The sequence below is a fragment of the Equus asinus genome, chromosome 17, assembly GCF_041296235.1.
Source record: "Equus asinus isolate D_3611 breed Donkey chromosome 17, EquAss-T2T_v2, whole genome shotgun sequence".
Lineage (NCBI taxonomy): Eukaryota > Metazoa > Chordata > Mammalia > Perissodactyla > Equidae > Equus > Equus asinus.
This window is the reverse complement of record NC_091806.1, coordinates 27,570,861-27,642,949: the sequence shown is the minus strand read 5'-3', so window position 1 is coordinate 27,642,949 and position 72,089 is coordinate 27,570,861. Positions and strand designations below refer to the sequence as shown.

Below are 72,089 nucleotides of genomic sequence, written 5' to 3'. Positions count from 1 at the left end.
GCCGAGAATTCTCTACCCAGTGAAAATATCCTTCAAATACGATGGAGAAATAAAAACTTTCCCAGATAAACAAAAATTAAGGGAGTTCATTGCCACCAAGCCTCCTATTCAAGAAATGCTCAGGAAAACCCTCATTCCTGAAAAATCAAAAAAAGGAAAGGGACTACAAAACCAAGAGCAAAGGAGATAAGTAGAAGGACAACAACAGAGAGTAGCAGCTCTACATCAGAACAGACTAAACCATGGGACGAGAAACAAAGGAAATTGAAGAGAACTGGAAAACAAGAGATAAAATGGCAGTGGTAGGCCTCCACATTTCAATAATCACTCTAAATGTAAATGGATTGAACTCTCCAATCAAAAGACACAGAGCGGCAGGATGGATCAAAGAACAAGACCCAACAATATGCTGCCTCCAGGAAACACACCTCAGCCCCAAAGACAAACACAGACTCAGAGTGAAGGGACGGAGGACAATACTCCAAGCTAATAATGAACAAAAGAAAGCAGGTGTCGCTATACTAATATCAGACAAAGTAGACTTCAAAGTAAAACAGGTAAAGAAAGACAAAGGAGGGACAGTATATAATGATAAAAGGGACTCTCCACCAAGAAGACATAACACTTGTAAATATATACGCACCCAACACAGGAGCACCAAAATTTGTAAAGCAACTCTTAACAGAACTAAAAGAAGACATCAACAACAATACAAGAATAGTAGGGGACCTCAACACACCATTAACACCAATGGACAGAACATCCAGACAGAAAATCAACAAGGAAATAATAGAATTAAATGAAAAATTAGACCAGATGGACTTAATAGATATATATAGAACACTTCATCCCAAAACAGCAGGCTACACATTCTTCTCAAGTGCGCATGGAACATTCTCAAGAATAGACCATATTCTGGGAAACAAAGCAAGCATCAATAAATACAGGAGAGTTGAAATAATACCAGGCATCTTTTCTGATCACAATGCTATGAAACTAGAAATCAACTACAAGAATAAAGCAGAGAAAGGTGCAAAAATGTGGAGACTAAACAACACGCTACTGAACAAACAATGGATTATTGAAGAAATCAAATATTATCTGGAGACAAATGAAAATGAGAACACGTCATACCAAATCATTTGGGATGCAGCAAAAGCAGTCCTAAGAGGGAAATTCATAGCAATACAGGCTCACCTCACAAAACAAGAGAAAGCTCACATAAGCAACCTCAAACGACACCTAACAGAATTAGAAAAAGAACAAACAAAGCCCAGAGTCAGTAGAAGGAGGGAAATAAAAATAAGAACAGAAATAAACGATCTTGAAACTAAAAAGACAATAGAAAGGATCAATGAAACAAAGAGTTGGTTCTTCGAAAAAATTAACAAAATCGACAAACCCTAGGCCAGACTCACCAAGAAAAGAAGAGAGAAGTCTCAAATAAATAAAATTAGGAATGAGAGAGGAGAAATCACAACAGATACCAAAGAAATACAAGGGATCATAAGAGAATACTATGAAAAACTATATGCCAACAAATTGAACAACCTAGAAGAAACGGACAAATTTCTGGACTCTTACAACCTCCCCAAACTGAATCAGGAAGAAATGGAGAATCTGAATAGGCCAATCACAAGTAAAGAAATAGAAACAGTAATCGAAAAGCTCCCCCAAAATAAGAGTCCAGGACCAGACGGCTTCTCTGGAGAATTCTACCAAACATTCAAAGAAGACTTAATACCTATCCTTCTCAAACTATTCCAGAAAATTGAGGAAGATGGAGTACTCCCCAACACCTTCTATGAAGCCAACATCACTCTGATCCCCAAACCTGACAAGGACAACACAAAGAAGGAGTACTACAGGCCAATATCACTGATGAACATAGATGCAAAAATCCTCAACAAAATTCTGGCAAACTGAATACAGCAATACGTAAAAAAAATTATACACCATGATCAAGTGGGATTTATACCAGGCACACAGGGATAGTTCAACATCCGCAAGTCAATCAACGTGATACACTACATTAACAAAATGAGAAGCAAAAACCACATGATCATCTCAATAGATTCAGAGAAAGCATTCGACAAGATCCAACACCCATTTATGATAAAAACCCTCAGTAAAGTGGGTACAGAAGGAAAGTACCTCAACATAATAAAGGCCATATATGACAAACCCACAGCCAACATCATACTCAATGGACAAAAACTGAAAGCCATCCCTGTGAGGACAGAAACAAGGCAAGGGTGCCCGCTTTCACCAATCGTATTTGACATAGTACTGGAGGTGTTAGCCAGAGCAATTAGGCAGGAAAATGAAATAAAAGGAATCCAAATAGGCAATGAAGAAGTAAAACTCTTGCTGTTTGCAGTTGACATGATCATATATATACAAAACCCAAAAGAATCCATAGGAAAACTTTTAGAAGTAATCAACAGCTACAGCAAAGTTGCAGGGTATAAAATCAACATACGTAAATCAGTAGCATTTCTATACACAAACAATGAACCAACAGAAAAAGAACTGAAGAACTCAATCCCATTCACAATCGCAACGGAAAGAATAAAATACCTTGGGATAAATTTAACCAAGGAAGTGAAAGATTTATGCAATGAAAACAAGACTTTCTTGAAAAAATTGACGACGACATAAAGAGATGGACAGACATTCCATGCACATGGATTGGAAGAATAAACATAGTTAAAATGTCCATACTACCTAAAGCAATCTACAGATTCAACGCTATCCCAATCAGACTCCCAAGGGCATTCTTTACAGAAATTGAACACAGAATCCTGAAATTCTTATGGGGCAGCAAAAGACTGCGAATTGCTAAAACAATCCTGAGTAAGAAAAACAAAGCCAGAGGCATCACAATCCCCAATTTCAAAACATACTACAAAGCTACAGTGATCAAAACAGCATGGTACTGGTACAAAAACAGGTCCACAGATCAATGGAACAGAATTGAAAGCCCAGAGATAAAACCACACATCTATGGACAGCTAATCTTCGACAAAGGAGCAGAGGGCCTACAATGGAGAAAAGAAAGTCTTTTCAACAAATGGTGTTGGGAAAACTGGACAGCCACATGTAAAAGAATGAAGATCGATCATTCTTTCTCACCAGTCACAAAAAATAAACTCAAAATGGATCAAAGACCTAAAGATTAGGTCTGAAACAATAAGTCTTCTAGAAGAGAATATAGGCAGTACACTCTTTGACATCAGTTTCAAAAGAATCTTTTCAGACACTATAACTCCTCAGATGAGGGAAACAATAGAAAGAATAAACAAATGGGACTTCATCAGACTAAAGAGTTTCTTCAAAGCAAGGGAAAACAGGATTGAAACAAAAAAACAGCCCACTAATTGGGAAAAAATATTTACAAGCTACTTATCCGACAAAGGATTAATATCCATAATATACAAAGAACTCACACAGCTTAACAACAAAAAAACAAACAACTCAATCAAAAAATGGGCAGAGGACATGAACAGACATTTCTCCAAAGAAGATATAAGTATGGCCAAGAGACACATGAAAAGATGTTCATCATCCCTAATCATCAGGGAAATGCAAATCAAAACTACACTAAGATATCACCTTACACCCGTTAGATTGGCAAAAATATCCAAAACCAAAAGTGACAAATGTTGGAGAGGTTGTGGAGAAAAAGGAACCCTCATACACTGTTGGTGGGAATGCAAACTAGTGCAGCCACTATGGAAAACAGTATGGAGATTTCTCAAAAAGTTAAAAATTGAAATACCCTATGACCCAGCCATCCCACTACTGGGTATCTACCCTAAGAACCTGAAATCAGCAATCCCAAGAATCCCATGCACCCCTATGTTCATCACAGCATTATTTACAATAGCCAAGACATGGAACCAACCTAAATGCCCAGAACCTGACGACTGGATACAGAAGATATGGTATATATACACAATGGAATACTACTCAGCCATAAAAAAGGACCAAATTGTTCCATTCGCATCAACATGGATGGACCTTGAGGGTATTATGTTAAGCGAAATAAACCAGACAGAGAAAGACAAACTCTATATGACCCCACTTATATGTGGAAGTTAACGTATGGACATGGAGAACCGATCAGTGGTTACCAGGGAAAAGGGGGGGTGGGGGGAGGGCACAAAGGGTGAAGTGGTGTACCCACAACATTACTAACAATAATGTACAACTGAAATCTCACAAGCTTGTAATCTACCATAATCTTAATAAAAAAATCTAAAAATATATATATATATGTATATATATATATATATATTAATTAAATGTATGTTGAAGTGTCAGTACATTGTCTGGCACTGGTCAGATTTCAAGAGCTACTGCATTCACTTCCTAACTGTTCTCTTTGCTTCCCCTCTTCTTTCTCATCAGCACCTTTGACTTGAAGTTCTATCTACATGGAATCCCCTGGATATTTGCATGAGGGACACTTTTTATCATTCAAGTAACCTTATATCCAAGCCAATCCATTGTCACCTTGTCCCATATTCTAGGGAGTTTCTTTATATACAAATCTTCTAGCTCACCAATTCTCTCTTCAGAAGTTAATTTCTCTAAACAAAATTAAATGAAATTGAATTGGCTTTTCTCTATAATGACTCCTCTCAGTATATGACTTTGTTTATTAGCCAATCTCTAACCTTTATCCTCTCCTATCTTCTGCCTCATACATTCTCTTGTGGTTCCTGCTAGGACTCAGTTAATCTCATTTAGCTTTGTTGGCTCATTTTTCTCCCCTCCAACTCTACAGTGGCAATGTCCTTAAGATTCTCAGTCAAATCAAGTCTCTTCCTCTAATCTTTTTCTAGGTGACCTCTGTGGACAGTATGCCCAAGCAGGTATGTTTTGTCCTTATTTCCCCTCCAAGGTCCAGAAGTGCATTTCCTGCAATTACCTGCTAGACATCTCTCCTGAGGTTTTCTTTCAATATTGTAAACTCAGGATGTTGAAAAACAACTCTTCAGTTTTGCTTCATCTTCTACTTTTCCTCCCTTGGTTAATGTCACCACCTACAATTCAAACGGTGGTTTGTATTTGGGTTTCCTCAACGTTTAATGACTTTCCATGTTCCATGGACCCAGCCAATACAGTGTGTCTTCATTTATTATTTTCCATTTTCATATTTGTACCACCAGTCAAACTCAGGTTCCTTTTCTCTCTCACCCAGGTTGTTACAATAGTCACTTCTCTGGTCTCCCCTCCTCCATGCCACTCACTCTTCCAATCTTCCCTTTGTGGCTTCAAGAAATGTCCTTCTAGAGCCCAATTCCAATTACACTGATGTCCAGCTCAGAGATTCTCTCTGGACCCATGTAGTTTACTTAATCGAGCAAATACTTCCCAGCCTGGCATTTTAGATTTTTTTCAATGTGAAGCCCAATTTAAATTCCCAGGCTTCTCTTGCATTAATTATTTAATTGTTCATTAAGATATTTAGAGCACCCAGTCAATGTGCTACAATGGACTAAGGCTGGTGGTAAACCAGTGAGTAACAGCATACTGCCCTCATGCAGCGTTCAGTCTAGTGTGTATACAGGCAGAAATAAGTTGTATCAGTGAGGTACACAGGTCACAAGAGCATGTTAAGGGAGAATTAACCTGGGTGGTTGAATCAGGGAAGAGTTCCAGGAAAAACATGGCTCATACAAATAAAATTATTTTTGAATTCTGCTGAAAAGCTGAGGTGTAAAACACTCTTGAGTTTCTCCCTATCCATCTAAATACTGTATCTTGAATAGGTGAGTAATCAATAATCTCTAGTCATGATATATGGGGAAAGACTTAAGACAAGAATAAGAATTGAGAAAATGTGGGATTGTACCCAAGGTTTTCACTAATCACCAGATGACCTTCTAGGGTTTTAACCTCCTCCTTGGTAAAATATGAAGAGCAATCCTTTTTTTTTTTTTTTTTTGGCTGAGATTAAAAGAGTAACATGAGAGAAAGGATGAGAAAATATCATGAATAGATATAAGATCCCGTTCCCTCTCTATCACAGATATGGCTTAGACAGAGAGAATCTGGAAAGTCCCTCCCATAAATGTTGTAGAGACTGACTCTCAGATTATTATTGTTTTCTCTTTCTTTAGGGCATGTCTACCTAACTGACCCACTGATAAATTATTTCCATATACCATTCAGAAATTGCAGCAGAGAGAAAAAGACTATATTCATTTTGCTCATGAATCACTGTTTTTTCTGCAAAAAGCAGAGTTTACTTGATTTGCTTTCAGATCTATTTCCCATCTATTTACTCCATTCACGAGTCATCAAAGTTATATCAATTTCAACAAGTGCAAATTTTATTTCTGGAGACAAATTTTATAGAGAGCTGTCTACAAATTTGAACCAATTGGAAAACAGCGATTTCTTAAAAAGCAGCACAAGGTGCGGCTGATCTGAAATATTCCACATACCAGCACCAAAGCAACTGACAATTGCCTCCAGGAAAGAGTCGACTTTTCCTCTGACTTTCTCAGGACAGGGGAGGGAGGGTGGAAAGGTCCATTACCTGAATCTCACAATGACGTAAGAAACCATCTCTGCTTTATTTCTGTGATAAAGATTTCTGAGTAAATCCAGAAACATTTCATCTATCTAGTGCTGGTGGTTAAAGGGCAGAATAGTGTGCCTAAAGAAATATTTTTGTAAAATGAAACTTGTTGTGTATAATGATGATATAGTATTCATTTTAGCCATTTTGAGTGACAGACATATTTCTAATATGAATCCAGATCCAACCCCCTGTTGTTTAATCTACTTAAGCCTCAGTTTGCTCAAATGGAATGACAGTAGATAAGACTAGGTGATTCTTAGATTCTTCCGATATAATGATGCCGTGATTTATGGTCTACTTCCCTATCTTCTTAGCAACCTAACAATTAAACATGTTTCTTAATGTTTGTGGGTCCTCATTTTGATTATGGAAAGACTGTGCCTAATATTAGTAACAGCCGCCAATTATAGAGCATTTCCCATATGTCAGGCTGCATTCAGCACAACACATGAATATCACATATAATCCTAACAACATCCCTATTGGGTTGAAGCCATCATCTATCTCCATTTTACAACTGAAGAAACTGAGGTTATAGATATTAGCTAACTTGTTCGAAGTGACCCAGCTAACTAGTGGTTGAGTTCCCACAGAAGGCAGTTGTTAAAGCAGCAGTTCTTAATCCCGGCTGCAAGTTGGAATCACCTGTGGGGATTTCAAACCAGTGCTAATGTCCGGATGCCACCACAGATGAATTAAATCAGAACATCTAGAGAGGGTGGCTTGGCAGCAGTGTTTTCTAAAAGCTCTCTTGATGACTGTAAATGACAGCCAGAATTGAGAAGCTGGAATGACTACTCTGGAGCCTGCATGATTTAGTACTGTGCTGTGATTTCTTCCACTCATCAGCTTATGAACATTGGCTTAGGTAATTAACCTCTTAGAACATCAATCTTGGCTGTCAAACATGAGTGGTATAATCCTGCATCTCATGAGCATTATATGAGACAGTCACCTAAATGGGCCATTTCTGACCTTCACACTTGGCAGGCTCTCATCTAATGTGAGTTCCCGTCTGCCTTCCTTATCACTTGCTGTCAGTAGTTTATTCTCAGGACTCTGGGATCCAACTCCAGCATTCCCTTCTTTCTCTTATAAATTGGCCACTTCTAAGTCACTAGAGGCTAGGGAACCAGATAACCAGGAATATATTTATTTTCCAGTTAAATGAAACTTCTCACATAAAATGGCAACTTCTAACCATTTTGGGGACAGACATATTTCTAATACGAATCCAGATCCAACCTTACGATATTTAATCCACTTAAGCCTCAATTTGCTCAAACGGAAACAGGATAGATAAGACTAGGTGCTTCTAAGATTCTGCCAATTCAGTACAAAACCAGCACATTCAGGATAAACAAATAGGTTCTGAGTCAGTGCCTTTGAGTTTTCCTAAGATAGTCTGGCTTGAATGCAAGGATTTGGCTTAGGCAAAGGCTCAGAGGCATTTACACCGGAGCCTGAATATATAGTCACCAAAACCTACAATGTCATAGAAAAAGCAGAGATCTATTTAACTCCTAATGTTAGAGATGAGAACACTAGGGGCCAGAGATAACATGGGATTTGCTCAAGGTCACATTGTGAGCATTAACAGAACCAGGGATAGAAGCCACTCTTAGCAGTCCTGTACTGTTATCTTAGTTTGTTCATTCATTCATTCAACAAACACTTATTGAAGTCCTGCTATGTGCCTGGTACTCTGCTAGGTGCCACACTGCAGAGGTACATGCAACTGTGTGCCTGCCCTCCTGCAGCTTATGTTAGAGGGGATAAGACCAACAGCCATCACTGCCCTGACTTTTTCCAGCAATCTAGGTTTTGCAAAACTTGACTCTTGAACAGAGCCATCTGATCTTCCTTATGCATTCTTCTCTTTCTCTTAAAATTTATCTATTTTCCTGCAATTTGTACTTAATTTTTTCATAGCCCAAACCTTGCAGAACTAATCAGGCTTGCTGGATTCCCCTAGTTTCCCAGAGATAAATGTCCAGACCACTTCTAAGAATATTCCCTCTCATGCTTTTACAGGTATTTCTTCATTTGTAAAGACAATCTTTCTTATGTGAGGGGGCTCCTTAATGGGGTACCAGAGATTGAGCTAAATCATTTATTGGGGTAAGGAAAATACTAGAACTTCTTAAATAAAAATAAACCTTTTTCTCAAAAAATTCTAATTTTAACATGTATATTATAATGTTATATTACACACATATATATATATATAATATCTTCATTTTTAGTATGATTACATTTATTTGTGGGGTTTTACAAACATGTTTTATTGATATGAGTGCACAAACAAATTTGGAGACCGCTGCCTCAGGGAAATGACTTTCAAGAATCCCATCATAGTCTCTCAACATCTGTGCTCTGAGATGACTCATCACAAATTTGTGCTTCAGGTGGTTCCACTTGGACTTCTTAAATATGGACACGTGTGTATGTCATGATGCAAAAATGAACTCTGAGCCTAGAAAGATGAAGTTGTTAGAGAAATTCAGAAGTCAAGAAATTAATAAATTAGCCTGCTATTAGATTCAGGAGCCTGTTTGAGAAAAAGAGTGGGAGATCTCATCTGACCTCAAGCTAAGTTTACTTTCTATTTCCCACACATATCACATTCTTTCCCACTTCCCTGCTTTTTGCAGAAGAGGTTTTCTCAGCCTAGAATGCTCTCCTTGTGCCTGTCAGAATCTTGCAATGTGGAGTGGAAAGAGTATGACCTGTGGAGTCAGGCAGGTTTGGGTTCCAAACCTTCTTTAACAGTTATGAGCAGCATGATTCTTGGTAAGTTATCAGTAGCTTGTACTTCAGTTCTTCATCTGATAAGCAAGGATAATAACACCTTACTCATGGAGCTGTTATGCAACTTAAATATATGTAGGGCCTGGCTATCCTTTGCACCAAACAAATGTTTGTTTCCTTTCTTGTTTCCAAAAGCTCCTTTTCAAGGAATAAAGCAAATTAGCTTTTCAAGAAAAAATTAATATATAAAATTCTGCCATTCGGGGCCAGCCCCATGGCTGAGTGGTTGAGTTCGTGCACTCCGCTTCAGTGGCCCAGGGTTTCTCCAGTTCGAATCCTGGCCGCAGACATGGCACTGCTCATCAAGCCATGCTAAGGCGGCATCTCACATGCCACAACTAGAAGACCCACAACTAAAAATACGCAAGGATGTGCTGGGGGGCTATGGGAGAAGAAGGAAAAATAAAAGCTTTTAAAAAAAATTCTGCAATTAACATTGATGTTAATTCTCCACAAACCTTCTCTAGTTGTTCCGATCAGAATTAAATGCCTCTTTCTGCTCAAAAAAACACATGCTTGTGCCTCTCCTTGGCATCAATGTCATTCTGTCATAGAGTATGTTTAGATATTTGAATGACAGTCACCTCCAGTGGATGACATTTTCCAAGGACAGGGACCAGATGCATTTGCCGTTGTGCCCACAATGCATTGTGCTCCTCATAGAAGGCCATGCTCAGAGATCCATACTTTATTCACCAATGATTCACTAAATTCCCTGCTTTGTGCCAGCTGCTAGTTGTCATTTCTAGGGAAATTCACATGTTCTTAATCCTCGTATAGTAAGATGTAGTCTCTGCTCTAAGAATTCATGTTTTGATGTATTGATAAATGTTGGTTGAAAAATGAATGAAAGAAAAAGGTCTGAGAACAGAACTTCAGTTACTCAACTTGTGTAGGTAAAATTGGGCAAAGTGTAGCAACTGTCATGAATCAAAGATTTACCATATACTAAGGTGTTTTACACATTAACTTGTTTAGCCCTCCTCAGAATATTTCCATGAAAAAAATTATGCCATTTTATAGACAAGAGAATTTTGGGCCCAGTGAATTTTGGTAAATTGACGGTCTTAGACACTAATGAGTAGTCTGCCAAGAAATGTCAGGCAGCTGCTGACACCAATCTCTTTATAAAGAGGGAAGAAAAAATTCTGAGCCTTCCCTTTAAGCCATTGCCAGGATGCCTGCTTACCTGAGAAACTGTGAGAGAAAAGGAAATGAATACGGTAATAGGCCAGCCATTGCCAAAATGCCACAGCGTTAGCCAAGCCAGGGCTTCCCACATCAAGATCCCGGCTTGATGAAGGAAAAAGAACCTCAGGTTGGCATAGAACATGTTCATAGCCTCCAATGTCCTCTGCAATTCTTGGAAATCTTCCACCAGCTGGGACTGTGAGATAAATATTCAAGGAAGGAATTAGGTCCTTCAGGGAAAAGGGAACACATATGAACATAATGAAGAAACTTATGAATGACTTAATTTTATGAACAGACATTTGTTAATATTAATAAATTTAACTGGGCAGAAGTAAAAACAGAAAAAACAATGAACAAACAAAATCTTTGAAAAAGTTATGATACTTTCTTTTTCTCTGGAGAAGAGAAAGATGAGTAGTGATTTGTAAACATTCCTCAAACAGCCATAGGATTCAGTTAGAATTAGTTTCTTTTTCTGAGTGGGTGGTGGTCGGTAAAGAGAGACATAAGTATAATGGTTGTCTTTTAAACTATCAGTGTTATTTCAGGTGTCAATTGATCTTTGGTTATGTTTTGGGGAACTCTGTTGTCTATATGGATCTGTGTTACTGCAGTTAGTGTTACAGTTTAAAGAGTGTTTTCAATGTCATCACCTGTTTATGTGTGCAAAGCGCTCTTGTCTAGAAGATGATGAACAAGACAAATATAATTCACTTAGATTAGTTCAAAGTATGACTTTCCTGTGAGCTGCTTAATTGGGCTCCAGAAACAAGGCAGGATCTGCAGTGACTTTAGTGTCTGTCTGCTGGTTGAGGGGAATTCCTTCTGTGTACATGTATTGTGCATATGTGCATGTATGTATGTATAAGGCAAGGATTGATTTCCAAACTTGTCACATTTTACTGGAGAGTCAGTGAAAAGGCTGAGAAGAAATCTCTTAGCTTAATGGCTTTAATGGGTTTAAAATCAAGACACCTGGGCCTGCCCAGTGGCGCAGCAGTTAAGTTCACACATTCCACTTCAGCAGCTTGGGGTTTGCCAGTTTGGATCCTGGATGCAGACCTATGCGCTGCTTGTCAAGCCATGCTCTGGTAAGCGTCCCACACATAAAGTACAGGAAAATGGGCACGGATGTTAGCTCAGGGCCATTCTTCCTCAGCAAAAAGAGGAAGATTGGTGGCAGATGTCAGCTCAGGGCTAATCTTCCTCCAAAAAGAAAAAAAAATCAAGAGAGTTGAGAAAATGACCAGGGTAAAAGAAAGAGAGCAGGATTGTTCAGATGTAAGTAAGGAGAGGAATTTGAAATAAAAAAGAAAGAGCTAAGAACATACTTCTAGAAGTCAAAATTTTATTACAACATTTACTAATGCAACTTTTAACCTACACACTGCCTGGGAAACCTCTGGATGGGCTCATCTCTCAAGCCCCCCTCACCCTTGGAATTCTGATGGCCATCGATAATTTTAATAAGTCATGTCTAGAGTGCCTCCCAGCCTGGTCATCTTTTCCCACTCATTTTTTGTACAGATGAGGGGGTCACCAAAGCTCGGAAAAGAGACAGGTCTGAAGTCATCAGCTAGTCAGTGACAGATGCTGGACTTAAAACTATACTTCCTGACTCACAGTTTTGTGCTCAAACAGTAATTCTCTCTCTCTCTCTATAAGTATATGGGTAAATAGAGATAAAAGATGTACCAAAGAAAGTTTATTTTCTTTCTTTAAAATTTAAAATTTTACCCCCTGATACCAACACTCTTTTAAATGATGAATGATTATCTCATAGCTCACAGTCATTGGTGGGATCTTCTTTTCCTTAGAGAAAAATTTCAGGAAAAATAATTAAGCTTTGCATCTTCTTCCCTTTTTAACCTGGAGGTCCTGCTCTAAATGATGGGAACATATATAGAGGTTTGTCAATTACTAGTGCCACCATTAGTTCATGCTATTGATAGTAGCTAAAATTAATTAGCATTTCCTATGTTCCAGACACTGTGCTTTAAATACCTTCATCTCTTTCAATAATCTCCCAATAATTCTTATGAGGTTGATGCAATTGTTGTTGCTATTTTATAGAGAGAGAAATGAACCACAGAGAGGTTTAGTAGTTGGCCTACACCCATAAACTTGTGGCAGGGCAGAGTTGTGTGTCTAAGCTGTACACCCTCAGAGCCAACTCTTCTAAGTACAAAGCTGTGCTTCCTGACGCACAACCTTGCAGGATGCGTGTGGACCTAAGGAGCCAACTTGAGTCTTTATCTCAGGTCTGCATCTAAACATTTCGGTGACCTCAGATTCCTCCTGTCCCTCTGGGAATTGGTTTCTTCATTTCTTAAAGCAGAAAACTAATCCTTAATCTATTTGCCTCACCATGATGTATGGATCAACACTTTGGACAAATTATTTCCAAAGAATTATACGAACGTAAGCTGTTTAAAAAAATACATTGCAAACAACTGAAATGCTCAATATTGGTTTAAATCCCTTTAAGCTTAATGTAAAACCATCCTCATGAATTTTTAGTCTTCTAGAGACCCCGTCCTTTGGGAGACAGTATTTCAGATAACCAAAGTTTTAGAGAAAGAATGAGTGGCACACGGCCTTGGGAATACCTAAGGAATTGGACCAGATAGAAGTGACACGGAGTCCCAGTTCTTTAACACACCAGCTGTGGGAATTTCTGAAACTAATGTTTTCTCCCTGAAGTATAATTTCCCCAAATGTGAAAAGAGCCATAGTCAAGATATTAGCATGTTTCTTTTAATAGCTATTTATAGAGTTCTTAAGGCATGACTGATCTTGGGCAGGTAGATCTTGAGGACACAGAGATAAGCAAAATAGACATATTCTCTGCTCTCATGGAACTTAGTTTCACAGGGATTATAGATAGAGACATCAAACAAAGAAATACAAGCAGTTCTGGAAAAATCATATAGGCATAAATTGCCTGACATGAAGTAGGTGCTTAGAGACGTAGAATTACTGTTGGGTACAAGACCAAAACTTCCGTTCCTTTCTTTCACAGCACTTTAAGAGTTCTGAGTGTCTAGGGAGGATGAAGTTGTTTTTGCAATATACAGAATCCACTCATTCCTGCTACTGTAGGCCCACCTAGGCATGATATCTTGTTTTCACAGAAAATGATAAGTTGGCCCTGAAATATACCTTGTCCCTATCCCTCTACATGCTCATGAGTCCTTAGACCTTACATACATTTTTGTTCCTTTCCTGGCTGGGCACCCCTGAGGTGAGCTCTCTGGTGAGCAATGGCATGAGGTACAAGTACACAAAGTCATGCTTCAAGTGCTTGACTCTGAAGATATCCTATAAATCATAGAGAATTATTAGAATTATTAGAGGCTTAAAAGACTGTGGATATGCCTTTATCATCTCATCCTATGCCCATCTTTGGAACCAGTGCCAACTCTGTTATAGAGAATTTGCTTCCAACCCCAGGCTGATGCTTCAAGTTGGTCAAAATTACCCTTAGTAACCATCTCTGAAAACCTCATTCTGGAGATCCACCTACTGAGTTCACTGCTTCGCTAGTCAAGTCCAATGTTGCCAGGTTATCACCAAGCATTAGAAGAGATCACGGTGTATTTTACTGAGCAGCAGAAGAAAGCATTGGATTGAATTAATGCACCATGATGAATCTTCAATGCCCAACAACAGGCTTGGTGTGGAAGTTGCTCACACTCTCTGAGGCATGCAGCAACAAGACTGGCTATGCAAATCTTATCTCCCACCAAAGTCTCCCTCTTGGTTCTTGACCAAGGCCCAGAGAAATAAGACCCTTGAATTAAGTACTCTCTGAAGAAAGATAGGTCAAAGTTGATGATAGTAGCTTAAGACAAATTCATAAGAGATCATGCAAGCACAGCCCTTGAGCTCTGGATTGTCCAAAGTACCACACTCTTGGCTAAATTTGTCACTGAAGGAGTCTAGTCACTTTTCCTAAAAAGCACCAGGGCAGTCTCTGCAGGGAATTGTGACAGCCAGGCACAGAACAGAGCTGGCCAACTGTATTTTCCATCTAAGGTCCTACATTAGGTGATAATTCCAAGTGGCTATGAGAAGCAGTGGTGGTTCCTATATTCTGCTTATATTTGGAAGTAAGAGATATCCTCTTCCCTCCCAGGGATTGAAACAGTTTTGGGGAGGGAGGATTCTCCAAGAGAAAGATTCTGTACTTCTTCCTATTATGGTATTGGGGACAGGGGCGATTAAAATTGAAATTAACCAAGGTTGTAACTTGAATACATGGAAGCCATGCACATTACTCTGGAGTGCTGGTATTGCACAGTACTAAGAAACTGGACCCTGGAGCAGCCTTCCTTCATCTAAAATCTGGCTTTGCCACTCACTAGCTGTGTAATCCTGGACAAGTCTCCTCTCCAGCTCCTGGTCTTATTTGCTGTTCTCCAACACGGGAGTGGTTATAATAGCAACTCAATTCCCATCATTTTTATAAGGATTAATTGAGTCAATTGGAATCTGCTTGTCATATAGTAAATTCTCAATGTGTAATGGCTATCTTTCTTATATTTATACCTCTAGTCTTAAGAACGCACTGCTTACCTTCTCTTCAATACAGGAATTCAGAGATATTATTCCTATATCCCTACGCATAATGTGTGAGCTCTGAATTGGTGTATATAATGAATCCTCCATCTTCAAATCCAGTAGCAACTTTAGATATATCCAAGAATTACATATAAGCCTATTTATAAGAAGGTGTTCACATAGTGAATAAGGTTAATTAGAAGGGTGAAATATCATTCTTTAAACTCACTTCACCAAACTGGCTCCGGATTCAGTGAGGTAAAAAGGGCTTTGTATCTACTAGAACCAGTCCAGGCGCTGCAGTCCATTCTAATTCTGCACACTTTTTCTGACTCCTTTGGGCAATGCTGAACTATATAATCCCAAAGATCATTTTTTAATTGTCACACTTTCTGAATATAAACCTTGGTTCCCGTAACCAGGAAGAGAGTCAGTTAGTGATTAAGAACAAGATTAAAGTATTTCAGGGTGATTTATACTGAAAAATCCTGTTCTGTTTGTTGTTTAGGAGCATATTAGAATGGAAAATCCATCAGAATCAATCTGATGGATCAAGATCAGAGTATAGAAGAAAGGTAAGCTATTGCAATTTCATCTTACTCTGAGCAGTCATCCAGAGTGCTGGAACAGTGTGATGACAATAATATTCTTCCTGGTTCATTGTTTCTTCTAATCCCCAGCAAGATTCACAGATCAATATGATGACAACAGATAAAGACAAACTACAGAGTTTTCCAGAATAGCGAGCATTGACTTACTATGTGGAACTCTTTTCATTGTACTGAACAAGAAGTACAACAAAGGAATTTAGGTAGTCTTGAGACATTTGATTTAAAAGAATTTCCTAATAGATTAAGTTGTGAAGTCTTCTTGAAAGACCTGCACAAATGGGTTCTGTTAACATTCTTGGGCAAGTATATTCCTGCTGAAGGAAGGAGAGGGAACAGTGCCAACATTTATTGAGTGTATCCTATGTACAAGGGGCTCTCTGTGCCAACTTATAATAATCATCTTGGTTCTGTGAGATTCTATTGCTTATGCTGCACAGATAGTGACACCAGTTTCTGAGTGGAGAAATGTCTTGCCCCCAAAGCTTCACTAATAGTGGAGCAGGAATTTGAACTCAACACTATGTGAATCTAAAGCCATGAAGCTGTAAAGGTCCACTCCAGCCTTAACATGTAAAATTCTTTTTCTGAAAGGCCTCTCAAGAGAGGAGTGATTTCAGATTGTCTTGGCATGATGTTAAAATCAGTTTGTTTCTGCTGGGCAGATGGTAATAGTATCTCCTCCTCTTAAATTTTAACCACATGAATCATTTTGCCTCTGGCTCCAACCTACCTCTCCAGGCTTACCTTTCACCTTATGCACCATCTTGTCCACTGGAATTCTCCCCATTCAATAAACATTCCATGTCCTTGTATGGATCTGAAACTTTGCACATACTGTTCCATTTGCCTTGACTGCCTCCTTCCATTTTCTCTACATAACAGCTCTTCCTCACCCTTCAAGATTCAGATGATATATTGCCTCTCCTAACTCACTCAGGAAAGTTATTCATGATCCCCTCTGGCTCCCATGACACTTTGTTTCTAGAGCTTTTCAAATTATGTTGTAAGGAATCTGTGTATTCACTCCCTTCTCTAGTGGTCCTTGAATTTTTTGAAGACTGGGACCATGTACTATTGATTAAATAGACCTACTGTCTATCCCTGTGCCTGCAATATGGCATATGATTGATTAGATGTCTTTGAATAAGGGAAACAGTGAATGAGTAGGTCAAATAGAGTTTCTCCAACAAGGAGAAAGTCGGAATCATCAAAATGTTGGGCTCAGAGGAAACAGATCTTAAGTACCACCATCCCTGCCCTACCCTCAGCATCTCTATTTTCTGACCTTTTTGCTACTTTAGCATTTCCCATTTTCATCTGTTAGCCTTCTGATTCACTTCTCAACCATCATCTCTACTCCTTGACCTACATAGACATTTCTATCATAGCTTATCTTCAAACTGGTTATTTCCAAAACAGTATCAAACAGGAAAGATGTGATTATAACTTTGCTTTCACAAATAGCTTGAAAATCTGGCTAAATTGTTGCTGTTATTTAATGGGGCCTGGAGTGATGCACTTTACCATAAAAGCAGTATGATACTAGTGGAAGAGAAAAGCATGTAAAGTCAGAAGGCCTGACACAAAATCCTGCCTTTACAACCTAAGTACTCTACACAAGTTGTGCCCTCTATGCTGCAGGCTGTCAGCCAAGACGGTGCATATGGGCTGAAATCCAGTGGATATTCTGTTTGCCGAATCTTGTGCTGCAACCACCCAGAATGTGCCTTGATAACTCACACTAAGGTACAGTATAGGGTAGCAGGCAAGTAGGCTGTTTTATATTGTGTAAATTACTTAATTTCTCAAGCCTTGAACTTTTTTCCTGTATGTGGATAATAATACCCAGTCTACTAATGGGTTTATTAATTCCTTCATTCATTGATTCAATCCTTCTAAAACCTTATTGAGGATCCAGTCTAGTGGCTAAGAACTTAAACCTTGGAATCAGACATCAATACATGACCACATTTTTATGTTATCATTATTTAGCATTTCATCTGAGGTGGGTTGACATTTTCCAAAATTCAGAAAAGAAAACACCAATGGAAAATACATGTATATAATCTTAAAAAAGACAACTAGAATACAGTCCTTGATTTACTCACCTAAAGAAGGCTCACCAGACTATTCACTACCCAATCGTAGATATCCATTCCACATCGTTGGGTAATTTCTCTTCTTCTCACATTTCTTAGATCTCATCTACTCCAAGGCAATGTTTAGAACAAGTCTCCTCATATTTGGGGTAAAGCACGAATTATGAATAGGACAATTTGTGGGGAGAATGCAGTCTGCCCTTGTCTTGGGAGAGAGCCACTTTGAAGTGGAGAATGTTTACATGAAGTCACCCAGATTCCCCTTTACCCACATGGATAAGCAGAGGGTTATTTTTCTACTGCAATCCATTCTATTCTTTGGGAGCTTCCATTATTTTAAAGCTCTTCCTTATACTGGGGTTTCTTTTCTAAATTCTTTCAGCTGGACTGCAACCCAAACTTTCTCTCTCTCTCTCCACTCTCCCTTCCAAACCTTCTCATCCTCCTGGATTCTCACTCCTGTAATGGATATCACCATGTAGTTACCTAAGCCAGATATCCATATGTCAGTTTAGACTCCTTCATCTTGTTTGTTCATTCAGTCACTCATCCAATATTATAAATTGTGTCTCCTAGATATCTGTGCCACTTACCCTCTCTTCTCCCATTCCTGATGTCAAGGCGTTGTTCAGACCTTTAACATGTTCCCTGGACTGCTTCCTTCATTTTTTGACCAATTCTTCTCGATTTCATCCTTCCCTTAAATACTAGGCTGGCCTTTCTGAAAGGCAGCGAAACCTCATGGCCCATTTTCACCTGTTAGCACTTTGGCACACAGATGATAGTGAAATATAGTAATGGACTCTTGAAACTGACACAATGTTATAAGCCAATATGACCTCAACAAAATAGCTTAAAGGCAAAAAAAAAAAAACATGCACCCAAATTTTTCTAACAAAAATGCAATTGTTGTATATACGTTATTATATCCTACTTTAAAAAAAAGACTTTGATTAACTTCAATTATTTCTGGTAAAAACAAAAAAAGTACTTGTGGCTATTCATTTCTATGTATTTCCTGTCATCAAATGCTTTGTAATCCACAATTTAATAATTGCAAAATAACCCATCATACGGATATATTTGTGACCTATATAATCATTTATTCTTGGAATTATAGGGTGTTTCTGGCTTTTCTGGGGTGAGCTCTTCCAGGTGGGAAGACCTGTTCTAGATTCTAGTTATTAGCACTGGGCCATTGGTTTCAAAGCATATAATTTGAAAACAATAAGATAAGTCATATGTGTAATAATAGGAGCTGAAATGCCAATTTTGTTTTATGCACTTATTTCTCTTCGTAAAGTTCTCCTGAGAAAATTACAACTCCCAGCTCAGAAGAACTAAGTAATGATAAAACACAAGAAATGCATTTTTTGAGTGTTTAATCTGTGCCAAGCCCCAAAGGGAGCACTCTCTTTGATCTCCGCTGACTTTTACAAATATACTGAGATGAAGGTATTATTAGTCCCACTTTCCAGATAAAGGAGCTGAGCCTCCAAGAGCTTCGGCAACCTCCTCAGGACATTCCTAGTAAGTGTTGGAGCCCAGATGCAAACCAGACCTGTTTCATTCCCAAGCCTGTACTCTTAATCAATAGGATGGAATCCTAAAATGGGTTTTAGAATGCCTGACTAAATGAACGAATAAATGAAGGACCCTTTGGTACAGACTCGGTATTATTATTCACATTTTATATGGATGATGGAGGCTTGGAGAATAGTTTCTGTGTAAATAAGGAAAGTGTGCCCCTTTCAGGCAGGTGCAGCCATGGGTCCAGTGCTGGCAAAGAGAGGCCATACTTTCATCCATGTTTTCTTTTCAGGGTAGAACCTATAAATACCTCTTAAGTTCTAGAGTAAGCATTGGACCTCAGGTCCTCCGACTTTATGTTCTGTCCCCCTTCACTAGACAGCATGCTGCTTCTCCACTCCTCAAGGACCCCTCTGTGCCCAATCAGATGTCACCAAATGTAATCATATTTCTAAGCTGGTGGTAAACAGGAAGTAAAGAAATCACATCCTCAGGCTATGGATGCCCATGATATGAGTAATAATTACCACAATTTACTAAAGATTTATTAAGTGTCTGACATTATGCTAAGTACTTTATAAGCGTTAGTCTTATTTACCATATACCAGTTAGATGGGGAAAGTAATTCTCATTTTGCAGATGATGAAACTGAGATCCAGAGCATTTCAATAATTTTCCCAGGTTCACATAACCGATTTCAAAGCTCAGGCTCGCCATACTCTGAGTAGTCCTGGAGTATGGTGCTTGTCAGAATTCTCCTGATACCTTCCCATTCTTCTTGAGCCTTCTTCTTTTGGGGCATATTTTCTACGAACATTTTTGGATTTAATTCCTTAACGTCTAAGGTACAAGGCTGACCATTCTCAGAATTTTCATTCTAAAGCTATGAATCCTAAGGTGTCATGGCTATTTTTCTCTAAGGTTCTGATGATTTCTATTTTATTAATCTATTTCTCCTTGTTGACTAGAATTGAAGAATCCTGGTCTTTTCCTAAGTTTTGGGAGATAAAAGTTATCAGCAAATTACAGATTTATCAGCTGAGCTGCCTCAAGATGTGTAAGTCTATCAGTTATTTTCATGGTGGTTGAAGTTCCATGTCTTTGCCATCATATCCTCTGAGATAATTCTCTAAATTGTGTTACAAAAGCATTACCCATGTTATCTCTGAGTTGTGGGAATGAGGGGGCGGGCTAGATAGGGATCTGTAGTGTTTTTTTCATTTTATTTTTGTTAATCTCCCCCTTAATATTTTTGCAGAAATACTTTCCATCTTGTTTCTTCTACCCTCAGTTGTCTGGATTCCTACACAGCAAGCATCTTCCTGACACACACAATACTCCCATCCCTTGTTCCAAACTCATGCTCACTTTCCCAATAAGAGGATGAACTTTGTTTAAAATACGTCAGATGTGACAGAAGTGGTGAGGATTTAGCAAGGTATGTTTATAAAGGAATTCATTTGATTGTGGAATCAATACAGGAAGTTAGGAGAAGAAGAACTTGGTCAGAGATGGGAGATGAGAAATTGGGGGGAAAATGTTGATTGCATCAGAAGACAAAATTTTGTTTACTTTGCAAATTTGCCAGTTGATTCCTTATTATGTTATTATTAGTACAGTACCATTCACAGAGTGATGCTTAGTGTATTTATCTTTTCAATCCTATGCTTTGAAACCAATTGGAGAACTTATATAATAAACTGTGAAACAACAAGGACAACAAAGTAAAAACCCATAGGTTTAAGTTTCTGCTCCATCACTTATTAATTTTCTGATCTTGGGTTAGTGATTCAGCTCCTCTTATTCTTATTCTCTGTTTCTTTCTCTGTACAATGTGCAGATAAGAACTCCTAATTGGGATAAAACAAAATTCGTTATAGAATATTTTAAAAGGGGTTTCTAAATGAATTTAAGGGTTTCAGAGACCTCCCTATCGAATATTAAATGGAAATTTTATTTGATAAGGTCTCAGCTATAAAAGGCTTTATGGTAAAAAACCTACCTGATTTCAAAATTTACCACTATTATATGCTGGTTGTGTGATACGGTATTTGCTTCTTTGAACACTGATTTTCTCATCTGTAATATGGGGATAATATCCACCTTCCTCATGGTGAGGGTTAAGAGAGGTGATGCATTTGAATGTGTCTAGGGTATTCTAGGCATCCAATAAATGTTATAGGTTTTTTTTTTTTTCTTAGCCATTTTGTTGGGGAAGGCTGATGAGGAGAAGTAGTGAAGAAAAGTGGAAAGACTAGAATTTAAGAAAGATAAAGTTTTTGAATCTGAGATCTACTGCTAGGTGACCTTGGACGAGTCAATTAACCTCTCTGATTTTAATTTCTTCTATAAAAGTGTGTTATATTACCTGTATTGCACTGTTTGAGCTACAGGATGCAAGACAGCTCTGCAAGTCTAAAAGCCTATGCCATTGTAGATTTTCATCATTTTTATGAACAACATTTTGACGCCTAACAGATGAATTACTGTCTGACCTTTAGACACTCAAATATTAAGCATCTGAGAAATTTCTACCTGTATGCTGACATATTTTTCTGGATTTTACTCACCTATTTGTAACGTTCTTCTTCCATTTCAAAACAAAAAAACACACAAAAAACACCAAGAACAAAACAAAACTCAAATACTCAAACATAGTATCCACCATCCACCTCTGAGTTCATCCCAAACTCGGTGCAGATAATAGGTAGACCTTGAGGCTTAATTTGCTTGCAAATTCTTGGTGGATAGTGATGCTGAAAAATTGGTTTTCGAGAAGAGGAGCGATTGTGGAGCTTGAACATGTTCTTGAAATACTTTTGGGAAGAGAACCAAGGTCCCAGCCATCCAGCAACTGGAAGAGAGAAAGGGCAGAGCTTTGAGTTTCTTACCATGGCATCTTCCCTGGCATAGTGGTTGAGGACCTGCTGCCCACCTGGATGTCTGTCAGCCCAGCCAGGAACATCGAAGACCTAGTGATTGATCACCAGCCATTGCTCGACCTCCTGTTTGTGTCTCTGCATCTCCTGCCAGCTGTACGTGTTGAGGATTTTTCTGGGCATGTCCCACTTCTCATTTGCCTCCTGATTTACAGAAGCGTCAGTTTCTCAGTTGCTACTGGCTTCCAATTCCCCTGATGCTTCTCGCCTCGGTAGGGCTGATTCTTTCTTACAAGGCTCCCACTGCCCTCATGTTTTTCTTCAAACTTCATCATCATTGAACCCCTGGGATTTCTGAGTTGACTCATGAAGTTTCTAATCCTTACCTCTGATTGTAACAAAATGACCCTTTTCCTATACTTTTATCCCATTGCAGTATGATGCCTACACAAAACACTCTTTAGCTTAGTTGTCTCTTCACAAACCTGAGAGCGAACACTTTCTCAGCCTCTAACTTCTCTATCTGTCCTGAGTCTTTTTCCCCTGATGGAGGCTGGAGCACCATTTTTCTTGGATGTTAGACAACATTTCTCTCTTGACTACTCCTCTCCTTCTTGGCTGATTTCTTAGTAGCCTCCTCCTTCATCATTGAATGTCCTATAGTGTAAAGCTGGGGCCAATGACAATTGGACTGAATGTTGTGGCCTGCCCCTGGGAAGAGAGGCTAGGCTAGGGTCACATGACTCCCCTTCTCTGCATCCTGGCTAGATTGGTTTCACCAGCTGTCTGGCATGCGTGGGAGTGGAGAAATTTAGATTTGCCAATTCAACATAATAGGGCTTTTAAACTTGTTTAAAAATATTTTTTAAGGAAAGATTTTGTTTTATCAAAAAAAAATCTATGATAAACCATTTTCTCTCTTTTATTTCCCTTTGAAAGCCAACTAAATCTGTCAAATGACTAAAGGTAATAGAAATTGACATTTGTTGGAACACATTATGATTTACAGAAACCTCGTCACATGTTTATCTGATTTAATTCTCACATTGATCTCTTCAGGGAAGTGCTATTACTGCCCATTTTCCAGGTGAGAAAAGACAGGCTGAAAAACTCAGGTAACTGCCAGAGTCACTGTGTCAGTGAATAGCAAATTGGGGTGTGAAATCAGATTTTCTGATTCTAAATCGCAAATTCTTTTCACTGTATTCTCCAAACCTAGAGTCTGGACATATACATGTAATAATAACTTGACTCAGTGGTTGAAAAGAGCTAGAAGAAGACATTCCAGGGTGGGAGAGGGGGTGCAGGGTGAGGGACAGATCTTAATTTTAAGAAAACAGTGAGCATGAAATAATAGAAAAAGCCCTTTCTTCTATTTGGGAATCAGTCCTCACTAAGTCAGTAATTCAGCCCAAGATATAGGTACTAAGGGTTTTATTCCAGTGCTATTTATAATTATTAAAAATCAGAAATGGACGAAATCTCCAACAGTAAGAAAGATGGCTAATTTATTATGTATATATTGAACATTATACACATATTAAAAACAAACTTCTTATATTTTTAATGGTAGGCACTAACATTTGTAAAATAAATGAAAAAGTTAGTAGTTAAAATTCTATTTACTCAAAAGTATATGGTCGGAGGGAAAATGTTGGCATTAGTTCTCTTTAGATTATACTATTAGTGAAGTTTTTTTCTTCATTACGGCATTTTCCAAAATTTATACAAGTGAATATATGTTATTTTTATAATTTAGAAAGACCAGGTTTTTTTTAATAGGGGGCCAAAGAAAAAAAGAAAAAGCAGGGATTTTGGAGCCAGATGTGTCTGGGATCCTATTTCAGCTCTATTACTTATTAACTTAGAACATCATGTAAATTCCCTTACTTCTTTGGGCTTTAGTTTTCCCATCTGTAAAATGAAAGAGTAAGCACAACGCTCAGGATTACAGTGAATTAACATAAGTGCTATGCTATTTACAGAAACCCTCAGTAGTGTCCATGATTTCTGGATGGGAGTTTCACAAATCCAATATACATATATTTGGTACATTTGGTAGGTTAAATACTAAAATTCAAGATAGCTCTGTAATTTCAGTGTAAGTGAAGTTTGAGGGCAACAATCTGGCTGGAAGTTTGCTGGGGGCAGGGTAGGGGCTTGTCTAGGGGAGATGGCTGGCACCTTATCTAATCTTGAGGTAATGTCATCTTGTCATATCACACAATGCAGACACACTGGTGGGAAGTCTGTGTGTGTGTTGAGGGAGATAGCTAAAGACCTTCACATCCATCCTCTGGTGTTACCATTGGCAACATTTAGTTCGTAGCAGGGGCTCTGTAATTGTTATTTTCCTGTCTATGCCTGCATGGATACCAACTAGACTATCAAGATGGCTATCCATTCCTTTATTTATTTATTTATTTGAGGAAAACTGGCCCTGAGCTAACATCCATGCCCATCTTCCTCTACTTTATATGTGGGACGCCTACCACAGCATGGTGTGCCAAGCAGTGCCATGTCTGCACCCGGGATCGGAAGCAGCGAACCCTGGGCCGTGGAAGCGGAACGTGTGCACTTAACCGCTGTGCCACCGGCCGGCCTATCCATTCTTTTAAAACATTTGTACCTATTTCATTTTGGAGGCAAGGAGGTTCTTTAAAATACTGGAAACTTCATAAACTTTAGAGCCAGAAATGTCTAAGTATTCTTGCACAAGATTCTTATTATCTATGTACCTCAGCTTTCTTATTTTTTAAAAAGGGGTGAACAAAAGCAATAACCATAAATTTGTAGACAGGACTAAATTATATTATATATGGCAAGAACCTAGTCTAGTGTCTAGTAAATGGAGTAACTCAATAGATGTAGCAGCCACCAGTATTATTATTGTACGTATGTAATTTTTCCCTCAGAAATGTAGTTACACGCGTCTGTTGGTAATTCTCTCACCTCCCCAGGCTTCACTTCAATTTCCTTTTTTTTTTTTAAATAACTTAAATGACCATTGCTATTAAGGCCCAGGAGCCTGATCATTTCGACAAAGTTTGTTTGAAAAGCACCCCAGGTAGCTACTGGTGCTTTGGCTTTGAAGAGTCTCATGGTTCCAGTGTAGACATTCAGGAAGGACTGCTTTAGTCACAGGGACTCCCAGCACCCAGCTGGTCTCCTGACAGCTGCCAATTGGCTGGCCTGGTCCTGCCGTGAGCAGGATTCAAATGGGGCAGCCTAGCCTCATATTCTTACCACCTCATCACAACCACTTACTCTTGTGGTCTCAGCTACTGCCTTAGCTCATGCAGAGAATGGAGAAAGGGAGACCTAATCCTGACAGGAAAACACAAACACCCAAGATTTTCTATGTTCAATTTGTCAAAGAAGAGATGAGAATGGCTAGACAACAGAGCAGGGAGTTAAATTCTAAAGTCCAGGAGCACAGCAATTTTGCCTAGTTGATTCCTCACTCTATTTGTAGAGACTGTCTTAGGATTAAGTCCTCACTAAATATTTGTTAAATCAGTGAATAAAGGCATGAATGGATGAGCAGAAAGATGGGACCAAGTTTGAGCTTTGCCAGTGACCTTTAGCTGTTCTTTCAGGTGCATTTCTAGAGAGAAAGAGTGAAGAGAAGAGACATTTGTCAAGCTTTTTCATGCCTCTGTCATATTACTTACCTCATTTTACTTAGTTCTCACCATAGTGGTATATGATAAGTATTATTAGCTCCTTTTCTTAGGCAGGGGAAATCAGACAGTGAGATTAAATATTGTGTCAGGGATTAGATTGCTCAAAAGTGGTGGAATGGAGATGATCTCTTAAAATTTTTCTCCTAAGGACTCTCTAATATTCAAGGAAAATAAATGCATGCACTGGTGGTCAAGCTTCAAGTAACTTCAAATTACTGGTTAATTCAGTTTTGTTGTAAAACTTCATGGCAATTTTGATTCCTGTTCAGTAATATCCAGGATAGTCTCATCTCAATTTTGGAAGATACTATAGGTTTACTGCTTGGTTTCATGAGACACTTGGCTCATGGTCCCCAGGACGATGAACGTTGCATAATGTCATTCAGTCTCTAGGACATGGAGGCCACATCTAGAGGTACTTAACACCCTTCTCACATATCCACTGTGGATGCCTGGGGTCAAATTTCTGGGCAAATGTTATTGTAACATGCTCATTTCTCGAAATAGACTCCATCACACAAGTGAAGTTTTGATTCTTTTCTCTCCTATTTCTTATCTTTTTATTCTCTACTCCTTCACCTTGTCCTCTCTCTCTTTCTTTTCCTCTCCTCCTCCCTCTTTTCTTCATTATCCTTTTTTCTTCCTTTCTGTGGACCTTTCAAAGATTAGTAAACTATGTCCCCTTCACCATGTCTCTTCAAGTGAAGAGAAAACTATCACTGTGTTTCTCAAGAACTCAAGGGTACTTCCCCTAAGTGCATCTGTAAAAAGTCTATATGTGTGTGTATGTGTGTGTGTGTATTTCAAGGTGAAGATTGAAGATTTAACTGACCAGAGTAAGCTTCTCTGTAGGCAAAATCTAGACAGGTCTTTGTGTGTGAAGATAGGAATCCATTATGGTGATTCATATGGTAGATGGAGGCTTGTTGACAATGTAAATTAAAATAAATTTATTGGTTATTTTGAATTCAACATTTTTTACCTCATTTTCAGCACCTTTATTATATCAGCCCTGAATATAGAATTAGAAACTTACTAATTAAGATAAATACTATGCATCTTCTAATTATTATAGCAAAACCACTTGCCTTTTTGTAAGAATTAAAGATGGCAAAATTTGACTTTCTGACAAAATGGAGCAGGAAGGTTGTCTGTGTTAAAGAGTTAATTAAAATTCAGAAAGAACTTGTGGATGATCAGAGTGAGATTTTATTGATCAACGATCATTGCATCTCTTGGATCTCTTGGCTCTAAAGAGAGAAGAAATCTTATTATTACCAGAGAGTTTTTTAAGCTCATAGTTCACAGCTATTTAAGAAGAAAATTACTAGGTTCAATTTTCTTCCCAAATGTTTATGCTTTTAAATCTGGAACCTTGGAGCTTGCCCCATGGCCCAGTGATAAAGTGCGCTCAGTCTGCTTCTGCAGCCAAGGGTTTCCCTGGTTTGAATCCTGGGCAGAGACATGGCACCACTCATCAAGCCAAGCTGAGGTGGCATCCCACATGCCACAAATGGAACGACTCACAACTAAAAGATACACAACTATGTACTGGGGGGCTGTGGGAGAAAAAGGAAAAAAAATAATTAAAAAAAAATAGAGGAATTCTTTACTGGGGCCGGCCTGGTGGTGCAGCAAAGTCCACATGTTCTGCTTCAGCGGTCCAGGGTTTGCCGGTTCGGATCCCTGATGTGGACATGGGACCGCTTGTCTAGCCATGCTGTGGTAGGTGTCCCACGTATAAAGTCGAGGAAGATGTGCACAGATGACAACTCAGGGCCATTCTTCCTCAGCAAAAAGAGGAGGATTGGCAGAAGATGTTAGCTCAGGGCTAATCTTCCTCAAAAATAAATAAGTAAATAAATAAATAAATAAAATAAATAAATCTGGAACCTACATAAAAGTTTCAAGAATAGACAAGTGAATACTCTTACATCTACCGTCTAGATTCATCAATTGTCAGAATTTTACCACATTTGCTTTATTTCTTTCACACTACATGTGTAAGGACACCTGTATCTTTCTATCTATCAATCTATATCCATCTATTTACCTATGTACATAGCTATCTATTCATCTATGTATCTAATTTATTTGTTTGAGTAAGGACTCATGGGTTCTTTTAAAATCAATGGACTTTTATCCATTCCTATTATTATTCATCTTGCAAATTTTACCAATTATGGTCAAAGGAAGCCCTGTCAAACTGACTTCTTATTCTTTTCATATATCCTCATGAGCTTTTGAGAAAATCCTTGTTTCCTGGCATACAAAGATGTACCAGGTTCACTTTTCCTGCCCCTTCCATGGAATCAGCCATTTGGTTTATATTAACCGGAAATTTTATTTAGAAACCAAGATCTTGGAGTGACCGAAAAATCTCCACAACTTGACTGTGCCTATGCTTCCAGAGAATTCCTCGTGGTCCCAATGTGTCCAGAGAGGATTACAATACGTTGCACAAGTGATGAAGTCACTTCAGGCCAATAAATGTCTTTATCGGGCTAGTCCAGAAAAATGGGACCAATTTATAGCACAGAATCCTCCTACTTCCTTTATTACAGTCTCTCTTTTGGCATTTTTATCTGTAGTAATGAAAGAAAAATCCAGTGTCAGAGCGGGAAGAGATACCTAGTTTCATATTGCTTTATGAGAGAAAACTGATGATCAGAGAGGGCAAGTGAGTAGTCCTAACTTACACAGCAAGTGAGTGGGAAATGGGGGCACTGTGCACCCTTCTTATGGGTTGTTGTGAGGAGTAAGGAAATGCATGTAGCTCAATGTATGGCATAATGGAAGAATCACTAAATGTTAACTGCTAAAAATAGTTTTGTGTAACAAAATGCTCCACAGTAATGAGAGTGACTGCCACGAAATGATGCTGGGGCATCCTCTGTCATTTTATTTTCTCTGTAACAAGTAAACTCTGAGGTTCTTATGCCATATAATGGCAAGGGGTAGCAATAAAAGTGCTTGATTTGGGATGTTCTTGCCAACATTTAGTGTCTGGAACTACTTTTATCAGAATAATTTTAAAGAACAATTACAACAAAAAAACTAGAAAAGCATTATGTTCTAGCCTATATGAAATCATTATGGCTTTCCAAGGGTCAAAGAATTCAAAGTCATCAAGTGAATTATCAGGTGGATTTAAGACTGAACTTTTGCCACCACTCCCTTTTAATCCTATATTTTCCGTGCCTCCCAGATTAAACACTCAAGATGACAAACACATTTAGCTAACATTTATGGAGTTTCTACTCTTGGCTATGTTCTTCACATCTGTTATTTGTTTCTTCTTCACAATAGACAGGTAGGTATTTTCACTCCTATCTTACAGATGAGGAAATTGAACATCTGAGAGGTTAAGCACCTAATTCTGGGTCATATATTTAGCAAGAGACTGAAGAAGTGGGATTTGATTCCTGGTCTGTATGAATCCAAGAAACTCTGCTAATTTTATCATAGGCAAGTAAGTATGAATAGTGTTAAATATTCATAGCTAGCGTGTTTGAGTGATATGGGATTTGCCAATCATTTCAGTTGGTTGTAAGAGTCCTTATTTTGCTCCTTTTTGGCCTTTGTAATTCCAATCTAGTAAAAGGAATTTCCCTCAGTAATTATAGTATAGGTTTTTAGGAAGACTTTTTGAAAGGCTAAAGGGAACACTATAGTGACATCATGTTCATTAGTTTATTTATCCAACAAATATTTGCAAAGCTCCTTTTACAAGCTGGCTGTTGAGGATACCAAAAAGACCTAGACAAAATACTAATGCTTAAGTGTTTTTATTCAATGTGCGAGAGAAACATTTATAGGTTGTTATCATATCATAGAAAAGAGAGGGCCCAAAATGTCTTTGGGAATTCAGGGAAGACTTGGTGGAAGTGACCCTAAGGTGAGGTTTGAAGAATGAAAAGGTCCTAAGCAGACTTTTTGGAAGTGGAGATTCCTAAATGAAAGATTTGCCCTGCAAAGCTAGTACTGGGACACTGTCACTGCCTTCTAGCCTACTCAGGGATGGCCCCAAGATGAGGGGCTTCCTCCACATAGAGATGAAGGGCAAGTGGAGAAATATTGGCTATAACACAGCCTATTCTCTTGTGTTCTGTCCCACCTCCAATAGAACATTCTTGGTATTTCTCTGACCATGAATTCATTTTCCTCTGTCTCCAAATAACCGCAAGTCCATTAAAAAAATGTTTCATTCTATATCCTCAAGCTACCTTCCTTTCTTTTCCTTCACTCTTGCCAAATTCTTGAATGCAGAGTTTTTAGTACTGATACTGTTCTGAAGAACGCTCTCAGTTCCATGTAAACTGGCTTCTAGCCCCATCAAACACAGAAACGTCTCCACTGGGTTACCACGACTGCATAGTTGCTCAAACCAGGAGCAACTAAGGTTGCTGAGGTTGAGCTCAGTATTCAACCTCTTCATCTCGTAGCATTTGACCCAGTTCAGCAGCCCACTCTTTCTTCTTCTGGCTCCTCGATACTGAACTCTCTTAGATCTTTGCCTTCTCCAGTCATTCATCAGCTTCTCCTCCTGTCAGGTGAACATTTGCTAAGATTCTGCCTCCTTCGCAAATACCTTCTCTCCTTGTGCAAGAGCATTGACTCTCATTCTTCAGGACAATGGTGTATCAGGTCTCTACCTCTAGTTTTGATATTTAACTATGGCTCTAAATCATATTTGGCAATCTGGTGAAGCCTATAGAATTATTCTTGCAAAGGTTTTTTTAAACACAAAAAACAGAATACATAATATTATTAAAAAGTTCAAGTATATTAGAAGTATGATTAAAGGTCTGAGGATCCTTCTGCTCTGTCCAACAGAACTTTCTGCCATGATGGCAATGTTCTATATCTGTGCTGTCCAAGACAGTAGGCACTAGCCATACATGCCTATTGATGACTTGAAGTGTGGCTAGTGTTGAAATGTGGTTACTGAGACTAAATTTTTAATTTCATTGAATTCATTCAAATTTAAATATAAATAGCCACATGTAGCTAGTGGCTAGTGCATTGGATAAGTGTAGATCTAAATATTTCTTTCCTCATACCTGCTAGATAACAGTTAGCAAATTATACCCAATCTGCCTCAACACTAATTGAACTGTATTCTAAAACAGCCTATCATCCTGACATCTCTTTTAATATTAATGCATTATTCATCACCAGAAATCAATTTTGGTGATTGATTTTGTTCCACCCTCTTACATGTCATTTTCGCCTAAATATAGTAAATATTTATTAAATATTCACTCTGTCTCAGGCATTGTGTTAACTCATTTATGTACCTTATCAAATTGTATAGAAAGTATGATGTGGTAACTGTTGTTTGTTACAATTTGTAATAGATTAGAGAAGTAACATAACTTAACTTACATGCTATCATACTCATATCATTAATTGACAGACCCAGTTGTTTCTAGGTTTATTAAAAATACCTATTTTTCACATAAGGTCAAACAGACACACTAGGAAGTCAGGTTCTTTGCAATTGGCTGGAATTTGTTGATTTCTGGATGATACTATGAATTAAACATATGGCAATCAGAAGCTCCGGGTGGCAGTTATCTTTGTCTTTAAAAAGTAAAAACTGGAAAGAGAAATTTGCCTTTCAAAGAAGATGACAATTATTGATAGAATGTTTGATTGTGGAATCTCTACTTATTTAGGTATAAAGATAAACTGGTTTATTTTCTTTAATGACTGCTACCTCCCATGCTCTTTGGGACCTCGCTTTCCAGGTGGACAGTGAGTTTCCTTAATATGATCACAATCAGATGACTTAGCTATGCTGTCATTTTAGTTATTAAAACCACCTCATTTGGGTCACTAAAGCAAGGCACTTTCCATTTTAAAAGTCTTATATTTTGAAAGTCTCCAAGTTAAAAGATCTCACATGCATTCCTGATGGGAATGTAAAATGGTGCAGACCCATTTGAAAACAGTTTTGCAGATTCTTATAAAGGTGCCTGTACACTTATCATGTGAATGATGCAGCAGCTGCACTCCTGGGTATTTGTCCTAGAGAAATGAGCACTTAGTTTCACATAAAAGCTGAACACAAAAGTTTATAGCAGCTTTACTTACCATACCCCAAACTGGAAACCACCCAGATGTCCTTCAACAAGGAGATGGTTAAACAAGCTGCAGTACATACTTACAATGGAATAGTATTCATCAATGAGAAGGAATAAATTATTGAAATATACAACAACTTGGATGACTCTCAAGGGCATTATACTAAGTGGAAATAAAGAAAAAAAAAACCCTCAAAACGCTATATACTGTATGATTCCATTTACGTAACATTATTGAGGTGAGAAAACTATAGTGATAGAGAACAGATCAGTGGTAACCAGATATGAGTGCTGGGGTAAGGATGTGACTATTGACAGGTAACATGAGAGAGATTTTTGTTGTGGTGATGGAACAGTTCTGTATCTTGATTGTGGTGATGATTGAATCTACACATGTGATAAAACTTTATAGAACTGTACACCGAAACAAACAAATAGACAAAAGGATTGCATACAAATACTGGTGAAACCTGAATAGTGTCTGTAGCTGACTTGAAAGTATTGCATCATAGTCAGTATTCTGGTTTTGACTATGTACTATGGTTACGTAACACGTCATTATCCGGAGAAGGAGAAGCTACGTGAAGCCATGGGAAACTATAATTTTTGCAACTTTTGTGAGTCTCAAATCTTTTAGAATAGGAAGCTGTTAAAAAATCAACCTCATATTCAGTGTAAAGCTTTTCCCACCCTGCCCAAAGACCTTGCACGTGTTGATCTAGTGACTGGAGGTGCTTTCCTCTCTATTCCTTCTGATGTTGGAGTGGGAGGTGAGAATAGAAATAAGAAGCTTCTGTTTATAGCTGCTCTTAGTGAATTAGCTTCTCTGTCTTTGTTGTAAATACTGTTCCCTTATATCAGAGTTTCCCAACCTTAGCAGTATTGACCTTTTGGGTCAGATAATTCTGTATTACTAGAGGTGAAGGGGTGGTGGTGCTGTGCTGAGCATTGCAGGATGTTCAATAGCATTCCTGGCCTCTAACCACCAGATGTAGACAGCAGGCTCCCCCAGCTTCCCCTGCTAAGTAATGACAGTCAAACTGTCTCTAGATATTTGCCAATTGTTCACTGGGGGACAAAATCACCCCTGGTAGAGAATCACTGCCTAGATCCTCACTCTCACAAGGGCAAGGATGGTGTGGATGGATGAGGCTCCCACAGGCCTCATCAAGGAAAGAAAATTCAACTCCAAATAACTCTTGGGCTTTTGGCTACAACTTCTAGCTGACTCATTGCTGTTGATAAAATGCTGTCCCTACACTGTGGTGGTGGCAGGAAGCATGCAACCACCAACTTTTTCTTCCTGCCTGAGTCTCTCTAGGGCTTACTGGATTGCTCTTCTCCCCTGAAAGAGCTGTAATTGCCTATTTGGGCCAGGCCATGACACCACATTAGGTTAACCAAAAATAAAATATTGGTAAATATAGTGCTATGGAGGGAAATAATACATGGCTCAGGCCCATCTTCTCCAAAAAGCCTTCACCACCTGGTATAGCTTTACCCTTTAACTCCCTCTGATATCTGTAGTATACTCCATTCATTTGGCATATAGCCAAGGTGACTTGGATTGCTAATTACTTAATGAACTATGTCTAGCATACCAACTGAAACAAAGATTATAAAATATCCAATGGCCCTAAAGGAATGAACCTGAGAGAGCCCATAGTTCAACTCCCTGATTTAATAGGTTAGGTCCTGAGAGATTGGGACTCACCCAATGTCACATATAGAATAAGTTATAGAACCAGGCGGGACCCAAGGTCTATAACCCAGAGTCAATGGCCTTTTAATAAAGTATTTCCCAAAGGTAAGGATGTTTGACCCTTATATATTGGATATATAACATGGCAGTTGAGTGTTAACTATGGACCCAGATAGATACGAGTTCACATTTTAGTTCCACAGTTAAACCTGCTATGTGACCTTGGAAAAATAGTCTCCTCTCAGACTCTTATCTATAACATGGAGATTATGATAGAACCTAATTCATAGATATATTGATGAGAGTTTACTGAAATTATCTATGTAAAATGTTTAGCACAGTACTTGAACTATAGCCAACAGTTTGTCATCCTCATTCTTATCTTCATCATCATCATCACAGCAAACATTTTGGAGCTTAGGAAACTCTTTTACATGCACTTAATCTTCTTTGTGTGTAGGTGTTAGAGACATTTTATAGATGAGAGAACAAGTACAGAAAGACACTTGACTAAATTCACACATCCTGTTAAGATGAAAACACAAACATAGGTCTTCTGACTCCAAAATTCAAGCTTCTCCTGTAAAGCTTCCTACATGCCAGCAATTAAGTGGTCATCACTGGATGAATGGATCAAGAAGACATGGTGTATATATATATATAATGGAATATCACTCATCCACAAAAAATGATGAAATCTTGCCATTTTGACAACATGTTGGACGTTGAGGGTATTATGCTAAGTGAAATAACTCAGACGGAGAAACACAAATTCCGTACCTTTTCCCTCATGCTTGGAAGTTAAAATAACAAACACATAGATGCAGAGAACTGATTGGCAGTTATCAGCGGTGAAAGGCAATGGAGGGAGACCAAAAGGGTAAAGGCACACATGTGTACGGTGACAGATGGCAACTAGACTTTTGGAGGTGAACACGATGCTGACTATACAGAAGTTTAAATATAATGATGCACACCTGAAATGTGTATATATATGTGTGTGTGTGTGTGTGTGTGTGTGTGTTTAAAGTTATGCACTATAGAGACCAATGCTACCTCAATAAAAAAGTTAAAAATAAAGATTTTTGTATTTCATGGCTATCCTGGGGCTTTGCATTTATATGATAGGTGTTAAATATATTCTGGGTCAATTCTACTATTGTTTCTTGTCTGTTGATCCCCCTCCTCAAAATACATTTAGCTAAGAATTCTTAGAGGGTGGGTTCTTATTTCAGATATCTTAATAAGCCACACACATATGATTTGGAGCTGAACCCCTGACTTGTTTTTCACAAATACTCATTGATGCAGACCATGCTATAGTATGCAAGGGAGATGTGATGGGAACTCTGATATGTAGGCAGCCTATTATCTCTATGCAAAGGTCAGAAAGAGTCCCAAATGAGAGCATAGGTAAGCCAGGTGGAGAGGGGCAGGAAAAGATTGCCAGACCAGGATGCATTAAATGCCCTTTTCTATTTTGATTCTGGGCAAAAGAGCATACCAAACCAAACAACAACAGAGCAAAGAGGAGAACACAAAAGGAAGATTGTGGGGGTATCTGCAGGTAGACAAAGTGATTGAAGAAAAGTGTACTTTTACCATAAGATTAATAAAAATGGCTTGGTTCTTTATTTTTGTTGGTGCATCACAGGTAATAACAACAACTCTTTTTTAATGAGGTTTTGACATGGAGTTTAATTTTATATAACTTTTTTGTTATTTTTCAACGAAAACTTCCTCTGAGGCTTGAGCCACAGATATAAAAAAGGCTGTTGGAGGAACTGAAAATGAAGGCTGGTGTGCCTGGAGTTGTTAAGTGAGAGTGTGACAGCGCATGGAAAGAGTTAAAGAGGTGACAGGTGCAAGATCACACCTATACTTCGATGGGGTTTGGATTTTATTTGAAGTACAGCTGGCCACAATTAAAATGTTTTAAGTAGTTAAGGAACATGATATACTTTGAGATTTTAAAAGATCATTCATTCTGAATGCGGAGTAGAAAGAGGTTAGTGAACACTATAAGTTCAGAGTCCAGTTGGGGAGATTTTGTATAGTCCAGGTCTAAGAGGTGATGGTGGACTGGATAAGAGGAGTGATCATTGAAATTGAGAGATTGCACAACTGAATTAATTCTTCAGGATTCTTCTCTGATATGTTGCTTTTCTAACCAGGAAAAAACATAAAATTGAATTTTAAAAAGGCCCAGTGTTCTAGGTGTTAAGTTCTCACACACTCTTCCAATCCACCTTCATATCAGTTTGTCAATTTGCATTCACTCTCCAAGGCTCATGTCTAATGCCTTTTCCTCATCTCACTCTTCCCTTACCCCAAGATTAATTTCATCACATGCTCTTGTAACACCTAGATCTCTTCATTCATGAAGTTTTTCACAACCATGATTAAATTATGCATTGGTTAATGAATTATTTAATATGCATCTCCCAGTGTAGACCAGAAACTCCTTGTGGACAGGACATGCATCTATCCTATTCATTTCTGTATACACAGAGCCTAGAATAATGTCTTTCACATTATAAAATAGGATGGGTAGGTGAATATATGATGGGGTGGTTTACAAGTATCTGGTTTATCTTATAGTGAGTCAGAGAAGTCTTTTTATTTTAAATAGTAGAGAAAAGGATAGGTGATAGTTTGGGTTTCAGAAGAGAATAAAATGAAAGAAAAGCTCAATCTTTCCCATAAAAGAAAGGTGAATACACCTGCCACAAAACAGTTCAGTGTGTTTGTCTCCCACCACTTGGCAACAGAAAAAGAGATTATTCAAATATAGTTGAAGATGATGTTGTTGCTCTGAACCAGGTAAAAGAACAAATGATCTGTGGAGTAGCTCCTTGTATATTAGAGCCTCACCTCCTGATGATTTTGTTTACCCCTCCCACAGGGCACAGAACAAATCTGGAGCCCTCTGGATGGATACTTACTATGGAATGCAGAAACATGATGCAGAATCTCAGACTTAATATGCACATAATTGCATCTCTGAAGGGGGTTGGTGAATGTGCAAGAGTTCTTTCCTGTTTAACTGTGAGCACCATTGTCATCACTGAGTGTGCCAGAGTGTGAGTTCTGAGGACACATGATAACCTCCTTCTCTGAAGTGTTTCTCTGCAAATAAGAAGCAGAGGAAACACAAAGTGGCTTTGGGCAGGGTGACAACAGGGAAATGGGAGCCAATGTTTTCATTTTTTCAATAGAATCTTGAACTTAGTTTTACCAATATACCTTGGTCAGATTACCTTGGTCACCAGGCATAAATTGAGGGAGCAGGTAAAGATTTACTGATGAAGAAGGCATTGCAGAAGTTGGCTAAATGACAGACCTCGAATGAGGTACTTTGGAAAATAGTGCAATTGTTTTTAGATGAGAATAATGTATTTAAGAAGTTCCTAATGAAGTACAAATTTTTGCTTAGTCCTCTTTCAAATGGGTGAATTTCATTTTCTTTAAAAATTGAGTATAATTAACATTAAAGTCTCTTTAAATATTTCAATATTCACTTTAGATTTTCACTATTTCACATGCATTTGTGTAATTAATGTGTATAGATATATATTTTCTCTCCGATTTATAAAATCTCTTAAAGGAGCTTTCCACATCCAGGCCCAAAAGTAACTGATAAAGCAGGTTAAGGTTCAACATTTAAAGATCACTGGTCTTCTGCTAAAAAATACACTGTCCCTGAGCATAAGCCTTGTTTGCCTAGTCTCCACCCACCAGAGAAGAGCTAGGGTACCTCGTTATTGAGTGACCCTAAAGAAAAAAAGAGTTTTTTTCTATAATGTAGACCCAAGGCTCTGTCAACGCACTTTTCAGGCTTGGCATAGAATTACACATGTCTTAAGATGAGAAAGTTTCAATACTAGAAGAATGAGTGGACAGTCTGAGTACTATAAAGATATCTAGTGTCTGTTCTTTTGCTCATCCATTCATGGGAGCATGTTACAGCTGACCTTGGATGCAGGGAGGGAATGCACAACAGCACAAGCTTCCATCCCTGGCTCCAAGTGAGTCAGCATTATGGACTTCTCTGTTGTCTAATATTCTACCAGGGAGCATTTCATTGCCTTACGCCACAGACTGCAATATATTCTTTTTGTTTGTTTGTTTCATAATTAAATCTCTGGGTTCAGAAACAAAGACCTGGTGGCAGAAAGGAGTGTGATGACTTGAAAGTAGCCATGGGGGCTGAAGCAGAGGGCACAAGGGCCAGAGTGGTACAAGGTGCAGCAATATAGGACAATACATTAAATTGATCCCCAGTTGTGGGGAGTTAGCCATGCATGTCAAACCTAAGAAAATAACAACTAGTTGCCTGGGAGAATTGGACATTGAAATAGTAATAATATCAAAAAACACATCAAATAGAGAAATTGGGCAGAGGATGAAAAGGGAAAAAAGGCTTTCTTGACTTCCTGATTCTCATAATAAAGCCATGCATCACCTAATGATGTTTCAATCAATAATGGACTGCATATGCAACAGTGGTCCCATAAAACTTTGATGGAGCTGAAAAATTCCTATCACCTAGTGATGTGATTGCTGTCAAAACGTTGTAGCACATGTTACACACATGTTTATGATAATGCTGGTAGAAACAAATCTACTGCTCTGCCAGTCAAATAAGAGTATAGCCTGTACCATTATGTACAGTACATAATACTTGGTAATGATACTAAACGACTATGTTACTGGTTTACATATTTACTATACTATACTTTTATCCTTATTTTAGAATGTACTCTTTCTACTTATAAAAAAAGTTTACTTTAAAATAATACTCCGGGTTATACCAGCAGCAGCCTCATATATATCATGTTGCCTAAGTGCAATAGGCTATGCCATATAGCCTAGGTGTGTAGTACACCATACCATCTGAGTTTGCATGAGTACACTCTATTATGTTCACACAATGGTGAAATCAGCTAACGACACACTTCTTAGGATATATCCCTGTCACTAAGTGATGCAGGTCTGTATAAGCCCTGGATGGATCTGGCAAGAGCCCACATTTCTCCTGCTGGTGGATCTATAAGCAATTTCTCCTGCCTAAAATAAAGATTGCAAGTGGGAGTGTTGTATATCGGTTGGTTTTCTCTGTCTTATCTTGTCCAACATGCAGAGATGCTCAAGCATCGTTTGTTCTCCTAGAAATAGCATCATTTGCTCTCTAGAAACAGCAACCAGAGCTCTCCCTGGGCAAACTTATGACTTCCAAGGCATTCCTTCCTTGGTGTCAAGACAGGCCAACTTTGTAGTTCCACAAATGGAGTAGGTTATGTACAAGTAAATAAACTTGGGAGATTTAGACACATGATGTAGGGGAAATGTGAAATCAGTTCAAAAATGTACTTGGTGAGAATAAAGATGTATGATGGAGTAAATTTGTACTTGCTGTTTGCTAGTCAATAAAACAGTCACTTTCCTGAATTTAATAACTCAACTGCTTTCTCTCTCTCACTCTGCAGCGACTGGTATTTGCACTTGGTGATGCATATGACTGCATTTCCATTACTTGTTCAATAAAATACTCAGAGGATAAGAAGGAAACCCTCTTACTTCCACAACTTCCCAGACCACTCAGCACTGAGTTAGAATTTAGATAATCCTTCCTCCACGTCATTTGATTTCTGCCCTCTGTACTATAGGGTTCTGATCTATGGTTGTACAAAGGAAGATAGCTTAATCAGCGAACCTTCTGCTACTTTAAGGTAAATGACTCTTGAGAGTTATGTTACACCTCTACTTAAAATTCTTCAATGGATTCCCATGGCTCTGGTTGGACCAATCCTGATGATTTCCAACTGACTTTCCCTGCATTAGCCCTTCCCTATGCACCCTGCCCTGCCTTGTACTATTCCGGCCCTTGCTTCCTCTACTTCAGCTCCAAAGGCTTCTTTCAAATCATCAAACTCCCTTCTGCCACAGGGTCTTTGCTCCTGAACCCAGTGTCTCAACTGCTCTCTCATTCTTCCTACCCTCACTCCTTCTCACCTGGTTAGCTGCTACTCACCTGCACATCGCAACACCATTATCACACCTCCGGGAATCTTCCCCACTAAGTCAAGGCCTCCTGTTATATGCTGTGTAGCAATTATTACAGATGTAATTTTACATTTATTTGTGTGATTGCTTAATTAATCTCTTTGTCTTCCACAGAAGCCCTCAACAACCTTAAGGACAGGGACTGCCTGACATGGTAAAGACACTCAATAGAGATGTGCACATGGAAGGAAGGAAAAATGGAAAGAAGGAAGGAAGGCAGGGAGGGAGGAGAGAAGGGAGAGAGTGAGGTAGGGAGGGATGAAGAGAAAGAGAGGGGGAGGGATGAAGGAAGGAATAGATCTATCTGAATATAATTCATTCTAATTAGATACAAAGGTGATTTTTATCAATTATATGAAAAGCACTTTTATATTCTAACTATGAATTATTAAAATACTTACCAATACTTAAGACTATCTACTGAACAATAAGAAATGAGCAACACCCTTCATGGGCATTATTCCATTTAATCCTTATAACAGCCCCATGGGGCAAGCTCTGTAATTAATCTTATTTTGTAGATGAAAAGCTTGGGGCTTAGGGAGGACAAGTAACTTGCTTGATGTCACAGGTAGGAAATGAAAGAAAAGTTTTCAGACTCAGGGATGACTGACTGCATAGTCAATGATTATTAATTTCCATGCCAGGAAATTCAAAATAAAGGTGAATTAAGAGGCATTAGAAGAGAAGGGCAATCACTTCTCAGCTTTTGGGCAAAGATCAAGTGCAGAAGACATGGTCAGTTGGCATTTGTGGAATATCTTTAATAGTTTCCCAGAAGCTGATGGAATAAGTATTAACATAATTATCTTTCCATCTCAGCAAGAACAGATGCCTGGGGAGGGGAAAGTGAGAGGAGCCTATGACAGGCACATCAGCAACTTAGAAAGAGTTCCTGATGACTAACTTCTACTCAACAATCCTGAAAGAGTATGCAGCTCAGAGAAATTTCACTTGGGAGGAGTCACGGTGAGATTTAACCTTCCAGAAAGGACAGGAACTGCATTAAACATGGAAGAAAATTATAAGAAATAGTTTTGAGATTTTGTGGTGACTTAGCATGAATTCAAACAAAGAGAAATTCACCTCTGCTGTGGCTATTTTCATGAGGTCGTCCTGGACCCTGTGTCCTCTAAGACTTCACTCCTCTTGTTCAAATTAGGCTGTGAGAAATTGTGTGCATATTCAGTTCAACATTAAGGAAGGGTGACTGGATTAGAAGTCAGGAACCTAGATTCAAATTTCTACTCCATCACTGAATACTCTGCAATGAAATTGTCAAGGTCATTTATACAATTCCTACCTCAATCTGTAAAATTGATATGGGACATGATATTACCCGACCGCTGTGCATCAAAGCATATTTTGGACGATCAAATGAAGTAGGGCAAGTGGAACAGTTTCATAAGCTGAGAACGCTCTTTCAGATGCTGGCGATTATTATTATTATTATTATTATTATTATTATTATATGAGGGTTCCTCCCATTCTAGAGCCACCAAAAGTAAGAGTGGCCATGGATTCACACAGACACAAAATATGGAAAGAGACTCAATGATTTGAACAATGACAGGAGCACTTTTCCACAGATGAGACGCTAATGAGTCACAGGGGAAAAAATAATTTCTCCTGTTCCAACAAGTAACACCCACGGTCACGCTGCATGTCTGACTGTATTAAATCCCCTGGGACCACCATGCACATCTCAGGCTGGAGGGATAATACAGAGCCAGGGGTTCTAAGTAATCAAACTTCTGTTTAACCATGTGAGCACATAATTCGTATTGTTGGAAATCATACCAGATATAAGTATACCGTCTGTTTCTTAAATGGTACATAATAAAGGACTTGATTATTTCCCTGCTAATCACCAACATTAAAGACACCGAAAATAAAGGAGATTGAACTTCAACTTTATTGAGGGCAAGACTATACTCAGTATGTACTTCTTCTTTCTTGATTTCATGTATGAAACTTTGCAAACACACAGCAATGTTGAAAGAATTTTGCAGTGAACATATGTATAGCCATCACTTAAATTTCAACTTGAACAGTTTAGTAAAATTGTTCCATTTCATATCTATCCATTAACCTATCTCTCTATCCATTAATCCCTCTTAATTTTTCTGCACTTCAAAGGAAGTTTCCAGTGGCTTACTTTTAAAAATAAACCTAAGATTATCCAAAGAACAAAGGATATTTCTCCTCCTGAATAGAGAATTGGTGAAAATAGAGCAGGAGCTTCATCATTAAGGGAATTTTGCTATGTTAAGGGAATATAACATAGTTACCTTTGTGAAAAATCAATTATTAACTCAAAATAGAATGTCTTCTTATGCATGCACTTATCTTTCATTATTTTTCTTACATGTATATATGTATTTTTGCTCTTTATTCTCTTTCATTTTTCAGCCTTTATTAAGCACCTACCATCAACTAACTACCTATCAGACATTGGGCTAGGTGATGTGAATAACAGAGGCAGGATGGGGCCAGCCTGGTGGCACAGCGGGTACGTGCCCACATTCCACTTTGGTGGCCCAGGATTCGTTGGTTTGGATCCCGGGTGCAGGCATGACATCAATTGGCAAGCCATGCTGTGGTAGGCATCCAACATACAAAGTAGAGGAAGATGGTCACAGATGTTAGCTCAGGGCCAGTCTTCCTCAGCAAAAAGAGGATGATTAGGAGCAGATGTTAATTCAGGGCTGATCTTCCACAAAAATAAATAAATAAATAACATTCAACAAGTTAAAAAAAAAAAAAGATATGCAGGAGCCTGGCCTTTTGGAGCTTACAATATACTGGAGAAGACAATCAATAAATATCTAAATGGAAGAAAAATCAAGATAATCACATATAAAGAAAATAGGGTGTTAGGAGAGAAAATGATAAGTAGGGAACTAATTTAGATAGGGGGATCAGGGAAAGATGAATGTGAGAAGACTTTTAAGGAGCCTGCTGTGAGAGTATGATGAGCAGGATCATCAGAAGCAAGTGCAAATGTCCTGAGGCAGGAATAAGCTCCTGTTCAAACAATAGAGAAGGAGGTCTGCCCAACTGTGGAACAGTGTGCTAGGTTCTGTCCTCACTGTCACTTCAACTTAATTTCTTCAAGAGTATGTTTCACCTTGTCTTTTCAGCAGTAATCAAAAATAATTTCCTGCTGTTTGCATGAGCCTAGCTTTCTCTGAGAAGTCTTCTCTGATTTAACTGAGCAGGTTACCTCTCCTTTTATAAGCTGTTGAGCCCTGTACAACTCGCTAATAAAACTTATTTGTGCCTGTACATTCACCAGACTGAAAACTCCATGAGACCAGTATGCTGTACTCACCATTTTATTGCCAGCATTAGACCAGTGTAGGACATTGACTAGGGTGTGCAATAAATATTTTAATTATTAAATAGATAATTAATTAGAGTAATGCTATATAAGCCTGGATAGTTAAATTGGGTTTCAAATTCAAAAAACCATAAAATTCCAGGCTTGAAACTATATGCTTGTTTAAAGAGACTACATGGGTCAGCAGAGAATCTCTGAGTTGGAGTACAGTGTAATTGGAATTGGGCTCTGGAAGGAGCCTTCTTGAAGCCATAAAGGGAAGATTTGAAGAGTGAGTGGCATGGAATTGAGGAGACCAGAGAGTTGACCACTGCAACAATTTTGGTGAGAAATAAGAGGAACCTGGGTTTTGCTGGTGGTACAAATATGAAACAAAAAGGAATAAATGGAGACACTTGTAGGGGCTGGGTCCATGGAACATGCTAAGTAATTAAGCATTGGGGAAACCTAAGTACAAGCCAAAGTTCTGATTGTAAGTGGTGACATTAACCACAGGAGGAGAAGTAGAAGAGTGAGCCAAAGTGAAGGGTTGCTTTTACATGTCTTAGATTATGGTATTGAAAGAAAACCTAAGTGGACATGTCTAGCAGGTAGTTGGAGGAAATGTCCTTCTAAATCTTGGAAGGGAAATAAAAATAAAAGATACCAGCTTGGACAAATTCTCCAGAGAGTTCACAAGTAAAAGAGTAGAGGGAGGAGAGACCTCATCAAGATAGAGGTGTCAGCAGACTCTGAATTCATCTCTTCCCATGAACACAACCAGGTTACAACTATTTTTTGAAAAATTACCCTGGATAGAAAAAACTGAAACCTAGATAAACAGAACCCCCACAAGGGACAGTCCTCACTAAGGTGGAAGAGGAAGAAATTCCTTCTGGAGAGGAAAAAAGCCACCTTTGAGAGCAGCTGAGCTTCTCAGTTGGCCAGGCAGGAGACACCCCAAGGTATGCAGCCCTCTCTGGAGGAGTGAGGTGAAAAGGCCCACCTCCTAAAGGGCTCATGCACAAACTCACTCACTGCAGCAACCTAAAATCACAAGAGAGAAGGCTGACAGTCCTTTGCTCAAAGAAGGCTCACCTGGTGGGCTCTGGGGGCATCTTGGTGAGAGGAGGGACATCTCCAGAGACTGAGACATTGGTGGAGGCCATTATTCTGACCTGGTCCAGGGGTGCTGACACAGACCCTGGTGGGCACTGTTGAGGCGCTTCCCTTGGCCTGTCAGCCCAAGGATCTGCCACATCCACTAGAGCACAGATTTAATCCAGTTCAGCCAGAGCAGGCAGCCCACCCTAGGGACTGGCCCCACCCAACAGTAAGTCCTCAGGCTACTTTTTAGTCTGCATTTACTGGGTGCCTTGATCCTTACAGGTAGGCAAGTGTATCTGACCCTGCAAGTCAGGGCCTGTATGAGGAGCAGGTGAAAGGTGGGGGGCATTGTTGAAGAGATGGGCACCTCTGCAGTGTTGTGTCAGGGTACGCTCCCAGGGGTTGGGAAGTGTGCATGGGCCAGGACTGTGTTGATGGTGTGTGTGGTCCTGTGGGGGATGAGCCTTATCAGTGGCAAAAGACCTGTGCTTCACAAATAGGCAGAAAAGGGTCAGTCCCACCTTCCAAAGCCTGAAACAATTGAGTGCTCCCATGCCTAGGGCCAGCCCCACTCAGCTGTACTCCTAAGAGAAGTGAAAATAAGCTTGTAGGCCTGAGGAGTAGCGCAACGGTAAGCCCCTGAGCCTAGCAACCAGCTACACTGAGTCGCAAAACAATTAAGAAGAAAGATGCAATAGGAGTGCTGATAGACTTTGTAGCCAAGAGGCTAAGGTTCTACAAATCAGATTTACAAACAGCTGGCCAGGGAGGGAAAGACTAGACTTCCTGGGTACCTACAGTAAGAGCAACCCTGACACAGCAGGAAGACACAAGTAGCCCACAAAGGTGTCACTCCTGGATCATTTGAACTGGTGATGAGAGGGAAGCACACTGCTGGGCCTCAAAAGGCATCTCTTACATAAGACCACTTCACCAATGTCAGGAGACATAGCTGACTCAACTAATACATAGAAATAAGCACAGAGAAAGAGGCATAATGAGGAAACAAAGGAATACTTTCCAAGGAAGGAACAGGACAAAACCCCAGAAAAAGGACTAAATAAAACAGAAATAAGCAACCTACTCGACAAAGAGTTCAAAAACATATCATAAGAATGCTCACAGATATTGGGAGGTGACTGGATGAACACAGTGAGCTCATCAACAAAGAACTGGAAAATATAAAAAAAGAACCAATCAGAAATGAAGAATACAATACTGGAAACGAAAAATTCACTAAAGGGACTCAATAGCAGAGTAGAGGATGCAGAAGAATGGATCAGCGAGCTAGACGAAAGACAAGAGGAAATCATCCAAGCTGAACAGAAAAAAGAATTAGAAAGAATAAGAACAGTCTAAGGCAACTCTGGGACAATGTCAAGCATGACAACATTAGTATTATAGGTGTCCCAGAAGGAGAAGAGAGAGACAAAGGGGCAGAAAATTTATTTGAAGAAATAATAGATGGAAATTTTCCTAACCTAATGAAGGAAACAGACATCCAAGTGCAGGAAGCACAGAGAGCTCCAAAAAGATAAGCCCAAAGAGGCTCACATCAAGACAATTATAATTAAAATGTCCAAAATTAAAGATAAAGAGAGAACCCTAAAAGCAGCAAGAGAAAGGCCACACATGACATACAAAGGAAAACCCATAAGGCAATCAGCGGACTTCTCAGCCAAGACCCTACAGGTGAGAAGAGAAGGGCACAACGTATTTAAAGTGCTAAAAGGAAAAACCTACAGCCAAGAATACTCTATCCATCAAGGTCGTCATTCAGAATGGAAGGAGAGAGAAAGAGCTTCCAAGACAAGCAGAAATTAAAGGAGTTTGTGATCAAGAAACCAGTTCTACAAGAAATGCTGAAGGGACTTATTTAAGTGGGAAAGCAATGACCACAAATAGAGATAAAATAAATGATCAAAAAACAAAAAAGAGACAGGCAATAAAATCACTTGTAAAGGTAAAAAAATAGTAAGGTAGGAGAACAACTATCTGCGAAGATAATATGAAGGTTAAACAACAATTGTACTAAAAACACCTATTTCAATGATAAGATGGTAATGGACAGACACACAATAAACTAGAGACTGATTTCAAAAACATAAAATGTGGGTAGAAGGGAGTGAAAAAGTAGAGCTTTTAGAAAGAAGTCAAGGTAAACACTCAATGTACACTGTTATATACATAGAATATTAAATAGGGTCCTCATGATAATCACAAATAAGAAACCTACAATAAGTAAGCAAAAAATTAAGGCAAAAAAATTACACATATTACTAAAGAAAGCCCTCAAACCACAAGGGGAGAGAGCAAGAGAAAAAGAGTGGACCAGAGAAGAACTACTAAAACACCCAGGAAAAAATGTAACAAAATGGCAATAAATGCATATTTGCCAATAGCTACTTTAAATGTCACTGGACTAAATGTTCCAATCAAAATGCATGGGTTGGCCAATTTGATAAAAAACAAGACCCACGCATATGCTGCATACAAGAGACACACTTCAGATCAAAAGGCACTCACAAACTGAAAGTGAAAGGATGGAAAATGATATTCCATGCAAATGGCAAAGAAAATAAATCAGGGGTAGCAATACTCATATCAGACAACATAGACTTTCAAACAAAAACTGTAACAAGAGACAAAGATGGGCACTACATAATAATACAGGGAACAATTCAACAAGAAAATATAACACTTGTAAATACCTATGCTCCTAACATAGGAGCACTTAAATATATAAAGCGATTATTAACAGACACAAAAGGGGAAATAGACAGTAACAATAATAGTAGGGGACATTACACTCCACTTACACGAATGGATAGATCATTCAAACAGAAGATCAATAAAGAAACACTGGCCTTAAATAACACATTTGACCAGATGGACTTAGTGGATATATATAGAACATTTCATCCAAAACCCACAGAATGTACATTCTTTTCAAATCCACATGGAACATTCTCCAAGACTGATCACATATTAAGCAACAATCAAGTCTCACTAAATTTAACAAGATCAAAATATGACCAAGTATCTTTTCTGAGCACAAAGGTAAGAAACTAAAAATCAACCACAAGAAGAAAACCAGGAAAGCCACAAAACTGCAGTGAGTAAACAAAATGCTACTGAACAACGATTGGGTCAATGAAGAAATCAAGGAAGAAATAAAAAAATTCCTGGAGACACATGAAAGTGAAAATACAACATGCCAAAATCTATGGGATACATCAAAAGTGGTTCTCAGAGAGAGGTTTATAGCAATTCAGGTCTACCTCAACAAAGAAGAAAAATTCCAAATAAACAATCTAACAGTGCATCTAAGGGTACTGGAAAAAGAAGAACAAACAAAGCCCCAAATCAGCAGAAGGAAGGAAATAAAAATCAGAGCTGAAATAAATGAAATAGAGACCAAAAAAAGAGAAAAAAATGATAAAACCAAGAGCTGGTTCTTTGAAAAGATAAACAAAATTGACAAACCCTTAGGTAGACTCACCATGGAAAAAAAGAAGTCTCAAATAAATAAAATCAGAAATGAAAGAGGAAAGATTACACCTGAATACTCTGAAATAGAAAAGATAAGAGAATACTATGAAAAGCTATACGCCAACAATTGGATCATCTAGAAGAAATGCATAAATTCTTAGAAACATACAACCTTCCAAAACTGGACCAAGAAGGAGTAGAGAATTTGAATAGACCAATCACCAAAGGAGCTCAAACAGCAATCAAAAACCTCTCCCAAAATAAAAGTCCAGGACCAGAGGGCTTCCCTGATGAATTCTACCAAAGATTCCAAGAAGACTTAGTATCTATCCTTCTCAAACTCTTCCAACAAACGTAAGAGGAGGGGAGGCTTCCTAACTCATTCTACGAAGCCAACATTATCCTGACACTGAAACCAGAGAAGGACAACACAAAAAAGGAAAATGACAGGCCAATATCACTGATGGACATCGATGCAAAAATCCTCAACCAAATACTAGCAAATCAAATACAACAATACATTAAAATGATCATATATCATGTTCAAGTGGGTTTCATTCTGGGGATGCAGGGATGGTTCAACATCCACAAATCTATCAACGTGATACACCACATTAACAAAATGAAGAATAAAAATCACATGATCATCTCAATAGATGCACAGAAAGCATTTAACAAGATCCAGCATCCATGTATGATAAAAACTCTAAATAAAATAGGTGTAGAAGGGAAATACCTCAATATAATAAAGGCCCTATATGACAAACCCACAGCAAATATCATCCTCAACAGGGAAAACTGAAAGCTATCCCTCTAAGAACAGGAAGCAGACAAGGATGCCCACTGTCACCACTCTTATTTAACATAGTATTGGATGTCCTACCCAGAGCAATCAGGCATGAAAAAGAAATAGAAAGGATCCATATTGGAAAAGAAGAATTCACACTGTCACTCTTTGCAGACAACATGATTTTATATATCGAAACCCAAAAAGAATCCACTAAAAAACGTTTAGAAACAATAAATGAATACAGTCAAGTGGTGGGATACAAAATCAACATTAAAAAATTGGTTTGTTTCTATACACTAACAACAAAGTAGCAGAAAGAGAAATTAAAAATACAATCCCATTTACAATTGCAAAAAAAAGAATGAAATACCTACAAATCAACGTAACCAAAGAGGTGAGAGGTCTGTACACCGAAAACTATAAAACATTGTTGAACGAAATCAAAGAAGATGCAAAGAAATGGATGGATATTCTGTGCTCTTGGATTGGAAGAATTAACATCGTGAAAATGTCCATACTTCCTAAAGCAATCTATAGATTCAATGCAACCCCTATCAAAGTTCCAACAACATTATTCTCAGAAATAGAACAAAGAATCCTAAAATTTATATAGAACAACAAAAGACCCCAAATAGCCAAAGGATTCCTGAGAAAAAAGAACAAAGCTGGAGGTATCACACTCTCTGATTTCAAAATATACTACAAAGCCATAGTAACCAAAACAGCATGGTACTGGCACAAAAGCAGAAACACAGATGAATGGAATAGAATCTAGAGCCCAGAAATAAACCCACAGGTTTATGGACAGCTAATATGCAACAAGAGAGCCAAGAGCATATGATAGAGAAAGGAGAGTCTCTTCAAAAAACGGTGTTGGGAAAATTGGACAGTCACATGCAAAAGAATGAAAGTAGATCATTACTTTACACCATGCATAAAAATCAACTCAAAATGGATTAAAGACTTGAATGTAAGATCTGAAACTATGAAACTTCTAGAAGAAAACATAGGCAGTATGCTCTTTGACATCGGTCTGAGCAGCATATGTTCAAGTACGATGTCTGACCAGGCAAGGAAAACAAAAGAAAATATGAACAAATGGGACTCCATGAAAGCAAAAATCTCTGCACAGCAAAGGAAACCATCAACAAAATCAAAAGACAATGTAACAATTGGGAGAAGACATTTGCTAACCATATATCAGATAAGGGCTTAATATCCAAATTATACAAAGAACTCATACAACTCAACAACCAAAAAAACCAACAACCATTAAAAAATGGGCTAAAGATCTGAATAAGGATTTCTCCAAAGAAGATATACAGCTGGCCAACAGGCATATGAAAAGATGTTCAACATCACTAGCTATCAGGCAAATGCAAATCAAAACTACGATTAGGTATCACCTCACTCCAGTCAGAATGACTATAATTAACAAGACAGGAAACAGCAAGTGTTGGAGAGGATGTTGAGAGAAGGGAACACTTGTGCACTGCTGGTGAACATGTAAACTGGTGTAGCCACTATGGAAAGCAGTATGGAGTATCCTCAGAAAATTAAGAACAGATCTACCATGTGATCCAGCTATCCCACTGCTGGGTAGTTATCCAAAGAACTTGAAAACGCAAAGGCATAATGATACTTGCACCCCTATGTTCATTTCAGCATTATACACAATAGCCAAGACTTGGAAGCAACCTAGGTGACCATCAAGGGACGAATGGATAAAAAAGATGTGGTATTTATACACAATGGACTACTACTCAGCCATAAGAAATTATGAAATCCCGCCATTTGTGACAACATGGATGGACCTTGAGGGTAGTATGCTGAGTGAAATAAGTCAGAGGGAGAAAGTCAAATACCATAAGATTTCACTCATAAGTAGAAGATAAAAACAACGACAAACAAAAACAAAGCAATGGAGAATGGATTGGTGGTTACAACGGGGGAAGAGGGGGGAGGGCAAAAGGGCTGATTATGCTCACATGTGAGGGGATAGACTATAATTAGTTTTTGGGTTGGGAACATGATGTAATCTACACAAAAGTCAAAATATATTATGATGTCCATCTGAAAGCTATATAAGGCTATAATCCAATATTACTGCAATTAAAAATTTTAAAAAAAGAAAATAGAAGGAATATTTGGAAAGCAATGAACACTGCTGGGAGTGTTTCCCATGAAAATCCAACTTAAAAAAAGGCACAAAATGTAAGAGCATTTTTCCTTCAAAAATTCACCAATATTTCGCTTCTTTTCTTGGTCCTTTCTAGACTTTGGTAGCCATGACACAAGAAAATAGCACTGAAGTGAATGAATTCATTCTTCTCAGATTTAGTGCCCAATACAAGTTGCAGTGTTTCCTCTTCATTGTATGCCTAGTGATCTTGTGACCTCCACAGTGAATATTTTTTGGAATGATTGTACTCATCAAGACACATTCCGGACTTCAAACACCCATGTACATTTTCATACAACATTTGGCTTTTGTGGATATTATACCTCTTCTCTCCCTCCCAAGATGCTGCAAAATTTCATGGTAGAAAATAAATCAGTATCTTTCATGGGGCTGCATCATACAATTACTGGTTTATGCAATATTTGTGACCAGTGACTGTTAAATCCTGTTTGCTATGATAGTGGACCATTATGTAGCCAGCTGTAATCCACTTCACTCTCCCATACTTATGTCTCAAAGAGCCTGCATCCACGTGGAAGCTGGTTCAAATGTCATGGGCTCAATAAATGCTTCTGTAAACACAGGTTTTACATTTTCCCTGTTCTTCTGTAGATCCAATACCATACATCACTTTCTGTGATGTTCCCCCAATTCTCACTCTTTCACGGTCCGACATTGATATCAACACCATGTTTGTTGTCTTTGTGGGATTTAACTTGGTATTCATTGTATTGCTTATCATCTTTTCTTACATTTACCTTATGGCCACCATCCTAAAGATTTCTTCTACTGCAGGGAGGAAGTGTACCTCCCACCTGACGGCAATCACCATTTTCTACAGAAACCTGTCAAAAATGTAATTTCAACCTCATTGTAGTAATTCCCAGGAGAATATGCAAGTGGCTCCATGTTTTATGGAATTGTGATTCCCATGCTGCATCCTCTGATCTATAGTTTGAGAAACAAGGAGGTAAAAGATGCTCTAAATGTGATGGGAAAAATTCTCCCAGATTGCACCAAAATTGTTAAACTTTAGCTCATGAAAGCATTCAGCAGATATGTTTCACCATGTTTTAATGTTTCTGAATATGGAACACATTCACATCCTAAAACAATGCTATCTCTTTCAATAGATATGTGCTTAGAATGCAGGAAATATGATAACATGTCATTGGATTAATTTTCCCTTGAATACAGTTTGAGAAAAATATCTCATACTATTCATGAAGAACAGCATTATTGAGATTAAAATATTAAGTATGTATAGACTTTATGGAGAACCTATTTGTTTAATTTCAAATATATTTCAAATTTAAAACACATCCTTAAAGCCTAGAAAACTCCAATTTAGTATATAATCAATATTAAAATTGAAGTTCATTATTCCTCATTCATTTAAATATGTTTCCTAAATTGTCTACAAAGAAGCTGTTCATAAATTCTGTTCCAAACACTGTATAAACCTCTAATGTAAAATTAACATGCTTATTTGGAAAGCATCTTATGATTTATGCTGTACATTCTACCAAATATTCCTCTACTAGTTTTGTTCTCTAGCACTTTAAAACAGTTATTTCTTCTGTGATTTTATTACTTCTTTTTGTCATCAGTTATCCTCTTTATTCTGAATCCATCTCTTTCTTGCATAAGTTATGGAAACTCCTGGATAAATTTTCTATATCTCTCTCCAGTAGAGACGGAAAATCTCGACTGTAGATGGATCTGGAAACTGAAACAATAGTCATTCATTTATGAAAGAAAAGGAAAAGTGCAGTTCATGAAACTTCATGGACAGACATGTTCATTTCAGGATGATTTACAAGAGCCAAGAATAGGACACAACCTAAGAGTCCATCAATGGATGAATAGATAAAGAAAAGGTGAATAAAAAAATATTATTCAGCCATAAAAAAGAATGAAATCTTGCCATTTGCAAGAATATTCATGAACTTTGATGGCATTATACTAAGCGAAATAGAGTAAGACAAATGCCATATGATTTCACTTAACTGTGGAATCTGGCATAAACAAAAAACCCCACCAAGATCAAAGATAAAGACAGCAAATTGGTGTTTTCCAGATGGGTGGAGTGGAGATGCATAGGAGCAGGGGGTCAAAAATTACAAACTTGTAGTTATAAAATAAATAAATCATGGGAATATAATGTACAACATGATGACTGTAGTTAATAATACTATTATACAGAATGGAAAGTTGTCAAGAGTGTGAATCTTAAGTTATCCTGATATGTGGTGATAGATTTTAAGTAGACTTACAATCGTGATCATTTAGCAATAGATACAATTAATGATTAATTACATTATACACCTGATACTAATGTTATATGTCAATTATACCTCAATAAAAAGCTATAGGATATTTTGTCCAATGCAAAAAGTATGATTGTGATAAGATAATAGCAGTATTTATATATATTTAAATGCAATTATAACTAAAATTCAAGACAAAATACCTTGTAATTTAATATGCACTTTTCAGATGGAAGTGAAAATTTGTTAGTAAATTGTCTGATTCAGGATTAGACTAAAGATATAAATAAATTCAGACTTGGTTCAAAACACACATGTTACAGTGCACATGAACCATTCTCAAAGATAGACCATATGTTGGGAACAAAACAAGTCTCAAGAAATTTATGAAGATTCAAATCCTATTAAGCAGCTTTTCTAACCACAGTGGTATGGAATTAGATTCAATTAAAGAAGAAAGTTGGAAAAGTTGTAAGTAGAGTGGAGACAAAAACATTCTACTGTACAACTATTGGCTCAATGGAGAAGTCAAAGGAAAAATAAAAAAATACCTCGAGATGAAAATGAAAACAAAACTTACAATAACTTATGGGATGCAGCAAAACTAGTACTAAGAGGGAAGATCTATAGCACTACAGACCTAACCCAAGAAACATGAAAGATGTCAAATAAAAAATTTAACACTATACCAAAAAGAATGAGAAAAAGAACAAACAAAGCCAAAAGTCAATAGATAGAAGGAATTAATAAAATCAGAAGAGAAATAAATGAAATTGAGACTACAAGGATAATGCAAAAGATCATTATAGTAAGAGCTGGTTCTATGAAAAGATAAACAAAATTGACAAACCCTGAGAAGGCTCACTAAGAAGAAAAGAGAGAAGATTCAAGTAAATGTAATCAGAAATGAAAGAGAAATTAAAATTGACGCTTCAGAAATATGAAGAATTGTAAGAGAATACTGTGAAAATCTGTATGCCAATAAACTGGATAACCTATAAGAAATGGATAAATTCTTAGTATCCTACGACTTCCCCAAACTGAATCAAGAAGACATTGAGAATCTGAGTAGATCTATCACAAGGAAAGAGATTGAAACAGTAAGCTAAAACCTCCTGAAAAACAAAAATCTGGTACCAGACAGCTTCTCTGGTGAATTTGATCAAAGATTCAGAGATTCAATACCTATTCTTCTCAAACTCTTCTAAAAAATTGAAGAGGCCAGGATGCTTCCTAACTCATGTTTGGAGGCCTACGTTAGCCTGATACCAGAAGCAGGTAAGGCCAACGCAAAAGAAGAAAACTAACAGGCCAACATCCCTGATGAACATAGATGCAAAAATCCTCAACAAAATGTTAGCAAATTAACACAAAAAACATTAGAAGATTCAAACACCATGATCAAGTTGGATTTATTCTAGGGATGCAGGGATGGCTCAGTATCTGCAAATCAATCAATGTGGCACACCATATCAACAAAACAAAGAATAAAATTCACATGATTATCTCAATAGATGCAGAGAAAGTATTTGACAAGATCAACGGCCATTTATGAGGAAAACTCTTAATAAAATGGGTATAAAAGAAAAGTATCTCTGCATAATAAAGACCATATAAGACAAATCCACAGCCAATATCACATCCAAAGGTGGAAAACTGAAAGGTATTCCTCTAAGAAGAGGAAAAATACAACAATGCCCACTCTTGCCACTCTACTTTGTCATAACACTGGAAGTCCTAGCTAGAGTAGCTAGGCAAGAAAATGAGATACAAGATAACCGAATAGGAAAGGAAGAAGTAAAACTGTCACTATTTGTAGATGACGTCATTCTCTATATAGAAAACCTTAAAATATCAAAGTAAAACCCCTCAGAAATGAGCATCAGAAAGTAAAGTTGCAGGGTACAAAATCAACATAGAAAAATCGGCCGCATTTCTGTATACTAACTGCCAAAGTAGTAAAAAGAGAAATCAAGAATAGAATCCCATTTAAAATCTCAATAAAAACAACAAAATACCTAGGTAGAAAGTTAACCAAGGAAGTGAAAAACCCATATGGTGAAAAGTATAAGATGTTGAAGGAACCTTAAGAAGACATAAAGAATCCATGATCATGGATTAGAAGAAGTAACAGAATTAAAATGACCATATTACCTAGAGGAATCTACAGATTCAATGCAATCTTTATCAGAATCTCAACAACAATTTTCACAGAAATAGAACATAGAGTCCTAAAATTTAAATGGAACATCAAGAGACTCCAAATAGCCAAAGTAATCCTGAGAAAAAAGAATACTGGAGGTATCACATTGCCTGATTTTGAAATATACTACAGAGTTAGAGTAATCAAAAAGCATGCTAACTGCAGAAAAAGAGACACTCAGATCAATGGAACTTAATCAAGAGCTTAGAAATAAACCCACACATCTATCTGGGGCTAATTTTTGACAAAGGATCTAAGAATAGAGAGAAAGTCTTGCTGGTAAATGGTGTGGAGAAAACTAGACAGCCACATGCAAAAGAATTAATGTAGATGATTATCTTACATGATACAGAAAAAGCAACTCAATATGGATTAAAGACTTGAATGTAAGACCTGAAACCATAAAACTCCTGGAAGAAAACCTAAGCAGTACGCTCTTTGATATCTATCTTAGCAGTATATTTTTGAATATCATGTCTCTACAGCAAAGGGAAACTGAGGAAAACACAAACAAATGGGACTACATCAAACTAAAAAGCTTCTGCACAGCAAAGGCAACTATTAACAAAAGAGAAAGACAACCTTCTGATTGGGAGAAGATATTTGCAAACTATATGTCTGATAAGGGGTTAAGATATAAAAGATATGAATAAATCATACATATCAAGAAGAAAAAACAACCTGAACCAAAAATGAGCAGAGGATAAGAACACACATTTTTCCAAAAAACATATACAGTGGCCAAGAGACACATGAAAATATGTTCAACATCACTAATTATTATGGAAATACATTAAAACTACAATGAGATATCACCTTGCACCTGTCAGAATTGTTGTTACTGAAAAGAAAAAAAAGTAAGTATTGGAGCGGATGTGGAGAAAAGGGAACCCTCATACAGTGCTGCTGGGAATTCAAACTGGTGCAGCCACTGGATAAGTGTAAGCAGATTTCTCAGCAAATTAAAAATAGAAATGCCATATGATGCAGCTATTCCAATTCTCAGTATTTATCCAAATAAGATGAAAACAATAATTCAAAAAGTTACATGCACCCCATGTTCATTGTAGTATTATTCATACTAGTCAAAACTGGTAACCAACCCAAGTCCCCTCGATTGATGAAGGGATAAGAAGCTGTGATTTGTATATACAATGGAACATTACTCAGCCATAAAAATTGATGAAATCTTGCCATATGCAACAACATGGATGGGCCTTGAGGGAGTTCTGCTAAGTGAAATAATTCAGACAAAGAAAGAGAAATGCCATATTATTTTACTCATATGTGGAGGATAAAAAAAAACAAACACATAGACAAGGAGAGCAGATTCTTAGTTACCAGAGGGGAAGGGGGTGGGGGAAGGCAAAAGAGGTAAAGGGGCACAAGGGCCTGGTGACAGATAGAAACTAGACTTTTAATGGTGGACAAAATGCAATCTATACAAAAGCAGAAATATGATGGTACATACCAGAAATTTACATAATGTAAACCAATGTGACCTCAATAAAATAATAAAAAATAATGAAAATATATACAGAAATTATTTTCAACAGAATGAAAATAAAAACACTACCTATCAAAATTAGTGGAAACAGGTAAAGTAGGAATTGCAGGGACATTTCCAGCATTGATACCAAGCAATGGACTCTCTCTGATCATTGTGATCTGAGCCCATTAATCACAAAGAGTTAGGGGTGGAGAAAGGAGTTTTAATTTGATTAGCTGGCATAACTGAAGGCAGGTGAATAGTGTCTCCAAAAACCTGCCTTCAAGGATTACAGAATCTTGAGGCAGTTATATAGGGAAAATGGGCAGTAAGGAGGGGATTAGAAAATGTCAGCCTTTGGGCATGGGGAACTCCAGGGTCTGTTGTTGTGCTTTTCTTCTGTCAGTGATGATGAATATCGTGTAGGCGTATTTCCCGCCTGCGGTCAATCTGTTCATGGAAAGAACCTCGTCAAAGAAAGTTTTAACTTATCAAGCTATAGGGGAGTGCATATGTAAGGGGAGACCATAAATCAGGAGAGCATGTGAATTATTTCAGAGTACATGCAGAACAGCGAGTAGTCACACAGAGGAGGGGCTAGGGTCATTAACTGTAACAAGATGTCCTCATCTATGTTCACCTACACAACCACCAACAAAAGAAGAGATAAAAGGACTTTATTCCATGACTTCAGGTTCTATCTGAAAGAAGCTAAAAAAAGAAGTCTAAATAAAAACCATGTAAGAACAATGTGATAAGTAGAATAATGCCCCCTCCTGAAACACTTCAGATCCTTATCCCTGGGACCTGTAATGTTACTTATTCGGTTAAGGGTTTTTGAAGATTTGATTAAATTAAAGATCAGAGAGGAAGAGATTATCTGAAATGATCTGAGTGGGCCCTAAATGCAATCACCTGTCCTTACAAGAGAGAGAGAGGTAGAGGAGATCAGAGAGAAAGAGACTGAGAGAGAGAAGGCAATGCAAAGACAGAGGCAGAGACTGAAAGGATGTCCACAAGCCAAGGAATTCTGGCAAAGCTAGAAGTGGCAAGAAATGAATTCTCTCCTAGAGCCTCCAAAGGAAGCGTGGCATTGCTGCCATGTTGATGTGGGCTCAGTTTGTGGTAATTCATTACAGCAGCTGCAGTTAAACTAATACACAGAAGAAAGGGAATCATAAAAATCACAGAGGAAATCAATTAAATAGAAAACAGAAAATTCAGTTGAAACAGCAACAGGTTCCTTGAGAAGATGAATAAAATCAATAAACTTGCCATATCAGAAAAAAGAAAAACAACAAATTACCAATATCAACCATTAGAGAGGTGACAACACTACAGATTCTACTCTAAGTGGAAGTGGCCCAAACTAAAAATAGACTCAGACTGCTCAGTCTTTTGAGATGTTAAAATGGCTTGCCTGGTTGTTCAGGTACCTGGAAGAAACAAGATAGGAAGAGCAGAGACAAAGAGATCTGGGAGAGAAGCATGTGGAGGGAACTACGGTGTGTGCACAAAGTATGCAGATCTTTGTACCTTATTTCGGTGCCAGCAGATATCACCTACTGCAAAAGGCATTGACCAGGTAAACAAGATTTCTTGACCTGTTGGTGTTGGCCAGTCTTTGTGCTCAGTCATCTCAGTGGTAGCACAATGGACCCATGAATAGAGTAGCTATGGTGGCAAGGATGGAGGCTATGGATGAAGCAAACAATATGAACTCTCTCTCACCAAGGCTGATTGAACAGACTTGTGGCTACTGCTGAATGTTCATCTTCTTTTAACTGAGACTGATTCTGGACCCTGGATATAGTCCCACCCCTTGAAGTGACTAATCAATCAAGTAGTATTGAGTTGATTATATCAGACCCCTTCCATGTTAGAGGAAAGAATATTTTGATTTTTACTAAGATTAACCCAAATTTCAAATATAGGTTTGCTCTCCCAGCCTATGATGCTTTGGTTATCATCATATGAGAGCTCACAGAATATCTAGCGTATCATCATGGATTCTGCCTGACCCCATCTCAGTCTAAGGGACACAGATTATGAAAAGAAGAAAGAATAAGCACATAACCATCAAGCCAACATGCTCTCCTGGTGCTGTGTCATACCAAAGCTACTGGCTGGCGAATGCTCAAATGTCTTCATGAATAGTGTTAGTGTAACAGTTTTGGAATGATACCTACCGGGTTGGGACACTCTTTTTCAGGATGCTCTGTATACTTTGAACCAATGGCGTACAGTGTCCTTGATAGCTAGAATATATGAGTCTGGGGTCCAAGAATTGGTAGTAGAAGTAGCCTGTATCATAATAACTCACACAGACTCACTCAGGGAGCTTGTGTTTCCTGTCACTTTGAATTTAAGACTGATATAGCTTAGTCTTAAGCTAAGTAGCTGCCTTTTATTGGCCAACTTGCTTTTTCTCTGTCATTTCCTCACACTTACATGGTGGCTTCCTTCACCTCCCGAAGAAAGTATTCAAACTCAAATCCTGGTTTCAGGTTCTGCTTCTAGAAAATGAAAACTGGGAAACCAACGTGGCCCGAAAGGCAAGAAGATAAAAATATCAAAGCTTAAATGGTTATAAAGAAATGGAATATCTTTGTTCTATTTCTTTTGCCAGTATGTTTCTGACAACAAAGATAGGGGATCTTCCTTTGCTTGACATGTAGAATGGAACCAACCTTTCTTCTGCATCCCTATGTTTCTGTATGCACATATGTGTGTGATATTTAAGTGTTTAAAATCTGCCTTATAAGTTGAACTTGTATTTGGAAAAAAAATAAGATACATTCAAAAATAATAACAGTATTTATGCCTTTTTGGTAGAATCACAGACAATTTCTATACTCTTTTTTCAACTTGGGTATACTTTCCAAAGAATTATAATAATCATAAATAGTTGTGTTATTTAAAAATCAAAGTTAAAATTTCTTAAAATGAATTTTGGCTAACTACCTTTCCATCCTCATAAGTGATTGCTGAAGGAGTTATATCTGTAAACATAGACATCCAGATCTGATTTGCTAAATCACTATTACACAAGGTGCAATATTTTCTATGTAAATATGAAGGGGCTCTCTAGTGTCTAAAAAGAGAAAGTATAGTCTTGGTTCCTGCTAAAGAGAACACTAAAGGTATAAGTAGGAAAGCGCAGACTTCAGCATGGATTGCAGTGGGCTGCAGTGTAGACAAAAAGAGAAGGGACAAAATAAACCTTTTTTCAAGCCAAAAGTGCCGTGCAAAGTCCTGTTGTAGAGCGAAAGGAGAGTATGGGGGATTGCTGACCTCCCTGGACCTAGAAGAAGTAGTAGTAGCATCAGCCTTATTGATATATAGAAAGCAGAAGTTGTATATGATATTAGGGATAGGAACAAGACGGTTGGGACGCAATAGGTGAGCCTCAGGTGGCTTACAGGATACTTAATGAAACTCACGTCCCAAGCTCCAAAATTTGGGTTCTGCAGTTACTCAGAGTGCCAGACTTTTGGAGTTCACTTTATTGTCACCTTTTTCATGAATCTACCCTTGTGCCCAGATTGCTGTCAGATCCTGGGGCACTGGACTCTTTGATATTTTAGTGGGTACCCCCTCATTATGGACATCACAAGTGTAGACAAGAAAGCGTAACTACAAGGCACAGTTCTCTACTAGATAGAATTCTTCTGAAGACTTGTATACAATAGTCCCCCCTGTCCACAGGAGATACTTTTCAAGATACCCAGTGGATGCCTGTAACCACGGATAGTACCAATCCCATATAGACAATGCTTTTTCCTATACATACATATGTGAGTTGCAGCAGCAAAACTAGCATGAATTTCTTTTTCCTTCACAATTTTGTACATAGAAGATTCATTCTTACTGTAGATCTTAGCAAACTCAGCTTAAGATTTTTTGTATTTCCTTATTAAGTTGAGAACTTTTACCCTTTCACTTAAAGGAAGTCCTTTACAGCTTCTCTTTGGCACATCTGAGGTGCCAGCATCACCACTTTTGTATTTTGGGGCCATTGCTAAGTAAAATAAGTGTTACTTGAACACAAGCACTGCAATACCATGTCAGTGGATCTGATAACCATGATGGATATGAAGTGACTAACCTGTAGTGTATACAAGGCGGATCCGCTGGACCAAGGGATGATTCATGTCCCAGGAAGGACAGAGCAGGAAGCATGAGATTTCACTATGCTACTCAAGAAAAGACCAAGAGGCGGCAGTATATCCACATCAATGAGGTCAGCTGTAGCGACTTTCAGTCTCTTCAAATTCCTTTCATCTTCCTACTGCAAATCACAACAGAAAATCTAAAACTAGACCCTCAATATCCTGACCACACCTCAGGACCACCTTTGCCTGTGTAATCTTCAGATATGCCTAATTACACACTCTGTTAGCAACACAGAATGGAATTTCTCACAATAGATTGCTCCTGAAACCCTTTTTGTTAATTGATTTCCTGAATCAGAAACCCCCTTTTAGGAACATAAGGAGCATCACTGAATCTAAGATTTGCCCATTAAACAATTCTAGTGTTTTTCAAGAGGATATATTACCCTATGTTTTATAAGCATGGGAGTGACATTAACATATGTTACTTGTACCTCCACAGCTCCTGCCACCAAAAGTCAAATATTTGAAGTAGAACAGTAGGACTGCTTATTCAGAGAGTAAAACTACAAGTGAGTGAAAAATCATTGAGATCAAAAATATACAAAGTCATTTTTGAGAGTTCTGTCCTGTTACGCTGGAGAGAAATATGCTTAAATTATTGCCTTATCTGAAGATCGAGTAGATCTATTAGAAGAGGAGTTTTCAAGTAATGCAACCACACACACAAAGAAAAAACTCTAAAAACAAACGCTAAAGGTGGAATTTCCTATCCAAATGTATTATATGGGAGTATTCTTCTTATGGCAAATCTCATGCATAACAGGATGCAGAGGTAAAGAATGGAACTCAAGGAGGTTCCCTGAAATTGGAGATGAGTAAATGTCGTCCCCACACCACAGCCATCCTGGGTGCTGGTTAGACACCCCATGTCCCTGTTTCCATCCCAGTGACACACAGGAGGCCATAAGGGAAGTGAGCAGAGTCATGCAGTGATTGGCACCCTCTGATTAATTGGGAACCCCACAGGGCACTGGCTAAATGCTACCCCTGAGGATTAGAAATGGAAATCAAGTGGCTGCTTTCCTCCAGGTCCCTTTTCCTTCTCATAGCAAAGAACCTGGTCTTGGAGACAGAGACTAAATCCTATGTCTAATGAATTTGCTACTAAAGAAAACTTCCCCAGCCTCAAGGTTTTCTCAGGAGGGATTGTGATGCCTTTAGCCAGGCTCCATCCAGCAGCAATTCCAGAATCATCAAGGAAGAATTTAGATTTAAGTAAGACTAGAGAAGCAAGGTAGGTACTGGACATAACTCCACAGGAATACACAATGATTGATTAAGGTGAGAGTGTGATAGACAGTAACAGTCGTCGTCCCCAGGTGTACCACCTTCTCTCCTCAGCACCCTACACCAGGAAAAGCATTTCACCTTAGAATGTTTAGGGATGTGCCCCATTTTTCTTTCTCTCAAAGAGGAAAGAAAAGTCAAAAGTGGCATGAATAGATGCTTGAAGGAAAAACAGTCGGAGTGGAGGATGAACTGTCATTTCCAGGGTGTTGTGACCAGAGAATCAATTATGTCAGATGGGCAGCTCATCAAATAGACAAGAGAATTACAGAAGGTAAAAAAAGAGATGAGAGAGAGGATGGCAGAAATGAAAGGCAAAATTCTTCTAAAGTAGAAAACTGAGTGACTCCTGACTGTTATAAGTGCTAGAAAATTAGAGGACAGATGGAGAATAGTCACATTGAATTTGATAGGCTTTTGGTAAATGGAAAAAACACAATCCCTTTGTTTGAAGAGATGAAAATTATTTTTTAAAAAAATAGAAAGGAAGATGCTCAAAAAGACACATAAATGCCTATTAACACAGGAAAAAAACGTGTTAAAACAAAATTGTGTTAAAACAAAAAGGAATCATGTTTAACCTGTGAAAATGGCAAATAGCATTAGTGGATTCACAGTCACCACTTCCCCTGTGGCTCTCAGCCCAAGTCCTAAGAGGATTATTACTCTAACTGGACTTTTCTTTTTACTAATTTGTGATTAATTTGCAGCTTCTACCATCCCAGCTCTAAATGCCCTGTCAAGGAGGTTCCTGGTACAGGTAAAGACCCTAAGTGATTAACAGGAATTCACCTTTGCTTCAGTAGGGAAATAAAGTTTATAGAAACAAAAGATTCATTATCATGTGGAAGTCCATGAGAATGAGCAGATCAAATTTTAAGGTTTATGGCCTTTAGAAAGATGCTTCCCAAAGGGTGTTGAGATTCTTGGGTGATCTTGTCAGTCTTACTGTATGCAATCAACTTTCACTCAATTATGTCACAAATTTTTATCACACTTTCTGTATATGGTTCCCTTAGCTATTGAACTTGGCCATCTGGCCTTAATTTAAGAGCTTTCTTTTTCTATATTCATTGTGCATGTTGTAACTCAAATAGAGTGATGAACCCCTTTTCTGGGGGAAGTGGGTATATTTGAAAATATGACCCTATAAAGAAAACCAGCTTCTAGTATTGGAGATAGAAATGAAGTATCTGGGAAAGTAGTGGATCTGAGACTGAACAAGTTTGCTTGAATGTGAAAGTAGAATATCAAAATTAGTAACATCTAGCCACCATCCAGAAGCCAAAGGCCCTCACAGCTGACCTAACTCAGAGAAACCACCTCACCAATATAGGGCACATTCTGAGAAGTTGGGTGGTGGGCAGAGAGGTTTTATAGTCCTTTTGACAGAAGTTTGAGTCCACTGGCCTTTGAGACCTCTTTAGGATATCTCCTTAGGACGCTAATCAAATCCTCCTACAAGAACTGGCTACTCCCATAAATCGTTGGACTAAGTGGAATAATGATCATCATTTCTCCTCTCCTGCAACTCTGTACACTTGCAAAGACATGTAGTATGGTGGAATGGTGGTTAGAGGGTGCTCTCCTGGGCCCGACAGTAGGAAAAATCTGAGGTTATTTTGCTTTGCACACTTTGGGCTATGTACCCTAGCTATGGACTGAATCAAGAGATACAACAGAGTCTTCCCAGGCTATCTTCATTTCTTCTTGTAACTTGTGAATATTGTCATCATTACCAGCAAGACCAGGGTGAGGTCTTGAAAACAGAGAAGACCACAGTGCCCTGCCTGAGCTAAGAGAGAAGAGGACATGCGATCACCGGCTGAGGACGGCAGCAGGATGGAAATAATTAGGCTAGCCAGAAAGTTACCATAGAGACCAGGGAAGCCAGAAGACAATACAAGTTCCCTCACATGATCCCACGATACACCTCCCATTCCACTCACCATAAAGTCCCTGAATGCCCCTTCCTCATACCTCAAGAGGCCAACCTGGGCAGAGTATGGAGAATAAAAGGCATCTGAGAGATGGGACATTCAGAGATGATCAGTTCAAGTGCATTTAAGAATTTAAATGCAACGTGGTGGCCTGTGTTACTTAGCTGCATATGGGCCCACCAGGTAACATCAGTTATAGAAAAAAAAATTAAAATATAGATTGTTTGAATATCTACCTGAGATATGAATGGATTTCCCATGCTTCATGTGTAATTTGCAATCTGACACCACAGTCTGGTTTCTCCAAGGGATCCTGATGGAGCTTCTCTCTGGGTGCTCTTTGCAAGGTTAGCCTCTCAAATGCTGTGGCATGGTTCACTACTCTGACCATTATTCTCTTCCTTCCTTCTTTCCTTCCTTTCTTCCTTTGTTCCTTCCTTCCTTTCTCCCTCCCTCCCTCCCTTCCTTCCTTCCCTCTTTTGTCTCTTTCAATCATTACAATAAATGAGAGCAGGTGAGGCATAGCAAGAAGAATTGACTTAGACCTAGAAGAGACGACACCAGCCCTCAGAGCCACTGTTACCTGCTCTGAGACTTTGGACAATTCCTGAACTTCTCTGATCTGATTCAATTTCTGTAAAATAAGGATAACACACCCAGGTTTGAACTACTGGTGTACATATTAAATAAAATAACAAATATGAAATAATATTGGTGTATTTCATAGTGCCTTGAAATCTTAAGGCATAGTTAGTCTAGATACTAATAAAAAATCATCAGTTTATTGCCCACAATATACCACTGGAGGGTGTAGATTTGAACAGGACCCATGCCTCACCTTGAGCTTTTATTATCTAGTGCAGTAAGGCCTCAGATTCATCCTCTGGGTCCTGTTCTGGCTTCTTAGAAATCAGTTTACTTCATGCTGAGAAAGAAAGTTTAGACTGAGGAAAATCATCAGGTTTGGTTCCAGTCTCTTACCCTAAATGAATCACCTGATCACATACAATTCTCTGATCTGTGAAAGCAGTCCCTGCACAAAACACTATTTCCTCACACCCCAGGTAGACAAGAAATACAACACACACACACATGGGGACTGAAATGGATCTTGCAGTGAGCATGTGCCTCTCCAAACTCCCATCTTGGACATTTCCATTATGTTCTCAAGTACAATGCAGAGTCTTTAATGATCCACTTGCATAATGTGTGCAATATTGTACATAAATCTCCCAGCTTGTTGACGTCATTAATTTAGTCTATATCCTTGTAGTGGGAAATTGAAGTAATCAAGCAAACTATGAACTCCCAAAAATATGCTAGTGAGGGCTCTGGCATTAGTTAGATAAACTGGTGACATTAGGCAATGTGATTGAAAAATAACTCTCCTTCCACCTTGTTTTGCTAAAACCATTCTCCCACAGACATATAAATGTGTACTATATGATGTAAATATAACATTATAATATATATTTTAAGTTAAGCATAAGGATAAACCTCCCATAGGCCCCACTGTGCTTGGGTATGGGGAAAAGGAGTCCAAGGGAAGCAATATGTGAATAAGAGAGAACTTCACTTACACTACTGCACACATATTGTGTTTAAGGATCTAAAACCCTTAGGACATTCTAAATATTTCTCTATAAAACCAACACCAGAGTTCAAAAACTAACTATTTGCATGGTTAAAAGGAATAAATGATCTACATTTTTTTACCCCTGCTTCCTTCTCAAAGGTGAAATCAGGTCCAAATATATTGCTTTTCTTAAGGAGGAAAAGAAAGGAAAAATAGACTCTGAGATTTCTCTCCAGAGATTTTGCAGTGGGAAGATACAATTCAGCTCCTTCTCTCTGGTAAGATATGCAAACTCTCTGTGAGCAATTATCTGACACCAAGGTACAAGCAGCTGCAGGGCTGCTTTCACTCTGGGCAAACATCTTAGAGGGCGTGGCTCTTTGTTTCTGTCTGTTATGGAACAAAATCAGAGTGAGATTGTAATGAGGATGGGCGAACACCCCAAGTCTCATTAACTAGGAAAGGTTAATTCAGGGAGCAGAGGAGTGACCTTTATTTCAGAAAGTCTTTTAATTTTCTTTAAATATTACTCTGAATGCTATCCATATATGTTAAGTCTCACTGTTAAGGTTAAACAAAGAAATATATTCTTAAAAACTGGTATTTTGATAACTGAAGTGAGGAGATGATACTCAACACAGCCTGATCCCTGATATGTAGCCCATGAGAGTTTTAAAGAGATAAAATCAACTGAGCCTCTCCTATGCATCTTGCATCGGGTACTAACAGTCATTCATTTGAAAATATGTCTTAGACATGAGGGATGGTTCTGGGTTCTCAGGATTCAACTGTGATAGAAGCAGACGATACCTTCTTCTCATGATGTTTATGATGGAGACAAAAATATATAATAAACAAGTATGGAAAAATAATAATAGGGAGAGAGAACGAAGCTTAGCTAACAATAAGAAGTTACAAGGAAATTAAAAAAGAAAAATAAGCCAGACGCTAAAGCACAGAGCGGGGACAATATTACTGAGTGTGGCCACAGAAGAATTTTCAAAGGAGGAAATTAACATTAGAGCTGAGTGTGGGATGAGAAAGAAACAGACGTTCTTCTCAAACTCTATTATTGCATATTTGGCACAGAAGAGTAAATGACTTGAGTTAAAAAAGAGCTTGAACATAGGGGTGCATACATCTTTCTGCATCTGTGTTTTAATGTTCTTTGGATAAATCCCCAGCAGTGGAATAACTGGAACATATGGTTGTTCTGGGGGAAATGGGTGATTACTCAAATGTCTATGGTGATGATTAGGCTTTCGGTGGTGAACATGATGTATTCTACACAGAAATAGAAATATAATGATGTGCACCTGAAATTTATATAATATCATAAATCAATGTTATTTCAATAAAACAGAAAAGAATGAGCTTGATTTGTGGGAACAACTCAAGAAAAGCTAAAGGTTAATGCTTATTTTCCGCATTGCATAAATGAGAAATTTGAGGATCAAGAAGTTGAAACAAGTTGCCCAAAGCTACTTTACAAATATGTAACATGACTGGGAATTCTTTAAAATTGATTTTCATTTTGGAATACACAAGTTATTTATATTTCATTAACGGAAAATAGAAAGGTGTACGTAGGAAATCTCACTTCCCATTTTTCCTGGTCCACACCATTCCATCCCTCATCCCCACTTCCTAGAGCTAACTAAAAATGGCTTACTTGTGGTCTCTTGGGGATAATTCAAGTTTTCATGCAAATGCAAGCAAGTATAATTTCATACTATATCCTCCTTCTTTATCCAAATGAAATACATTACATACACTTTATTTTATTTGCCTGTTTCACTTAAAAATATGTCCTGGAGACCTTTCCAAGACAGTACCTAGAAAGCTTCTCATATTGCCACATGCTACTCCCCACTATACGTGAACAATAGTTTATATAATCAATCTTTTGGTGGAAACCTAAATTGTTTCCCAGTCTTTGGTAGTACAACAATGAAGAACCCTGTGGCTATGTCATTTTGTGTAGGTGGTACAGAATAACTTATATAATTTGCTACATCATCTTGAATTGGAGGAATAGATTTCTACACTGACCAGAACTTCGAGGGCATTTAAAACTTCATCCAAGGAGTAATTTATAGACATTTGGCTGTTAGCCCAACTAACAAATGAGAAATATAATTGCTGTATTAGATTTAACTTTTGGCATGATACTTAATGTTAAAGAAATTAATCTTTGGTCTGGGAAATAAATGGCAACTGTTGTATCAATCTGTCCTCTGTCTGTTGATTTTGGCCATGGGGAAGACTGAATTTTGCTTATTATCATGTTTTTGTTTTTTAAGGTGGCCAAATAGTCTGACCCTATTTTTTGTGGCTTATAGATGACTGTGTCATAATTACAAGGGCTTTCTCTAATTCAAGTTGATAACAATTCACCCATTCATTCCTCAAGCAATATTTTGGTTTTCTTTTTTACGTCTATATCATCCCACCATCTTGAGTTTCTCCTTTTGTATGGTAATGAGATATGGCTCTAACTGCCAACAACTGGGATATGAATTCAGATCTGCCCATGCTCTTCGGCTGTGCCCTAAAGTCAGTCAGTAGACCCCCAAGCAAATCTACCCAACGCTAAAATACATCTATAGCCCAGTCAAAACTAGTTTGGTAGCCCTAAGTGTCACAGGTTTTGCAGGGCTCCTGGCTGACTCTTTTGGGACATGCTGTTGTTCTCTAGCCTATTCTAAGGGCTGACACCCACAGGAATGGAGTATGTAAAAGAAGAATAAAGAAGGGAGTGAGCAGCTGTTTCAGGGATGATTCTTTTGTTTATAGCATAAGCATGCCATGGTGTGCTTGAGAGTCACCTCACTTTCTATCAGAAAACCTAGGTCTCAGTCCCACATTGGGCCCTTCCTAGCTATGAGATGTGCAGAAGCCACTCCATTACTCTTGACCTTAGTTACATCCACTATAAGAGAAGGAGTTTGGACCCTTTCTGCTTTGATGGTTTTCATATCAGTGAGTTACTTACAAGTCTACGAGGGTGCAGCCAGCATTCACTTGAATCCAGTGATATGTCGACTGTTCTGTTACATTCTAGGTAAACTGACAACAATAAAATAAACCAGTATTTCCTGCATAACAAGCACTCACTGTTCTAGGCACTTTGCAGCTTATGAATACATTTCACTCTCCCAAGAAGTCAGAGGTAGGTGCTGTTTTTATTCTCATTTTGTGAATAGGGAAATCGAGGTGTGAAGTCTCAAAGCCACCCAACAGAAGGAAACATGTGATGGGGGATAAATGAGAGAAGAAAGCAATAGTGGCCTTAATTGATTGCAATTAAAATATCTTATCATTTTAAAGTTTTCAAAAGCACATGGTCTTGGGAGCACATTGCTGAGATCCTGCCGAGGGCCTCACAGCAGGCAGATTCAAGTAAGGATCTTCCCAGCATATCTATCTCTAAAGGAAAGACTCGTTGCAAATGTATTTATTTAGAGATGTACATGATGACAAATCAGTAAAGCATGAAAAAATATGGAGAAAGGGTATCTCTGAACATGTGAAACACTAGTGCAAAGCTTTGAGTCAACAACCAATAGGAGATGTTTGAGGCATTGAAGGAAAGCTGCTATGTATGGAATGCAGCTTCACTAGCTGCTCCAGCTTTCTAACCAACTCAGCCGCACAGGGGGATTAAGGAAGTCAATGTGAAACTTCTGCCTGCAAACTCAGGTATCACAGGGCTGAACATAAAGGAACATCAGAGATCATCTAATAATCCACAATGCCCTCTGGATTTCTGACAATGTCTCATGAATGACCAGAGATTGAGGGCAGGGCTTGATAAACAGAGTCTGAGCAAGCAAGATTCAAGCTCCACACTCAAGCCTCATCACTACATCTTCCAGGTATCTTTTTCTCATCTTCAGGTCTTCATCCAGATTGATTTGAGGCAAGGGCTTGATCATTGGCCAAAGTTAAAAACCAACTGCGCCCCAACCCATTCATTCGATCTGGAAGAACACCAAAGCTCAGAAAGGGTAAATGGCTAGCACAAAGCCAGATTTAACCAAGGACAGAGCCATTGCAAGAACTCCCACCTCCTGATTCCCATTTTGTGGCTCTTTCCAGCATGCCATATCATACCCACCCTTAACCCCCATCAATGTTATTCTAGATATTTGATAATCCTTTGAAAATGCAGTGTCATTGGAAGGTGATTTTCATCACCTTGTGGTCTCTACCTACCTAATGAGACTACAATAGAGATCTGTAGATCTTGCTCAGGGTAATAAATTCTCGACTGGCCTCAGTGGAAGCTGAGAAGACTAAAGGAAGTCTTTGGCAGCAATAATTCTGCCAACTGGTGCCTCTACTGGGAGTATTAGTTCCTGGAATCTCAACAAAGGAATTCAGAGATGATGCATGTGTTTGCCATGAAAAGGCTAGATGTCCACTGCCTTTCCCCTCCATTACCACCACCCCCATCCTTTTTCCAGTCCTCATTACCTCTCACTCTAAACTATTGCACACATCCTGTCATTGTTGTGTCTGCCTCCAGCCTTTCCCCATTCCAGTCAGCCCTCAACTGTAGTGTCTCTTTCATCATCTTTCAAGTAAAGCTCTCATAGAAACAATCTCCTCCACACAGTCTGAGACTCTTCCACCAAATGAAATTGTAGAAATTCCAAGATCTCCAAGAATATTTTGATCTTTGGTTTCTGTCAGCTATGGAACAAAATCAGAATGAGATTGCAATGCAGGAGGGAGAACACCCAAAGTCTCCTTAAAGGGGAAAGGTCGAGGCAGGGGACAGGAGAGTGGTCTTTCTTTTAGAAAGTCCTTTAATTTTATTTCATTCCTTCTCCAAGCACTATCCATATAAATTAAGTCTTATTGTTTAGTCTAAGCAAAGAAATAGATTCTTACACACTGGCATTTGGATGGCTGAGGTGAGGAGATAATGCCCAACATAGACTGATCACTGATCTGTAGCCTGAAAGATGTACAGTTGACTGAGCCTCTTCTATGCCTCTTGTGTTGGGCGCTAACAGTCGTTTGTACACAAAATATGTTTTAGTCGTGAGGGAAGGTCTGGGACGTTGGGAGTCATCTGGGATAGAAGCAGACAGTGCCCTCTTCTCTGGATGTTTATACTGTAAGAAACTCAATGTTTTTATTTTTTTAAATTTTTTTTTGGAGGAAGTTTAGCCCTGAGCTAACTGCTGCCAGTCCTCCTCTTTTTGCTGACAAAGGCTGGCCCTGAGCTAACATCCGTGCTCATCTTCCTCTACTTTATATGTGGGATGCCTACCAAAGCATGGCATGCCAAGCAGTTCCATGTCCACACCTGGGATATGAACCCATGAACCCCAGGCCGCCCAGAAGTGGAACGTGTGCACTTAACTGCTGCGCAACCAGGCTGGCCCCAGAAACTCAATTTTTAAGCAAAAGTTAAGTTAAAAAAAAGTCAGTGAGAGACAGCGATGTTGAGTTAATGATAGGAAGTTATGAGGCAACTAAAAGAGAAAAATAGGCCAGAGTCTAATATGGGCAATGGGAACTTTATGACATAGAGAGCCAGAAAAGGATTTTCTGAGGGGGAACTTATCATCAGAACTGAGCGTGGGACAACCAAATACCGGTGTTTTCCAAAACCCCAGTGATAACACATTTCCCACAAAAGCCAAAGAGTTGTAAGCGACTTCAATCAAGAATGACCTTGATTTGTGGGGGAACAACTGAAAGAAGGCTCTAATTCAGTGCCAATAACAAGCAATTTGATGCTCACATAGTTGAATTAATGTGCCCAAAGTAACTTTACAGATGTGTGCCACTGTTTGGACTTCTTTCAACTTTATTTTACTTTGGGAATAGGCAAATTAATTGCATTTCTACAAAGCTGTAGAGAGAGGCAGTCATTGTATGTCTCGCTTCTCCCTTTTCCATGGACGCACCATTCCCTCCCTCATCTCCTTCTGTGGCCCTGAGTAAAAGTGTACCCTAAAGTCAGGCAGCAGCCTCCACATCAAATCTACCAAAACACTGAAATACAGATATAGCCCAGTCAAAATTGTTTTAGTGGCCATCAGTGTCACACATTTCTTCAGGGTTCTTGATAGGCTCTTTTGAGACACCTAGTTGTTTTTGTAGCCTGTTGTAATGGCTAGAACTCATATATCTGTGGTTTTTAAAAGGACAATAAAGAAGGGTACGAGCAACTATTTCAAGTAAGCTTCTTTTGTGTATTACATAGAATATTAAGATCAAATTTTCTCAAATTGACATTGAAAGCCTGTCACAATCCATCACTAACACTGCAATTCTCATTTTAACTCCAAATTCCTGCTTTCATTCATTCAGTGACCTGGAATTTTTTAGTTTTCCTCATTCTCACTATACAATATATTTTTACAAAATATTTGCTCCTCTTATTACCTCTGCCCATCTGTTCA

General features: G+C 38.3%; 1 pseudogene; it reads left to right on the top strand.

The window, feature by feature from the left end:
• The first annotated feature begins 50,827 nt into the window (after window positions 1-50,827).
• Window positions 50,828-51,757, top strand: LOC106826111 (olfactory receptor 5AK2-like; annotated as a pseudogene).
• Window positions 51,758-72,089: the final 20,332 nt, after the last annotated feature.